The 72,089-nt window shown below is 36.5% G+C and overlaps 1 protein-coding gene across 1 annotated transcript; it reads right to left on the reverse strand.

Moving 5' to 3' along the window:
• Positions 1-15,646: 15,646 nt before the first annotated feature.
• On the reverse strand, positions 15,647-50,079 carry LOC149145203 ((R)-mandelonitrile lyase-like). The gene is made up of 6 exons (XM_089452367.1): positions 49,906-50,079; positions 48,878-49,061; positions 18,844-18,993; positions 18,069-18,722; positions 16,097-16,970; positions 15,647-15,962 (listed from the first exon to the last, which is right to left on the reverse strand). The coding sequence occupies exons 1-6, from the start codon at positions 50,077-50,079 to the stop codon at positions 15,914-15,916; spliced, it is 2,085 nt and encodes a 694-aa protein (XP_089308493.1). The 3' UTR covers positions 15,647-15,913.
• Positions 50,080-72,089: the final 22,010 nt, after the last annotated feature.

The following is a 72,089-nucleotide window of genomic DNA, read 5'->3' on the forward strand; positions in this document are numbered from 1 at the left end:
GGAAGGAAAGGGAGTTGAATTAACGGGTATTGCAGGGAAACTGGGAAAGATAATTAGCTCTAATGGTATGACAAAGCTTCTAAAAAAGGAACAAAGGGGTGTAATTGCACAATTATGTTCACTAGATGTTTCCACATTGCAATCATCTATTTCTCCAGATCTCCAAAAAGTCTTGGACAATCATTCCAAGGTATTTGAGACTCCCAAAGGTCTCCCACCTATTCGTGATCATGATCACGCTATTCATTTGATTCCAGGAAGTGTTCCTCCAAACATCAGGCCATACAAATATCCCTATGCCCAAAAGAGTGAAATTGAACGTATGGTTGCAGAAATGCTAGAGGCTGGTATAATTCAACTGAGTCAAAGTTCCTTCTCTGCTCCAGTAGTATTAGTGCACAAGAAGGATGGATCATGGCGCATGTGTCCAGATTATAGGGAGCTCAACAAGCTCACTATTAAAGATAAGTTTCCCATTCCCGTCATTGATGAATTACTGGATGAATTGCATGGATCAATTTACTTCACCAAGTTGGATCTTCGTTCAAGATATCATCAAATCAGAATGAAGACTGAAGACATTCCAAAAACAACATTTAGAACTCATGAGGGTCATTATGAATTTTTGGTCATGCCTTTTGGCCTTACCAATGCACCTTCAACATTTCAAGGTTTGATGAATTACATTTTCAAACCATTCCTTAGAAAATTTGTGTTAGTATTTTTTGATGATATACTAATCTACAGCAAGACTTGGAAGGATCATGTTGAACATGTTAATAGGGTGCTACAACTATTGGAGGAGAAACAATTATGTGCAAAAAGATCCAAATGTTTCTTTGGAGTACAAGAGGTGGAATATCTGGGTCATATTGTATCTCATGAAGGAGTTAAGGTAGACCCTAACAAAATTAAAGCCATTAAGGAATGGAAAATCCCCACATCCATAAAGCATCTGCGAGGATTACTCAGGTTGACAGGGTATTATCGCAAGTTTGTTAAGAATTATGGGAGAATAGCAGCACCTCTAACAACATTATTGAAGAAAGATGCATTTTCATGGACTCCAGAAGCAACAAAGGCCTTCAAACATCTTAAAGAGGAAATGTGCCAAGCACCAGTCTTAGCTACATCGGACTTCACAAAAAACTTTTTTATGGAATGTGATGCTTTAGGAAATGGAATTGGTGTTGTTTTAATGCAATATGAAAGACCCATTGCTTTTGAAAGTCGTCCAATCAAGGGAAATTTTTTACACAAAGCTATTTATGAGAAGGAAATGTTGGCAATACTCCATGCACTTACGAAATGGTGACCCTACCTAATGGGAAGACACTTCAAGGTTAAAACGGATCATGATAGTCGTAAATACTTTTTAGAACAAAGATTATCCTCTGAAGAGCAACAAAAGTGGGTCACAAAGATGTTGGGTTATGCCTTTGAAATCATCTACAAAAAAGGGAAGCAAAATGTGGTGGCAGATGCACTCTCAAGAAAGGATGAGGATGTGGAAGCATTATTGTGCACCATTTCTATTATCCAACCAGATTGGATAAACGAAGCAAGGGAGGAATGGAAGAATGATGAAGAAGTGTGGGCACTTATTCGAAAGTTACAACAAGATTCCAGTACGTCTGATACATTTAGCTGGCAAAATGGTTCTTTATGGTACAAAGATCGCTTATACCTCTGTAAGAATTCCCAACTAAAACAAAAGATTCTTATGGAATTTCACACTTCTCCCTTAGGAGGGCACTCAGGATTTTTAAAAACTTACCACAGGGTTAAGAAGGAATTTTTTTGGGATGGCCTTAAATCGGATATTCAAAAATTTGTGGTGGAATGCTTGGTTTGCCAAAAAAATAAAGTGAAACAATTAAGACACCAGGTCTATTACAACCTTTATCCATTCCAAACCAACGTTGGGAGGAGGTTTCAATGGATTTTATTGTAGGTTTACCCAAGTCTGAGGGAAAGAGTGTCATCGTGGTGGTAGTTGATAGACTTACCAAGTATGCACACTTTTGTGCATTATCACATCCATTTAAAGCCAGTACAGTTTCTACTACATTTATGGAAACAATTCAAAAGCTACATGGAAACCCAAAGATTATTGTAAGTGACAGAGATCCCATTTTCACTGGAAATTTTTGGACATAATTATTTTCTTGTCTTGGTACTCAGTTAGCTCATAGATCATCTTATCATCCACAATCTGATGGGAAAACTAAGATAGTAAACAAATGTTTGGAAGGATATCTTCGTTGTTTTATATCTGATAAACAGACACAATGGGTCAAATGGTTGCCTCTGGCTGAATGGTGGTATAACACTTCCTTCCATACAACAACAAAAATGACCCCATTTATGGCACTTTATGGATATCAGCCACCATCCATCACATCATATTTAAGAGAAAATTATAAGGTTCAAGTAGTGGAACATCACATTGAACATCAACAACAAGTCCTCCAACTCTTAAAGGATAACCTTGTGTTGGCACATAATAGAATGAAACAACAGGCAGATCAACATCACAGTGAAAGAAGTTTTGATGTAGGTGATTGGGTATTCCTACGGCTACAACCATATAAGCAAATGTCCCTCAAGCAAGCTAAGAAGGATAATAAATTATCACCAAAGTATTATGGTCCGTACAAGGTGTTGCAAAAGATTGGTACTATGGCATATAAATTGGAGCTTCTTGCAGCTTCTCGATTGCACCCAGTTTTCCATGTTTCATGTTTAAAGAAGGTTATAGGCGACAAGATCCCAGTTCAAACAATATTGCCAGAACTTGATGAGGAAGTAAAAATTATATTGGAACCGGAAGTAGTCACAGAAACAAGAACTCGACAGCTACGAAATCAATCAATTTCGGAGTATCTTATCAAGTGGAAGAACTTATCCGCTGAAGATTCCACATGGGAGGATGAGAATTTTATATAGAAGCATCCAGAACTACTCAAGCGTTGAGGACAACACTTTTTTAAAGGAGAGGGGCATGTTGCGTCCTTATAATACTAGTGATTACCCCATTACTATTGTAGTTGCATCCCTTATTAATATTGTTGTGCCCCTATTATCCCCATATTGTTATTATTGTGCCCCATAGAATCCCTCTATTGTTATTTTTGTGGTTTTATATTATTATTGTTAGGTTGGCTGGGTTATATTGTGACTCCTTAGACTCCTATATATAGAAAGGAGGTTTTGTCATTTGAATCATCCAACAATTGTTCATTTATGTAATGTATAGGAGGTTTCCCCCTCGAAGAGGCTAAATTCTAAGGTGTTGATCTATCTCTTCTTGAGCTAGTTTCATAACAGTCTACAAGAGGATGGTAAATATCAAATTACTAGATGCAGAGACATGGAAGAAATTAAATGACTTACTGTAAAAATATAAGGTAAAAGTGAAAATAGATCAGTAAAAGAAAATAAGAAGGCTAGCTCATGTGAAATAGTATCAGGTGAAAGAGTGTCAGTTAAAAGGGCAAAGTAAAAAGAACAGTTAGCGTAGAAGACCAATAGCAAAGGAGAATAAACAACAAAATATCAAAGAATAAGACATCATAGCCTAATAAATGGGGACAGATTGCAGTAGTTGAATATATGTCTCTATCTTCTTGCATGAAGATATTTATTTTTCCTAGATTAATTCCCAAGACAGTTTGGGATATTTTGTAAACTATTTTTGTATAAATACTTCATAATTCGAAGTATAGAAGGGGATTGCTAGACATTTCTATAGTTGTATTGATCTGTAACCCGAGGGTTCATTGCACCAATTTTTCAAGTCAGTAGACTGGATTGAGTAATAAAGAGATTGCATTACAGGATTCATGTGTTGAGCTACTTCAATGAAGTATTTTATTTTGTCAAATTGTTATTTTCTTAAGTGTTTCACAAACTTGCATGTTATCTAAATTGAATGAATTAGTTGGAATTATATTACAGAATTTGTTTAAGTACACTTTGTCTTGAAAAATTAATCATTTTAATTTTTTCTTCTGACATTCAAATTAGGGAATCCTTCTTTGCTCCCTAGTTTCGATTGACCCCTACCATTTCCTTCATTATCCAGTTTAAGGAACCCTTAATTTCTCCTTGGATCCGATTGAAAATCACTTCACCATCTAGCCTTAAGATCTGAATTTACTCAGCTACCTTGCCCTGTAAACACTATCTTTAGAACTTAATCCAATCATGTTTGCTTGACACTTGACCCCATAACCCAATGGTGAAAGACATCCCACTATCCATCTTAGTCAGTGATTCCACCACCAAATATAAATCAAAACCCAAGTACAATCATAACTAGCCTAAAATCAATTAACTAAACAAAGTTAAATCATAAAGAGAGAGCCCTCTCTGAGCATTAGGAAGGCTAGATCCTAATCTCCAAAGTAGGTTTGTTTTTACCTCTATCATTTCTTTCATAACAACTCTAGAGAAATTTTGGAGTGATAACATGTCTCATAATGAGTCTGCAACCTCTCCCATTGCATTCCTTCATCCCTTCAAAATTACTGTTTCCATACTATATGGAATGTATATTATCATTGTCATAATGCTTCTCCCAAGAACCTTCAAAATGATGGTTCTTACAGGATCATGATGATCCACCTTAGCAAGATGACTACCTCTAACATAATGTTAGATAATGCCTGGATGAACTATATGCAAAATGGTCTATTTATCTTTAAGGACTAGATGATTTATACAAAGAAACTTAATCAAGTAGAATCTAAGTATGCTACTATCATATCGATCTCTCTATGATGCTATACAAAATCAGGAAACAACAATGCATATTATCCTAAAGGGAAGACCAACTTCAAAAAGAACCTCACTTACAAGATTCCTTCTTTAATAGTAAAGATCATTCACTTCTTCTTTCTTTGGCTTCTTCTCAGGTTCTCACATTTCCTCAAACACATGAGTCTCACTTATTTCCTTTATTTTATTGTTCTATTGGTTTGGACAGTCCCTCTTAAATTGTCAATACTCATTTCATTTAAGGCATTGATACTTGGACATATATTTCTCCTTGGAGTTTCCTGATCCAGGTGGATATTGGTGGCCACCTGCCAAGTCCACCTAGACCCCCACCATTGTCCCTCTTGACATTTTCAGTTTCCTTAATTATAGCACAATTTACTATTTTTAGCAGTTTTCGGGTCCTAAACTTCCGGAGCCGTTTTGAGGCCCTAAACGACGCTTTTTGGGAAATCCCGCGCCTACGATTTTTTAGATAAAAAATCGTTGTTTGCGTTATAGTCCTCAGAAAGATCTTTTCAACGGGCTATCATGCGCGTAAAATGGAGATCGTATGCCAAAGTTACGACCCCGGGAAGTTGATGTACCAATTTACCCAAACGGGGCCCATAGTTTGGCGTTTTCATCTTCTAGGGTTAGGTTTTGGAATGTTAAGGGTTTTCCATTGTTTCTCAATAATAAATAGGCCTTCGAGCCTCATTGTAAAGACAGTTCGGAACAGTTCAGAGGCATGTAGCCGACACATCTCTTCTCAGAGATAAGCTACCATCGCCCTAGCTGGGTCATTTCTATTTGTAAGCATATTTCAGTATTCTCCATTAGTGAAATGAAGTATTATTTCCGCTGCATCTCTATTTTTATGGTTATCGCATCTCTGTATTTATGGTTATCTCTGTAATCTATTGCGTTCCTACTTAAATCCGGATCAGTGGTATCGGAGCGGTCTGCTTTTTCTCTGTTTTTCTTTGCATGTCCCCAACGAGGTCAGGATATAAGGAGTTAGGGCTTGAACTGGTCGAACCTTTGCAAGACCAGCCTCGCAAATCTCGACGTCCTCCCATGGCGGATGAGAAGAAAGACGAGGGGGCAGGAGATCCTATCAAAATCTTGCTCGAAGAAGCGCTCGAGCGGCAAAGGAACGCGATGATGGATAGCTTTGCGCAGATCCTTCAGCGGCTACCCAGAGGCAACGCATCGGCTTCCAACAACTACTCTGGAAACGCCACACCGTTTAAGGTACAAGTTAATTTTGAAATCCCCATCTTCGAGGGTCAAATAGACGCAGATGCCGTAGATAAATGGTTAAATCTGCTAGATGGGTATTTTTCTGTTCACGAATTTTCAAGTCGGGAGAAGATTGTTTTCGCTCTTCTCAAAGCAGCCCCCCACGTCAAGGACTGGTGGGAAACCTATTGCGAGCAGAAGGATGAAAGTACAGGCTCACTATTTTCAACCGCACCCACTTGGAATGACTTCCGGATGCCATCAAGGAGCAGTACTACCCCGTCGGAAGCTATGAGGACAAATACATCAAATGGACCACACTGCGGCAGGGACGAGACCAAGATGTGCCGGAGTTCACAAACATTTTTCATACCCTTCGCACACAGTTGGGTATCAAAGATTCTGAGCTGCATCTGGTACTCAAATACCGCGGCTGCCTACATAGATACATCCAGGAAGAGATGGAGTTCTTGAACATCTCCTCACTCGGCACAGCATACCGATACGCTGTCAAAATCGAGCAAAAGTTCAAATAGAAGAAGCGAGACTTTGGATCTGCAAATCCAAAGCCCAAAGGACAAAGCCAAGGCGGGGTGACCCAAGACAACCCGTCGAAGCTGCAAGAAAAGAACAACACCACGAAGCCGAAGAAGGACACAGGAAAGTGGTGTGAGTTCCACAAGAGTCCCACTCATAACACAAGTGAGTGTCGGACCAGCAGTCGCTGGTGGCCGAGTTGAAGGCTTCCGAATCAGATGCATGTTCCGACTCTAAGTCAGAACCTGACAAGGGGAATGACAAAGGGAAGCAGATTATTGATGCGGATCCCAGCGCCACTGTTGCTACTGCCAAGATCCAGAAAAATGAGCTCGAACATCCAGAGGAGGGGGAACGTCTTTTCCACTCACAGATGTGGGTGAAGGGTTCGCCGCTGCAATTCATTGTCGACAGTGGCAGCCAAAAGAACCTCATTTCAGCAGAGGTCGTGAAGCGGTTGGGCCTACCAACTACACCACACCCACAGCCGTACACTATCGGTTGGCTTCACGAAGGACGAGATCTCAAAGTTCGCCAGCAGTGCCGCCTTCCCTACAGCATCAAGCCCTTCACAGACGAGGTATTGTGTGATGTTACACCTCTGGATGTTTGTGATGTACTATTAGGCCAGCCATACTTGTGGAGGCGACATGCTGTGAATGAGTCAAGGCCTCACGCTGTCATCATTTCTTTGGATAATTCATTATACAGGATACCAGAGGTAGCCCCACCTACCGCCACCTCTTTGATCACTGCTAAGAAAGGCAGCAAGCTCATCTCACAGACTAGGAAATTTATTTTCTGTCTGGTTCGTTCCCAAAGTAAGGGGAAGATCGTTGCTACATCCATGACCCCCGCGAAGGGTTCCTCCACACAGCAGCAGCAACAGAGGGATACAGTCATGACAGAACACAGGAACAACTTCTCGTTACCTGGAGGGGTACCACACAAGTTCCAGGTGGGTGACAAAGTCTGGTTGCATTTACAAAAGGAACGCCTTACTGGAGCCTATCGGAAACTGAGACCACTCCGATATGGTCCCTACACCATTACTAAGGCTGTGGGAGACAATGCATTTGAACTCAGCATTCCCCCATTCCTTGGCCCGCACCCAGTGTTCAATGTGGACCGCCTTCGGCCATACTTTCCACCATTGCTAGATACATCCGACATTGCAGAACAGCTCACCCCCACAGAATTAAATCCAGATTGCATGGAACAAGCTGCAACTGATCGAATCATGGACACACAGATCAAGAATACTCGCCAACAGAATATTCAACTGTATCGAGTTGTCAAAGCAGGCCAACTCCTTCACAATGGCAAGTGGCTCACCAGGGACCAAGTTCAGCAAAAGTTTCCCCATCTCATGGAGGAACTCAACGCAATGGGGACCATTGCTTCCTAAGGGGGGAGGAATGATCCAGGTGGATATTGGTGGCCACCTGCCAAGTCCACCTAGACCCCCACCATTGTCCCTCTTGACATTTTCAGTTTCCTTAATTATAGCACAATTTACTATTTTTAGCAGTTTTCGGGTCCTAAACTTCCGAAGCCGTTTTGAGGCCCTAAACGACGCTTTTTGGGAAATCCCGCACCTACGATTTTTTAGATAAAAAATCGCTGTTTGCGTTATAGTCCTCAGAAAGATCTTTTCAACGGGCTATCATGCGCGTAAAATGGAGATCGTATGCCAAAGTTACGACCCCGGGAAGTTGATGTACCAATTTACCCAAACGGGGCCCATAGTTTGGCGTTTTCATCTTCTAGGGTTAGGTTTTGGAATGTTAAGGGTTTTCCATTGTTTCTCAATAATAAATAGGCCTTCGAGCCTCATTGTAAAGACAGTTCAGAACAGTTCAGAGGCATGTAGCCGACACATCTCTTCTCAGAGATAAGCTACCATCGCCCTAGCTGGGTCATTTCTATTTGTAAGCATATTTTAGTATTCTCCATTAGTGAAATGAAGTATTATTTCCGCTGCGTCTCTATTTTTATGGTTATCGCATCTCTGTATTTATGGTTATCTCTGTAATCTATTGCGTTCCTACTTACCGGATCATTTCCAAACTCTCCTTTCTTTAGCTTCTTAACTCTATTTATAAAGGCTTGACACTGTTCATCTAATCCAATATCATCCTTCACCTTGATCCTATTTTATTCCAAGATTCATTCAGCCCATAACTCATCAAAAGGAGTTGACTCTTTCTTAGAGTAAATGCTTGTTGCAAAGCTTCTCCATTCTGGTGGCAATGAATTCAATACCCATATGGTCATTTCTCAATTATAAATTGTCTCTCCAAGCCCCTATAAGTGATCTATTAATTGAGAGATATTCATTAGAAAGGATGTCATGTCCTCATCCTTTGATATCTTCATTGTATATAGCTTGTTCATCAGAGGCATATTTTTCCCTAATGTACTTACAGAGTACAAATTCACTAGCTTGTCATGAATAGGCTTGGAAGTTTTCAAGTTTAAAATAAATGGAACAAGAGGATCCTTAATGGATTCAACAATCATCCTTTGTGATTTAGCTTCTTCTTTCCTTTACTTTGCTAGTTGTTGAGTCCTGCCTTTTCTAGGTTCAGTAATTTCACCCGTAACATACTCCATTACCTAATGTTCTCTAAGAGCCAAGTAAATCCTCTTCTTCACATGTGTGAGAGAGATATAGCCAAAAAACTAGATTTCTTCAACTTATTTTTCCTTCTATACCTTCGCTCCACCTTCCTTGACTCTTCTAGCCTTAGATCAAACTTTTTATTATAGATCAAACTTGTTACCGAGTGAGCACTAAATGAGGTCAAACCACTCCTTTATATAACCTTTCCAACGGGTTGAATTCCCTCCTTTAGTCTAAATTGTACTTTGGGGGTTTCCATGACTTTCTAAACTCAAAACAAATTCTTTTACAAGATATATTTTACTAAGAAGTGTTTTATAAACATGATGTTGACTCTCTTGTCTCATGACAATAAATCCTATGTCCTAACAAACCCTAGAAGAATGAAGAACATGGTTTGACCTAGAAGACCATCAATAAAGAGAAAGAAACCCATGCTTTACAATATTTTTTTTTTCTTTTATCTGTTACATAAGATACATATGGAAATAAGTACAACAACAGTTATGAAGACTAAAAATAGTTGCATTTCCAACACTTCATGTTTCTCTTTGTCTTTTATTAGGTCCTAAACTGTATTACTAATGCTACTAGTTGTGACTGAACTTGGGCCATCCCCCCAATATTATCGCTACTTACATGGGATGCTTCTAGCTTTATGGTAGTCTCTAATACTTTAGATTGCAATGATTTTTTTTTTTGAGTCAATGGAACACATATATGCGACAACAAACCTGAAATAAACCATTCTTTTGTTGTGCATCCAAAATTGAAAATGATAACTTATTTAACAAAATATTGAACCTTTCATCGTAATCCCATATTGACTCACCAACAAACTACATAATCTCCTTAACCTCTATGATACATAGAGATTATGATTTTGGCTTCTATAACTCCTTTAGTAGTTCTTGTTTGATTTCTCCAAATGAAGTACCTTATCCACTAGGCATAATATTCTTGAATTTCATACACCAAGTTAATGTTTGATACCTGAAAGTGGTCTCCAACTACACCACCTTCATTTGTTCATCTTGATCCTACTTGACAATCCATAATGCTTCACAAAAAAAAATATGTTATCGAGGGTGTTCTAACACAATGTCATGAAAGACGAACAATCTCATGAAAGGGTTAACATCTATCATGGTGTCCGATGCAATTATGCTCTATGATACTTTTGGATAATTTGGTAATATTTTGTGTCTTATCTAACTACTTATGTTATCTTAACTACATTTATTATTTTCTTCACTAACTCAAACTAGCTGCAACAACTTACTAGGTGATCTTACTTTTTGGGTTGGTGACACACAATATTGTGGGTTCGATGCATGGTATGCCCTGAGTAGGTTCATTGGGATATGTTGGTTCTTTTGTTCTAAGATAAGCTAACGATTTCCTTCCCTTGTCGTTCCTCTTTTACTTTGCACTTATTTTTTATCCTCTATGTATCAAACTCCATCAGGTAGGTGCCTTCAACTTATTCCTTTTTCCCAATGTTCATTGTGCTACCTTCTTTTTCCTTCTCTTACTATACTTCTACCTATCACAAGTTTCGATACAAGTCTCTCTCTTACCCCTCTTCTTCACTAAAATCTCACTCTGCATGCAATAATCCACTAGCTTCTTATGCTTCGCTTCCTCCTGTGATGATGTATGTGTTGCAACCCTTCTTGTATATTTTGTGCATTTGTCCCTCTAATGCCTTGAGATCATTAGCTTGATCCTTTACCTACTCCACTATATCCCTCTCCTTTATCCTCTTAAGGCATGAATTGGATAGCCCCCAATCTCCCCATGGCATGAAAAGAAATTCAACTACTTATGGTATCATATTCCAATGACATTACTCTTTTGTCGCACAACAACATCTATATCTAGGTGAATAGTAATTTTATAAATTTCCCTTATGGCTCTTTGAAAAAATTCTTCTCATTTGCACAATATAAGTGAGCAAATTCTATCACAAACTTAATAATAAAACCCTCCAATATGGCATTTAACGATAAATCAACTGCGTGCGAAACTTTGTTGCTTACATAATTTACTCTTTAAATAAATTTTGAATTCCAGGCATGGAATAAAGTAGGGAACCTATTTATCACATTCTATGATAGTCTTGGTAACCACTCAGTTAGAATAACAAGAAATTCAATAAAGAAAATTTTGTGCACGTATCTAAAGACATACCTTTGCAACCATTCTTTGGGATTGATTCGTTGATTTCTAGTCTATTCTTTCGCAAATTCACATTCCTTTTTCTATAACCATTATTGTATTTATTCTTTAGTCAACCTCCATATCCCCTTCATTTGTAGGTCCCAGTCCCAAAAATGGAACCATTTCTTAGAACACTAAGGGAAAACCCGGGTTTAGAGTGAAAAAACTAACAAAACCCCTCAAATACCAACCCTTTCAGTGTCGCTTGCAAGAAAGTGAAGTATCTCCTAAGGCATCTATGAGGGACTACAAGAACATGGACAATTATGCAATGTTGAAGGAGACATGGAGCCTAAATTATCACTATGATTGTCAACATAAAAAAAAATTCAAATATACCTTTAATTTGTGTGGTAAATCAATCATTAAAAGAACACATTAGATAAATCAGATCATCCGTGACATAATGTGAATCAATAGACAATGAACCCAAATAATATGTCTATTACTTCTGAAAATTCTTCATTGCATCCCAACTTTCACAACTCAACATCCTAATCCATCAAGTTTACAACACAAGGTCCTTGCAGTACTAAAAAATACTTCATAAGTAAACTCAATACCTAAGTCTAAGTGTATTTTCATACTTATGCATACCTCTTTTACATTGTCGCTATAACTATTTATAGATTTACATGAGGTTGCAAAGCCAACAAACAACACACTTTTACTATGGGCAATCACTATTAGCATGGGCCAAAACCCTTTTCAGCTTAACGACTTTCCCTATTTTCAATGTTCTACATGTTGACCCCTAGTCAACTTTCGTGCACAATATCCTTTTGCATGCTTCTCCATTGTGTAAATCCCCAAAATCATTTTTCATGATACTGCTCCAACAATGATCGAGGAGAAAAAAAAAATCATCCTCTACTTTATTCATTTCCAAAATTTTATAAATTCTATCCTAAGTTGTTTTAGGTCTTTCCCACTTCCTTATCTACCTATGAACTTCATGAGAGTTAGGTAAAGAGTTAGATGGTATTCATAAGTAAGAGATATTTATGCATTGTAGTACATTATGTTTCTCTTATATTTTTATCCATAGTATATTTTCTCTTTAAAAATATTTGTGAAAAATCATTTGATACTATTGATATCATGATGGCTGACCTCCTCTCATTTCCAGTATTTAACCATGAGAATGCATCATTAGTCTACGCACCATTGAGTTATGAGTAGTTAATTCTATGGTTGAAGCAACTTCTTTTTTTTCTGTTATTAACTACTTTATCTCCTTGGATGGGTGTCTTCGGAAGTGCTAAGAGGCAATGGGGGAAAGGTAAACAGGACCTAAAGTTATGAGTCTAGGATATGTGCTTACCACCCCTCATAATATTATATCTACATGGTATATTGTGAAGATACTACCATCTTGATGTATTATGAAGATTTACTCTCTGAAATTAGTTCATGCTCATGATCATATCTGTCGTTAGTTGGCGATTTTCTATGAGAAGATTCTCAAAGAGATTCTACTCTAGTTCATGATGGCAATATCCCTATCTTTAGCCCAAACTTTATCATCGTTTCCCTCTTTGCTAGCCCAATTTTTGCTTTCTAGTTTATCTATGCTCAATGGGGAACCTTCCCTTTAGTCTATATTTTTGTCCTATATCAACCATGCTTTTCTCATCAATTATTAGAGTTCTAAGTTAGACCCTCTCATTCTATAACCACTCTCGAAGTCTCATCCCTCTGGTATACCAACTCCCTTGACAAAATCTCTCTCTTATTCCTCTAGTTTAGTGCCAATCATGACTAAATAGAGAGCTTGGTGCAAGCATAACAACAATGGATGGGGCTCTCAAAGGCGAGCACATGCATAGTCTTTAGCATAACTTACCATAAGAAAACACCTCCAGAGGTACAATAATAACGAATGGAAGTGAGTACCATTTAGACTCCAAGGTTCTTGCAACCACGACAGATTAGGTGCCAAATACAATTCACACATGAGGCTGTCAAAACTAATATTTATATACTATACATTTGTATTGGAAGCTAAAATAACCATTGGGAAAAGTTCCAATGGAGAGGATTGATTCAAAGGATGGAATCCTAGTGATTTTAGATGAGCTCTAGGTGCAATTCAAGGAATGGACAATAGGTTGGCAAGAATAAAGGAAATTTTAGCATTCAAAAAGAATCCATGACCCAATATTCTAATAGCCTTGAATTCCTCTTAGTCTTTTGCATGTTTGGATACTCTTTGTTATATTCCTTCCCTATTTTATGAGCCTATTAGGGTTATTAATTTTTGTTTAGATGCTCTTTTTGCAATTTCCTATAATAAGCCTAACTACTATAATATTTTTATTGTAGTTTTAAATTTTGGCTCACTAATGATAATAGATTCTTTATTTTGTCAACAGTCTAGTTTCGGAAGTAGTAGACCAAAGACTAACTATAACTCAAGAATATGTGTAATCATTTTTACTAATCCAAGACTTTAGCATAATTTTTTTTAGAAAAACCTACTTTATCATAACCTTATGATCAATGGGAAAAGCCCTAATTTTAAATGAAGATTAAGTAAAGTGTATTGCTTTCAATTTTTATATTATACCTTTCTTCCATATTTTCCCAAAAAATATTACAATTCTAAACTTCAGAATCATTTTAAAATATATACATATGTAATATTTTTTTTCTCACAACTATATCTATATATTTTTTAATTAATAGATTACATTTTTTAATATAAACCATTTTCATTTAAAAAATAATAAATAATAACAAAACAATTTTTACAACAATTCCTATACATGAAAACCAACTCTAAAAAACCTCTAATTTCTGTCCTTCCGTCTCCCTCTCAAAAAAACAACCTCCATTTTCTCATGTGTATTGTGAGATTGAAGCAAGGCTAAGGAATAAACTCTCCCAACGCTAAACACTATGCATGAGGTAAGTTTTTCAATAAATGAATGCTTGTGAATGGAAAGAGAATTTTTGATAGAAAGAGAATCTGACAGCATTTAGATATTTCGCTAAATAATAATTACACCGCACTTACATATTTCGATAATTAATAATTAATTTAAATATTTTCATAATTAATAATTAATTTAAATATTTTTACATCAGCGTAGTTTAAAAAATTTGTAAATTAATTTGGAAAAAATGAAAATTTTGTTAAGATTTATAATAAAATTTGGTAGAATATTTAAAAATTTAGGTTACAATTGTCAAATTTCAAGATTTTGGATGCCACAAAATTTTTAATAATAAATCTATTTTTACCATAAAAAAAATTCAAACTCTTTTGATTTTTTTTTTTACCCAATTCCAACAGAAGATAAACAACACCTAACATCTTTTAGTAATTCCCTCTTAGTAATTCCCTCTTCGTGCAAATATTTCAAAAAATTACCAAAAACATAGAGATAGAGGAGTTAAAGGATGAAATAATAGAATTACCCAACACAAGGCTCTAATAGAATTGTCACCACGGTCAGAGCGCACATAAGAATAGAATTGTCACCACGGTTGATCATTTCTTAAGAGAAAATTGTTATTATTACATTTACGGTGCATTTTAATCGTATTATTTTTTTAAATTAAAATTTGGTGATAAGATTTATTATTAATAATATTTAAAGTGTATTTTAATAATGTTTTTATATTTTTTTATTATTTTTTAAATATTTTATGAAATTCAAATATTTTATTATTTAAATTTATTTAAATAAACATTAATATTTAAAATATTTATAAATGTAAGAAATTGTAATTTAATATTTACGAATTATTCGAGACCAACATTTTTTTTGGATAACGAAAGCATTGAATATAATTCTGTGTATTCAAGTTCCCGGTTCAAACTCTGGCAGCTAGAAACTTCAATATATGAAGACTTTACTATGCAAATACCAAATCTCTGCCATGGTTGCTTTACGAGGAGCTGAGCATAATCTGTTCAGCGGCGAATAGGAAGAACACCGCAATAATTCTGAGATGATTATGAAGTCAGCGAAAGTTTCTAAGAAAGACTTACAGTCAACGAAAGTTGATTTAATATCTAGTAGTTTTATTTTATTTTAAAATCTTCAGATTGACGAATGAAACATTTATGAAAGCTGTGGCCATGTTAATATTTATATCATACAAAGAAGTAAATCAAATAACAGTTATAATTCAATTGTGATAAAAGTACATGCACTAATATAGAACTCCCTTAAACTGTATAAAATTAGACAATTCTCTTGACTTGATATCAGAAAAAGCTTTGAAATACATAGATCTCACGGACTTCTTTGACCTCCATAATTTAGCACAGAAACATTTTGAGTACTGAAGAGCCAACTTTAATTTATATGACGATTTAGCACAGAAGCCATTTGAGTGGTGAAGAGCCATTTTTGCTTTCTTGTGATTGACCACAGAAGCCATTTGAATAATGAAGAGCCATTTTCTATTTCAAATGTCTCCATCGAATAGTTGTCCGATGTTTCAAATTCCAACGGTTTGTGCTCACAATTTGGCTCAATCGATTGCTCCCAAGTGCTGATGGGAATGTTATTGAGAGCTCTTCGATCTCTCGTTTAAAATTTGCAACCCCATATACCTGTTCGCATATACCAAATGACAATGATCAGAAATAGAACTTCAGTTAGAGAAATCGATCGAAGCAAGCTAATGACAGACTCGTTGAAATAAGGACAGCAAATTAGAAAAGACTTGCAATCTTAATCGACTTACCTTCCGAGCATCATTACCGTAGCTTGGGGATTAGTTCCAGGAGACATATTGAAGGTCGACCCGTCAATCACCCGCAGAGAATCGACTCCTAGAACTTGGTATTTCTCATTCACAACAGTGCCGACTTGGCAACCGCCATGATAGTGCCATAGTGTAGCCACAGTCTCTCGGCAAAATGCTTCCATAGCCTCGTTGTCGCTTGTATTTGCAGGGAGCTGAGGACCAATAATTCGCATTGTATAAGGCTTGATTGATTTTGTTCTCAAAACCCTGTTTATGGTTCGCAATCCCTTCACGCAATTTTGGAGATCCACCCGATTTGAAAAGTAGTTAAACCTCACTGAAGGATTGACTCTAACATCCACAGACCTCAGACGAAGCTCCCCCTTTGAGAAAGGCCCTGAAACCTTCTCAATTATGCTTCCCATATAGATATGTCTGTCAAATGAATTTGGGATCTCTCTATTTCCCACGCTCGAAGTTTGATCAGGGTCATTTTCTAGAAGCCGGCCACGTTCATAAAACGGATCGGGAATTGGAACACTGGATGCTTCGATAAAGCTTTCTGGAAGTATTCCAACGACTTGAATCAGAGAATACTCAAGAGGCTGAGGAGAGATCACGGTAATACCATTTCTCGGATTATCGGCCATTCCTTGTCCAACGCCAGGGAGGTCGAGGACCACAGGAATCCTCAAATATTCCAGGTGCTCACGAGGGCCGATTCCACTCAGAAGTAGGAGCTGGGGACTCCCAATGGCACCAGAAGAAATAATCACTTCGCCTCCTCTGGCCGGATTTAATACAGCCCGATGAGTAATTCCGTATGCGTCCATATATTCTACCCCAGAAGCCTTCGGTCTTGAGCTGGATCCTGCTGTTAAGCAAGAAGCACGGAATGAATTGTTTTCTCCCTAATTATTTCGATCAAGAAAATGCACTCGGACTTCCAATCAAAAAAATACACAGCAATTCTTTAAGCAATCAATAATTTCTATCAAGAAAATGCACTGCAATACTTTCAGGTACTCAGACTTTCCGATCAAGAAAATGCACAGCAATTCTTTAAGCAATCAATAATTTCTATCAAGAAAATGCACTGCAATATTTTCATCATCAACATTTTCAATCAAGAAGATGCAATTGTTTTCTCTCTAATTTTTTCGATCAAGAAAATGCACTGCAATACTTTTAAGTACTCAGAATCGATCAAGAAAATACACAGCAAATATTTAAGCAATCAATAGTTGCTATTAAAAAAATGCACTGCAATATTTTAAGCATCCACGTTTTCGATAAAGAAGATGCAATTGTTTTCTCCCTAATTATTTTGATCAAGGAAATGCACTGCAGTACTTTTAAGCACTAAGACATCCAATCAATAAATAGCACAGCAATTATTTAAGCACTCCATAATTTTTATCAACAAAATGCACTGCAATATTTTAAGCATCAGCATTTTCGTTCAAGAAGATGCCACGAAATTCTTAAGCACTCAACATATCCGATTAAGAATATGGAGAGCAATTCTGAAGCACTCAACATTTTCGATCAAGAAGATGCAGCGCAATTCTGAAGCACTCAACATTTTCGATCAAGAAGATGCAGCGCAATTCTTAAGCACTGAATAATTTTAATCAATAAAAAGCGCTGCAATTCTTTAAACACTGAATAGTTTCTATCAAGAAAATCCGTGCGCTGCAATTCCTTTAGCGCTCGATAATATCCATCAAGAAAATACACTGAAAATCTTTTAGCACTTAATAATTTCTATCACGAAAAGGCACTGCAATACTTCTAAGCGCTCAAAATCTTTATTAACAAAATGACTGCAATCATATCAGCATTCAATACTTTCGATCAAGAAGGCACCGCAAATCTTTAACAACTTCTATCAAGAAAATGCAATTCAAAACTTCTCAATTCAAAACTTCTCATAAAGATTTGCAGAAAAGACGAGGAAGAGACAAACCTCCTGCTGACTGAGCGAAGAGGATCCGGGAAACCATGGCATGCAGCACAATTCTGAGATTGGCAAAACTAGCATGCTGCAAAAGATCAGCCGAGGAATGGCGTCTTCCATGGTTGTCGAAAGTCGAGCCACCAATTTTAGTTCCCCGGACATGTTCCAAACTATATCCATTGTATGGCCGGACTCCAGCTTCAAAAAGACCATATCGGAAGGCGCTTTGCCACTGTCCCAAAGCAGGGCGAAATACCACCGTGTCTTCAACCCAACGGTACGATTCATGAACTAGGGCTTCATCCCATCCTGCGTCTCGTATGTACGCGGATCCGGCTCTGGAATAGAAGCCGGCATTTATGCTGCTGCTTCCTCCCAAAACTCTTCCTCTTGAATTTACGACGCCCTCCTCGGACGTGAAGGACTCTGAGGGAGATAAATAACCGTCCGGATTCAAGATGTTAAAGTAGAATCCCTCTTCTTCGACGACGGTTGGTATTGTGTAGCCGAGCCCGCCCCGTTCCAGTATTAAAACCCTGAAGTTCTGAGATAGCGTAGCGGCCAGAGGGCAGCCCGCTGTGCCACCACCGACTACGATGTAATCATATTCTTCCACCTCAGACATTAATGTGGCATTGTAGCAGACCGACATATAGCTGGGATCTGCATCAGACAAAGAAGAAATTAAATTTTTTAAACAAAATGTAATAGAACGCAATACATTAAGGTAATTTCCGATGTAGATTTATCCAGAGCAAGCGGAATAAACGATGCTATTATTTACTTCTGGCAGCGGCTGCGACGGTGATAAATTGTATATTGGCTATCAGGAGGACAAACAGAAAGATCGCTGCTGGAGTATCAAGAATTTTACGCAACATTTTGACTGCAAGGGTTCGCTTTAGGAAATAATTAGCTCTGTTCTTCACGAAATCTTCAGTCACAAACATGAAAATAATGATAGAATATCGCTATGCTATGGACTATTTATAATATAAAGGATGGCCGTTTAGGAAAATTTCCAAATCTTAACCGAAAGGATAGAGTAGAGACTGCGCAACGATCAGATTGGGCCCAAGAGAGCCGTTGGGCGATGAGTAACTTGTCTTTTTAATCTATTTGTTATATGACATGATTGCTGGCTAAAGAGTCTTGTTCACTAACCGCTACATGAAGTCGACTGCCTTAACTCAAGCGCGCCAGCTAGATTGGGGTCCAGTACTTAACTCTCTTTTGGGTGTTTCCAATTTATCATCTTCACATATGCACAAACATATTGCCCAATGTCGCCCACTATTTTTAAATTCTCAGTTAAAAATGTCAGGGATTTCATAAATTTCAGGGTTTTAATAATTATATGAGACAAATTTTCCACCATGTAAGAGCACCACATGAAAAAAACTCACTTTCATAAGGGGAAGAAAGCTCACAAATGAATATGTTTATTTGTAACCCTGGGATTATAGTTTTTAGAAAACATAATGGAGTGGAGAAACTTATTTTATAGCTTAATGTGATATGTAATTTTGTCTTTCCATTATTAAAGTTGAAAAGTTGAAATTTGAAATTTTAGTTATATGTGCTAAAAAAAACCTATAAAATCATTTAAATAATATAAATTCATTAACAAAATTATAAGCAAAGAAATTGAATCCTTTAGACTTCTATTAAAACTATATTTAAAATAAATCTATCCTATAATCCCAGCTACATAGATTCCAAATTTAGAAATATTAGCATCAACGCCATTAAATCTGTTTATGTTACAGTGGAATTTTCTCTCGCGAGTCGCAATCCTAAAAATTCCAGGTAGCTTTTTATTCCAGGTAGTTTTTTTTTTGCCTTAACTATAAAAGTTTATATTTTTAAAATTATAAAGCAAATAAAATTATTTCACAAGTGTTGACATGTAATTTTAAATTCCATTTTATGATAAATCCAAAGTCATCCACCTTTGTTTTAGAAATTCTGAAATCTAATACCCAATTATTAGTTGGTTGTGCACCTACCAAAAATTGAGAATAAACTTAGAAACCTATTTCTTTCTTTTAGAAATACCAGATAGTCAACGTGCCTTTTCCGGTAACTATTCTCATTGGAAATACCTAACTGAATACCCAAATAGCCTTTTCACTACTTATGTCCTTTGAGGCAATTACTTCTCCCATTGATTATCTCGACTGGAAATTAATTGATGTTACTCAGTAGAAGACTAGAAAGTATCATTATTACCCTCTATAGATATAGATAAGGATGTTATGAAAGGTTTACAGATCTCAAACTGAGATACAACGGCTCAGTTTATTAACTTTAGGATAGCTCTCTCCTGAGATAAAGTATATTGGCATGTATTGGTGTATATATTATGGTTGATAAACTTTGTTGCTCTTTTGTTTAAACAAAATTGTGGGCTAAGATTATTTTAGATCTTTAGATCTCTGTTTTAATTATTTTGACATTTGTGAATTCAAATGGTTGGTTGTTTCTACATAAGATTAAGTATGATTAATTAAGCAAGTGTGGCTTTCATAGTTGTTATTTGACATATGATTCATTAAGTAGGTGTGAGGTGTCACTTTTCAGCTATCATCCTAACCCCATAACTAATATCTTGATATTAGACACAAAATTAGTGATACTTAAATTTCAATTTTCACTTTGACACATAGTTTACTTCATCATCTCACCTTCATCATAGCATTTCATTGGCAAAGATGGTTAGAAAATATACAAACTAGTCATGGAGGGCTAGAGGGGCCTTCAAGAGATGTTGAAACTAGTTTGATAGTGATATTTGGACAAGATAGGTATTCGAATGGAGTTCATATAATCTCCCTCCATGCTCAACTTGCAAGGGAACATTATATGGGTTCATGGATGAGGTCAATAGGAAATAATTTTTATATTTTGATTGGCTATATATAAATGACAAGCATTCTATAAATTTAATAAATTTAATTGTGAATTTCTTGCAAGTAGAGAATTATTTAGTTTCTTCTATTATTTAATATTCTTGCTCTATAGTTTTATGATTAATCATTATCTTTCATCACTAATGTGGCAATCACAATAATTTGTTCTATGAGGATACCTCCCATGCAAGTATTGTGGCAAGATAATTTTTTTAATGTATTGTAGTTTTTCTATGTTATTTACATTTTTTATATGAATATAATTCGTTTAAAACACATGTTCTTGTAACTTACAAGATATATTGATCTACCATATCCATTGACCATTGTGGGATCATATGTTACTTTTAGGACTATGTTAAACCATCTCATAGTCGACATTGTATCAAGTTAATTTGAGTTGATATGACACCTCTATTCATATTATGGTTGAATTTCATGGTATCGTACCAACCTCGCCTATTATACATGTATTTGTAGTGACTAATAGGAGTTTGTCATGATAAACCTTAATTTTAAGGTTCAATCTTAAAATATGACCATACACTATGCCCTTTAGAACTATGGTTTCTCTAAACGTCCCATATTACCAAAAACATGCTTTAGATTCCACTTTTTTTTATACTTCTTTTATTTTTCATCTTTCAATTTTGGACTATTCATACATGCCCATATACTCTTTGGATTTATATCCCCTCTCACTAATCATGAGAGTTAGGTTGTAAAGAAAAGAAATTTTGTTTAAGTTGAGGGAGTACTTTCATTATTACCATATTAGTCTATTTGGGTCAAAACTTCTTGTTTGAGATACATGGAAAGTGTTTTATGTAGTTAGCCTATAACATTGATTCAAATACCACTTATCACTCCATATTTTGTCATTGTAGTTTCTAGCATAGCCCATACATAGGTATAACATAGCAAGTTAAATTTGTTTCATCCCATTATGCTAAATATAATTTGATATGGTAAATTTGTTAAATTGTTTTATAGATTCCCAACAAGTTTGGTGCATTGTTCTTCTATTCTATGGTGAAGCTTCTTACTCCTCCATCATGTGCACGCTCCTCTATTTGTTTTGATCACATATTTTCCGACACTACAAATGTGAGTGTTGAATAATTCATCCACATTCCCCTAAAACCAAGTAGTGGACAAATTAATTTTTTAATCCGTTGATGTTTTTTTTCTACCGATTGTTAATTTATGCATAGAAATGATTTTAAACCTACAATTAGCAACCATTGATGGGAATTTTTCATATATCACCCCCACCATAGTTTTAGAGGCCATTTTCTGTCCCTCTTTGTAAAAATTTGAAACTAGGGCCAAACTCCACATGGGTCATCTTATTTATGAAAGCTGATATTTTCCTTGGATTCCTCTCTTCGAGAGGTGTAGAATTGATCTAAAGATCATCCAATTGTGACATGTACAAATGAAGTTATGAATTTATTTTGATTATGGACAAATTGTCAAGGTCGGCCAATAAACCTATGTAGGCTCAGAAGCCCAACAATCACATCTATTCATCCTCAACATTGCATATAAATAGAAGGTGACTTAGCCTTTTTTGGACACACTCATCTTCACACTTCTCTCTCTCTCTCCTCATTGATTGGGTTTGGATTTTTGGGCCTCTTTCTCTCCACACGTTCAAAATTTCAGGATAGCAAAATTTCAAGAGCCCGATTTTTCAAGAGAGAGAAATTTTAGGAGGTTGAAATTTCAAGAGGCCAAAATTTTAGGAGACCGAATTTCTAGATAGTTTGACCAACATTGACTACAACTAGGGATGACTGTGGGTGGGTTGTTTTACTAGACTTTGACTGGGCCGAATTTGACTATTTTGAGGGTTGTTTTATCTTGTTGTTTGGATGTTGAAGTTGACTAAAGTTAACAGATTTGCTAAGGGTAAAATCTGTCTTTTTTGACGAGTGTTGACTTTTCTGGTTATAGTTTTTTGCTGTTGTCATAAATTATCAGATTTGTAAATTGTACTATCTTTCTCTCTACTGAACTATTGAAGCATATAAGAAGAATTCATCAAGGGTTTCCCCACATTGGGGTTTGTCACTGGGTGGTGCCACATCTTGTGTCCTCTTTTCTTGGCTTGTCTTCTATTGTTTATGTTTACGTTCTATCTGCGTTTTACTATCATGTTGATGTGATTGTTAAAATTTATATTGATATAGGGCTAATAAAGAAATTGAACTAAAATTTCTCTTAATCATAGAACATATCATTGTTACCTAAAATTAACATGGTATTAGAGTTGAAGTGAAGAGAAAGCCCAAGCATGAATGAAAGAGCAATCACAAAATATAGTTGGACACAGAAAAAGGGTCAATGGGTTCCTCATCCCACTTCTCGGCTGAAGACATGCTCCATGATAAATCATGGATGGAAAATGGCTCTTGATTCGACCTTGGAAGGAATAGAAGTGATGGACTATGTGCAAGGTAATGTCGTTGAACCTCCTTCAAATGCATCGGTTGCTACGAAGACTAAGTACAATAGGGTTGAAGTCAAAGAAAAGAATATTATCAGGGATTCCATTGACAAGCATTTGGTGGCCTACATCTCCGAATTGAAGACCTCCAAGCAAATCTACGAAAGGTTGGTCGGCATGTTCAAGGTTAGTAATGCTAATCAAATTATATTTCTCAAGAATAAGTTCAAGGATATTAAGAAGGGAAAGGATGAGGATATTCAATCCCATTTCTTGAGGATTAGTGAGATCAAGAACGATCTACTCTTGATTGGAGAAGGAATTTCTCATAGGGAACTTACTCTCACCACCTTTAGAGGACTCCCACCCGAGTGGTATGTATTTAGAACCACCGTCTTCAACAATGATCGAAAACTAGGGTTTGAAGAATTGATGTCGAGATTCATTCAAGAAGAAACAAGAATGGTGGAGTAAGAAATTCCTTCTAATAGAAGTAACCCTACTGCACTCTCTACTCATGCCAAAAGGAGAAATAATGCAAGTCCTAAAGGTCATTCCCAAGGAAAGCCTGGATCTAAGGGAGGAAGGAAGGATAGGTGCTTTTTTTGCAATAATTTTGGCCACTATGCAAGAAATTTTCCAAATATAACGTACACATCACATGATGATGATCACAATCATTCGAGGGGAAAATTCAACAACAATGATCAAAGGAATGGCAGGTCTAATGACGAAGGAAAAAGGAATGTGGGACATCAAGGAAATTGTCGACCCTCCAAGAAATCAATGAACTCCATGTATGAAGATTCAAATGTTGTTAACAATAAGAAAAATATTACTATCTTATATCCGCCCTCTCCACTTCCTCTCCTCTGTCCACTTTAGGAAATTGGTTGATTGATAGTGGTGCCTCAAGGCACTTCACCAGATACAAGGAATCCCTCTTTATTTGATAGAAAAGGAGACAAACTTGGAGATCATCTTTGGAGACGATGCCACCTATCCCGTGAAGGGAATAGGGAATGTTACCCTTCAATCGAATCAAGGTAATACTATTCATTTTCAAGAAGTACTATAGGTACATGATCTCTAGAAGAACCTGGTGTCCATTTTAGCCATGGAGGACAAAGGATTCAAGGTGGCATTCATCGATGGAAAGGTACATGTTTGGAAAAGAAATTTTAAAGATTCTTTTACTCTTGGGTTCAGGGTTGACACCTTGAATCAAGTTGGAGGAAGTCCATTGGGAGCCATTTCTTGTGACACATCTATACAATCTGAACTATGGCACTGGAGGTTTTCCCATTTTCATTATAAGGCCCTAGCCAATGTGAGACAGAAGGTGACAGGTATGCTCAAGTTCAAAGTAGAGCATGAAGTTGTATGTCCAGGATGAGCCGAAGGAAAGCTTACAAAGGGACCATTCCACTCAAGTAATAGCAAGACCACAAATATATTGCAATTGATCAACTCTGACATATCTGGTATATGCCCGTAAACTCTTTGGGATGATATTTATATTATCTCACCTTTACAGATGATTATTCTTGGACGACCTAGATCTACTTCTTGAAAAAGAAGGATGAAGTGTTCGCCTGATTCTGTCAGTTCAAATCCATGATCAAAAACCAATCTGAGAAGAAAATTAAGATATTGAGGACTAATAATGGGACTAAGTACGAATCAAATGAATTCCATGATTATTGCAGAGAAGCTAGCATTAAGAGGGAGACCACAACACCATACACTCCAAAGCAGAATGGTGTGGCTAAAAGAAAGAAACATACTATTGTAGAAGTTGTCCGCGCCATGCTTCATGATCAAGGGCTTCCGAAGTTCTTATGGGTTGAAGCTGCAAATACTACCGTGTATGTTCAAAATCGATGCCCTCATCAAGCATTGGACTCAAAGACTCCTGAAGAAATGTTCACTGGTAAGAAACCCGATGTCTCTCATTTTAGAATTTGTTGAAGTCGTGTATATTTTCATGTGCCAAAAGAGAAAACAAGAAAATTGGGTGCATCAGGGAAGAAAGGAATCTTTGTATGCTATAGTGAAAATTATAAGGGTTATAGAATTTATGTGGCTGGTCAAAGGGAAGCTGAGATATGTCATTATGTCACATTTGAGGAACATATGGCCCTCAACAAGATCAACAACCTTCCTATCCCAAGGAAGGACAAAGAATCTGACACCGGAATGCAGGGTGCAAAAGAAGATGAAAGGATGTCGAATGTTGATGAACCTATGGATCACATTGATCCTCCTCCTGAAGAGCCCTCCTCCTCCAAGAGGAGACCCTCATGGCTCAGGGAGACTCTCGAAGATGTCAAGAGACATTTTGCACCAAGAGGGACTTTCCGTGAAAGCAAGAGGCCAAAAAGGTATCAAGGATACTTAACAGTCATGAGCACTATTATTCAAAATAAGCCTTCATGATTTGAAGAAGTTGTCAAGCAACAAGTATGGAAGGATGTTATGAATGAAGAATACAAATCAATTATGAAGAATGATGTCTAGGATGTGGTTCCAATACCCCAGGAAAAATCAATTGTCACCTCTAAACGGCTCTACAAAATCAAGCATGGCGCTTATGGAAGTGCAGAAAAGTTCAAGGCTCGATTTGTTGCTCAAGGCTTCTCTCAAAAGGAAGGTGTAGATTACGATGAGATATTTTCACTTGTTTCCTGATACACAACCATCCGCTTGATCATAGCCCTTGTTGCCTCACACGGATGGAACCTACATCCGATTGATGTCAAGACTGCTTTCTTGCATCGTTCGATCAAAGAGGAAGTCTATGTGGAACAACCAGAGGGGTTTGAGGTTCATGACTAGGAATATCATGTATGCGGGTTGAAGAAAGCTCTCTATGGCTTGAAGCAAGCACCTCGGGCTTGGTATGAGAGGATTGATAGCTATCTAATGAAGTTTATCCAAACCTTTACTTTAAGGTTGAAAATGATAAACCTCTCATAGTGGTACTTTATGTGGATGACCTCTTTCTCACAGGTGAAAATCCTCTCTTTCACAAATGTAAGAGGAAGTTGGCTTCTAAATTTGAGATGAAGGACCTAGGACTAATGGACTATTTCCTGGGGTTGGTGGTCTGGAAAAAGGCAGGAGAAATTTTCCTATCTCAAGGAAAATATGTTGTGATGATATTGGAATGATTTGGAATGGTGGACTGCGAGCCTATGACTACCCCGATGGAAGTTATCTTTAAGAAGTTATGTGGTAGTGATGTTGGACCTAAATTGGGAAATGATTTTGAGTATCGTCAACTCATAAGAGCACTGATGTTCTTGGTGAACTCTCGTCTAGACATATGTTTTTCAATTAACACATTGAGCCAATATATGGTTGAGCTTCATCATATACATTGAATTGGTGCCAAGAATCTTCTTAGATATCTTCAGGGCACAATCACTCATTGACTGAGATACACTGTCAGAGATGTGAGGTTGCATGGTTATTCTGATGTTGATTGGGCTAGCATTTTTGTGGATCATAAGAGCACTTCTGGATGTTGTTTTTCTTTGGGTTCTGCTTCGATATCCTAGATGAGCAGGAAGCATAAATCGGTTTCCCTGAGAACCACTGAGGCTGAATACATAGATGCTAGTATGGCCTCTTGTGAAGCTATCTAGTTGTGTAAGCTCTTCAGTGAGCTATCTAGACATATGTTGGATACCACTGTGATCCTCTGTGACAACAAGAGTGGGATCTGTTTATCAGAGAATCTCATGTTTTATGATCGCTCCAAGCATATAGATATCAGGCATCACTTTATTTAGGATATGGCGCAACAAGGAGATATAAGGCTCCATCACATTGGGACTGATGAGCATGTCATTGATATTCTGACAAAGCTCCTGGGGAAGGTCAAGTTCTTGGCCTTCTGAGAACGACTTAGAGTCATGGAGAGACCCTCTTGTGAGGGTCTTGTATGGTATGGACATTGAGCTTTGGGAGCTCCGGGGGGCTTCGGGTACTTCTTTGGGTGACTATGAGTGGTTCAGCCTTCCCCTAGTTGTTTGTTATGTATAGGATGAGTCGTTCAGCCTCCACCTGTGATATCCTTGGCGACATGTAGGAAGAATGGGTGGTTCATCCTTCTCCTGCTGAGACATCCTACTCGTGCAGTCTGGGACTCATGGGAAGTACCTCTCATGTGGCCAATGAGTAGGGAAATGAAGATAGGGACCATAGTACTATCGATGGATGCATCGTCTACTGTCGTGCTCCCTATGCTAGGATGACCGATATTGATCTGGGATCAATTGGAACCGATTTCGGGTGAGTAAGAGTGGTATGACACACTCTCTTTTGATTGGAATTGACTTCAAGTCAGTTAGAGTGTTATGAGACACTCTCTTTTATCTGGGACTGACTTCAGGTCAGTAGAGAATGGTATGATACATTCTTGATCACTTCTTCTTCTTCATAGCTCAGCAGAGAAGAGCAGAGAGTAGTGCATTGATGGGAGAGATAGTATATATTGGCGGATGGATTAGTAGATGGAGTTCTCCCGAGTTGAAGGAGAGTGTTGACATTGGAAACTAGGGCTGAACTCCACATGGGTCATCGTATTTATGACAACTGATATTTTTCTTAGATTCCTCTCTCTGAGAGGTGTAGTATTGATTTGAAGATCATCTGATTTAGAAATATACAAATGAAGTTATGAATTTATCTTGATTATGGACAAATTATCAAGGTTAGCCAACAAACTTATGTAGGCTCCGAAGCCCAACAGTCATGTCTGTTCATCCTCAACATTGTATATAAATAGAATGTGACTTAGCCTCATTTGCACACACTCATCTTCACACTTCTCGCTCTCTCTCCTCATTGATTGGGTAAAGATTTTTGGGCCTCTCTCTCTCTCCAGGAGAGCGAAATTTCAAGAGGCCGAAATTTCAGGACAACGAAATTTCAAGAGGCCGAAATTTTAGGAGAGTGAAATTTTAGGAGGTCAAAATTTCAGGAGGCTAAAATTTTAGGAGACCAAATTTCTGGACAATTTGACCGGCATTGACTACAACTAAGGTTGACCGTAGGTGGACTGTTTGACCAGAATTTTACTGGGACGAATTTAACTGTTTTGAGGGCTTTTTTATCTTGTTGTTTGGAGGCTGAGGTTGACTAAAGTTGACATATTTGCTGAGGGTCAAATCTGTCTTGTTTTCCCAATGTTGACTTTTCTGGTCAGGGCTTTTTTCTGCTGACATAAATTATCAGATTTGTAAATTGTACTATCTCTCTCTTTTCTAAACTATTGAAGAATATAAGAAGAATTGATCAAGGGTTTCCCCACCTTGGGGTTTTTCCCTGGCTGGTGCTACATATTGTGTACTATTGTCTTGGCTTGTCTTCTACTATTTATGTTTATGTTCTATCTGCATTTTACTATCACGTTGATGTGATTGCTAAACTAGATATTGATATTGGGCTAATAAAGAAATTGAAGTAAAATTTCTCTTAAGCATAAAACATACCATTTTCACCTAAAATTAACACTCTCATTGCCACTAAATTTAGAAATTTTATTTTCTCTTCTAGTGCTGCTACACCCATCACTATTTTTCATGGTGTTTTTTTTCTTGCCTCATTTAGTGACAAAATCTTTCTTTTTCCTCTACCAACAATGTGTCTACTTTTGTGTCCTTTTTTATTGCTACATCTATCGCTGTTTCAAATAACATGTTTACCTTAGAGTAGGGGGTTCAATCAATGCCTTTGCATACTAGCCAAGAAAGGTAATCTCTAAGATTCCATAGATTTTCTTGCTTTGATTAATATTTGATGACATTGGTTTTAGAAAAATCGAATTAATTATATAAATTAGAATTTTTATTCACTAATTTATTATGAAATTTGTAGGAAAGTGTCATGAAAGCAATGTGTGATGGAGGAGGACATTATCCACAATATTAGTTTTCTCATTTCTCATGAGTTTCATTGTATTAAATTTTAAATTTATTTTATAAGTTTGTTGATATTTAAAATCATGGAAAAGTAAGAATAAATGTTGTTTCATTTTCATTGTTCAAAATTCAACACCAATCCTCAAACAAGGTCTCCTCTGGATTTCTTAGGCACAGAGCAGAGGAAGATCAGATTTGGAGATGGCTATAGTAGTGACGAATGTAGTGAGGGTCAATGTGTCCCACCTTTTCATCTTCAAACTATGGATATTATAATTTGAACCCAAATTTCTATTTTATGCATTCGTCATGAGTTTTCCTTTTTGTACTTTGGACACATGTTACCATTATGTACTTTGGCATGATGTTCTATTTTGTAAAGAATATGCATTTTGAACATTTTGGAATATTTATGTTTTGGATATATTTTTTGGTGAAATATCTATGGTTCATTCTCAAATGAAATTTTATATCATACTTATATATTTTCGGTAAATTTTCCCTAAGAAATCTAAGAAAATGTTTCATATGTGCTCCTCTTATTATGTACTTTGGCATGATGTTCCATTTTGTAAAGAATATGCATTTTGAACATTTTGGAATATTTATGTTTTGGATATATTTTTTGGTGAAATATCTATGGTTCATTCCCAAATGAAATTTTATATCATACTTATATATTTTCGGTAAATTTTCCCTAAGAAATCTAAGAAAATGTTTCATATGTGCTCCTCTTCTAAATCCATGCTAAGATGTCTCAACTGATTCATATGTCTATTTTTGGTTGGTGTAACATCCCTGGTCAAAAATACCTGAAATAAAGTTTAAAAAAGTAAAAATAAAAACCATGGTCATGGGACATGTATTCCAAATTGAATATTGGGTAAAAACATAGTGATGGGGATCACTTGTGATTAATTATTGCCTGTGGAAATTGGCAGAGGAAATGGAAAAGGATCTCAAAATGCATGAGACATGTATTGGCATTTTATTTATGAAAATAATGGAAAAATGGAGAAAAGGAAGGTGAAATGTCATAGGGTGCATGGGAGGAGGCAAATGACAGAAAATAATGGAACACTGAAGAAATTATAGGACTCATTAATAAAAAGGCTTATGAGGATCAGTTTGTAGCTTATGTCAGTTTAGTTTTCGAGCCCTCATTTTCTACTCTCTCTCTCTCTCTCTCTCATACTCTTGGAAACTTAAAGCTTTCTTGGAGAAATCTTGGAGGATTGTGGCATACTTGGTATTTAGAGCAAGAAGGGAAAGGAAGAGAAAGAAACTACAAGAGGACATCAGGTTTAGCAACTACAACGAGTTTTGCTTGCAGGTACTGAGTTGCATGTATGATTTCCTTGCTAGTTTTAGTATGCATGGAACATGCATGTGGTTTCTTGGTTATGATCTCTCATTTGCATGAAAGATTGCATGGATTGATGGTGTATTTGCCTAGCCTTGCCATTTCTTTGATAACCATGGTCTTGTGGGTGTATTTCCTTTTGTTTTTAAGTTGGTTATGATGTTCCTTATGACTGTGGGTTGAGTTACCAGTTCCTGGAAGCGTTGGTTGGAAAAATTCTTCGGAAGCCCTGTAATAACTTTGGTTGTGTTACTAGTTCTAGAAGCCTTGATTGGAAAGATATTTTGGAATCCCTCGGTGGGTTGAGTTACTAGTCATGGAAGCCCTAATTGGAAAAGCACTCTAGAATCCCAGCAACAGTAGTGGGGTGAGTTACTATTCCTGGAAACCCGGCTTGGAAGAAATTCTCTAGAGCCCTGGAAAGATTGGGTGGAGACCAATCTGGTAATGGTTGGTGTTGTTTGATCATGAGGTGAAATAATTGGTTCAGATTTGAGGTGGCTTGGCCTCTGGTTCAATTGTGTTTCAATAGCTCCATGACATGCCACATTCATGCTTGGAATAAGGCATGTGCATGATTGTTTGAAAGAAAGATTTTGTTCAACCAATATATGGTTGGGTGGTTTGTGGAAGTCCTAAACCTAGTTGGCTTATGCATCCATTAATAAGTGGTCATCTTCCATGGTACTTTCATGAGTAAATGTGCTTGATATTATGTGGCTTTAATGGTTGTTTCCTCCTTGATATATCTCTATTTATTTGTCAGTTTTAAGTATGTTTTACGAGAGAATTGATGTATGGCTCTCATCATCTTTTGATTGGAAAATGAATGAACAATCTATGTATGACCTAATATATTATATTGCAACTATTTTGATAAGGCATCAATGCTTCTTACTAAATCTCAGAAAAGTATGACACCCCTATGATCAAATATCTTGTTATGACTTGTAGATTAAATATCTGTGACATGTTTGATGAAATTCATGTCATTTCTAGTAGGGTTCAGATCAAGTACTTGTTCCATTGATTGCATTAGTAGCCTTATTCCATTTTTATTTATCATTTCTGAAGTTTTCATGATGTTCTGGGCAGGAGTATAAGTCATGGCCCTAAAAGGGTGGGACATAATCTGGCATCACTAAGCTAGAAGGAAAAGACCACAGTCGTTGGCATGCCTTGTTATGGGAGTGATTGAAAGGCCTCAATTGCATGTGTTGATTGTCATGGGAGAGACTGGGGATCCAGATCAGTGAAATTTCAAGCTGTCTTAGGGGTTGGTCACTTGGAAGGGTTAGTTGTCTCCTGAAGGTTTTGTAGCATATGTGGAAGGTGATAATCATTTTGTTATGATGATTCCACTTTCTTAATTGTACATGGGGAGTTGAATCAGATCATAGTAGCCTCTCATCAGATGTTTAACCCAACGGGCCGGTTAACTTGGGTAAATGTGGGAGGAGGGTGTTACAGAGTGGTACTAGAGCATGGTTCGCCCCTTCTACTGGATGGTCATTGTGTGGTGGTCGTGCATATATGTCGATTACATATGTGTTCCTTATGCTTGTGGTCTATGTGCTTGTTGCATATGCATGGCATTGGTCATAGTTGTGGTGGTGTCACCATGTGAAAAGTTAATGGTGTTGTCGTTGGATATGGTTATCATGAGTGCATGTCGGTTGTGCATTGGTCATGCATGCCAATATTTATATGTTGTTATGAATACATTGACATGGTGATAATTTTCATGCATGAGATCATGGTATGTGGTAAGTATGGTCATGCATTGATCACAGGATAATGATTGAAATGATGATTAACTGTTGATACGATTACGTTTATATATGTATTGTGCTAATCTGGTTGATCTTGCATATGAGATATCTTCCCATTAACTACACTGAGGTACATCAATTTTTTTATGATTTGGTTTAGCTAAAATGATATGCCTTGCAAGAAGAGAAGATCAAATATGACTAGAAATATGGTAGACTACAACTCACAAGATTCTCCCTGTAGATAAGATGAGCAACATTGTGATGAGTACTCCCCTCACATAGTAGACACATTGAGAAGTTTGAAGGCAGAAATAAGGAGTTTTAAAGAAGATAATTATCGAGTCATTTAATCATAGGAGATATTTTCTAGGGCACATGAGAAACAAGTAGAAGTCAATGCAGTGATTATTCATAGCTTGTCAGACTTGTAGAGATAGGGATAACTTAGAATTAGTCATGGATAGGAGGATAGGAGTAATGGAGAATATGGTAGTAGGTCACATGGTGGGCACAGGTTGAGTAGAGATGACACGGTCATAGATGGAATATTATTGGATACACTTGATAGACAAGTGGACATGGGATTTTCTCTAGTTCTGGTTTAGACATGTATCAAGGTCATCATCATTATCATCCTTATAGGAGTGACAGGGGATGTTTTCCGGATGAGTTCGAGAAAGAAAAAACACCTACATTTGATGGGTAAATGAAGAAGTCATGTGATTTTGAAGCATGGTTGCTTGGGATGAATAAGTTATTTAGGTTGCATGGTTACATAGTGAATATGAAGGCCAGAATAACTACATTCATCCTTAAAGGTAAAGAAAATATCTAGTGGGAAGATGTAAAGAATGTTAAAGGTACTCATGAAGAGGAGTTGAATTGAAGTGAGTTCAGGAGACTATTCAAGAAGTATATATCGAAGAGATACTATGATGACAGGGAAAAAGAGTTCTATGAGTTGAAGATGGTATCTATGATCGATGAGAGTACACTAGAAAATTCTTGGAGTTATTGAGGTATGTTCCTTACCTTAAGGAGGAGAAGCCCAAGATACAATGATTCATCAATGGGTTTCCAGTAGCATTCAAATATAGGATTGAGTTTGATGAACCTAGATCATTAGAGGAGGCCATCCAGAAGCTAAAGAATTATTTTGAGCAATCAAACTGCAAATCTGAGATGAAGCCGGATTAAGAAGGTAATGCAAAGAATAATAGAAAATAGGACAAGAAGAAAACAAAACCTCAAGATACAAGTAAAAAAAAGAATGTGACACCGCATAAGAAGTTAAATGGATCTGATAGAGGATAGGGATTTTGGTTTGAGGAGAAAAACGAGGGTGCTAGTTGGAAGCCTTTGCTGTGTTGAACTTGTGGAGGAGAGCATGGTAGGAGAGATTGTCCACAACATCAGGGTGGGAGACTGCAGATCTACAATACTTAGGAGGCACAGAGAGTGGGATATTTTGGGTAAAGTATTCTCACATTTATGTAGCTCTAGATAAAAGTAGGAAGATCACCAAGAATCTATTATCAAGATGGATGCTAAGCTTTGTGATCAAGTTGTTTCTATTTTGATTGACCCTGGATCTAATTATATTTATGTTAATCCTGACCGTGTGGACAAGTGTGTTTTGAATAAAGAAGTTCATGCAAAATATTGGACCGTGTAGTTGGCTATAGGTATAAAGAAGAGAGTTCATGATTGGGTAAGAGCTTGTGTATTTTAGTTGAATGGTATGCCTACATTAGCACATCTGAATGTATTTCCATTGGGATCATATAGTATGTTGTTGGGTGTGGAATAGTTGTATCTTCATAGGACCAAAGTGGATTGTTATGATAAGGCCATGGAGTTCTTGGATGAAAATGAGGAAGAAAGAGTCTTGCAGAGTAAGAAGAAGGTAACATCAATTAGAATGGTGAAATCTATGCAGGCGAAGCTAGTCATAGGAAAGGGTGTGTGTTATTCACAACGCATATTTTTAGTAAAAAAAGGTATGGAAGTTGAGGATGCTGATGTCTTGAAAAGATACCTAATTCTATAGCATTTTTAGGATGTGTTTCTAGAAGAGAATTTTAAAGTTTCTGCCTCACAAGGAAGTGTAATTTTCTAGCGCCAACATCAACGGCACCTTACAGGTCGAGCACACCATAATTGGTGGAGTTGAAGTTGCAGTTGAAGGAGATGCTTGGCAAGGGATACATTAGGTCAAGTGTATCGCCTTGGGGTGCACTAGTGTTGTTTGTGAAGAAGAAGAATGGTACTCTCAGGCTATGCATTGATTATAGATAGTTGAAAAAAGTAACCATCAGGAATAGGTATCTACTTCCAAGGATTGATGATTTGTTTGACTAGTTGAAGGGAGGAACAATGTTCTTGAAGATTGATATAAGATCAGGATACCATCATGTACACATTAAGGAAGAGACGTCTACAGGACTTCTTTCCAGCACAGGTATGGGAATTCCAACTACCTTTATGTCCTTTGTGAATAGTGTATTGTATCCTTATGTGGAAAAGTTTGCTTTTGTATTCATTGATGATACATTGGTATATTCTAAAAATGATGAAGAACATGTTAAACACTTAGTTGCAGTATTGAGATTCGCTAAGACAACATCAGTTGTACACCATTCTTAGAAAATGAAATTTTTTTCAGAAAAAGGTACACAACTTGGGGCATGTGGTTTCCAAGGAAGGCATAGCAGTGGATCCAGAAAAGGTAAGGGCTATCATGGAGTGTGAAACTCCTAGGAATGTGGATGAGGTAAGGTCCTTGATGGGGTTAGTAGGTTATTACAAGAGGTTCATCATGAAATTCTCATAGATTGCTTATCGTATTACATAGTTGCAAAGGAAAGGTAAGAAATTTGAATGGACAAAGGAATATGCATCAAGTTTTGAGTAGTTGAAGTAGTTGTTGACAAATTCTCCATTTCTAAAGATTGGATATCCAGATAAATATTTTGTAGTGTGTACAAATTCTTGCAATAGAGGAATTGGTGGAGTCTTGATGTAGGAAGGACATGGAGTATGCCATGAATCAAGGACACTTAATGAGCATGAGAAAAATTATCCAACACATGATCTTGAGCTGGTAGTGATCATCCATGCTTTAAAGATGTGGACACACTATCTTCTTGGTAGGTGGTTCATCTTGATGAGTGATCATAGTGGATTTAGATATCTATTTGACCAAATGAGTCTGAATTCCAAAAAAGTTATATGTTTGGTCACAATCAGTGAGTTTTACTTTGAGATCAGGTACATTAAAGGTAAATAGAATAGGCTTGTAGATGCTCTTTGCAGGCGAATACAAGTAAATCACATAGCAGCTATGAGTTCTTATGTGACAGATTTACAGGATCATATATTGCAGGTAGGACAATAAGATGATAGGTATATGGAACTTATGCACAGGTTACAACAGGGTGCAGGTGATCAGGATGTGGACTATTGTCTCACAACAGACGACTTGGTCATATTTAGGGACAAGATATATGTGTCACATGAAAATGAGCTCAAGAAGCTTATCTTGAGGGAATTTCATGCTAAGCCATATTTAGGTCACCTAGGATATCAGAAGACATTGACAAGAGTGAAAAAGTTCTACCATTGGATGAACTTGAAGAAATAAGTGGTAGAGTTTGTGGCTAGGTGCTTGGATTGTCAATGGGTAAATGCAGAGTGTAAGAATCCAAGTGGTCTACTACAACTTATTCTCATTATAAATTGGTTCCATGGACTTCCTTATAGCTTTTCCAAGGACATATAGAAAAAATGATGCTATTATGGTTGTGGTTAACATGTTGACAAAGGTAGCACACTTCATTCCAGTAAAGCCTAAACTTTCAGCTAATGATGTAGCACATGTCCTCATTAGAGATGTAGTGAGGTTGCATGGAATTCTAAAGAAGATTGTGTCAGACAAGAATGCCAGGTTTACTTCTAGATTCTGGAAATATTTATTTGGAGGTGTGCGTACAGAGTTAGCCTTTAGCACAACTTATCATTCACAGACAGATGGATACACAGATGAATTTGTAGTGGAAATGGGAACAATATCTTCCATTGGTTGAGTTCTCTTACAATAATGGATACTAGGAATATTTGAGGATGATTCTGTTTGAGGCATTGTATGGTCAGAGTTGTAATACTCCCATCAGTTGGAGTGATCCAGTTAATAGGGTGTTGATTGGACCAAATATGTTGGCAAAGATGGAATAAGAAATGTAGGTAATCAAGAAGAATCTAAAGGAAACATGAGAAAAAAATAAAAAATTATGCATATCAAAACAAGATGTTTAAGGGGTTTCAAGTTGGGGAATAGGTGTACTTATGCATCAATCCCAAGAAGAGCTCCTTGATGATCTGATCATGTTCTAATTTGGAACCTTGATTTTGGGTACATTTCAGGATTATTGAGAGGATTGGACTAGTAGCCTATCAACTTGCACTTCCTGCGACAATGAAAGTCCATGATGTTTTCAATGTGTCATGGCTTAAGAGGTATGTTAAGGATGTTGATCATGTGATTTACTTGTCCGTATTGCAGGTGGAACTAGAAGGAGAATTCTAGTTGGAACCTCAGTTCATTTTGCAGAGAAATATTCTCTTGCTCTAGAACTGAGCAATCGAGCAGGTCAAAGTGCAATGGAAGAACTTTGGGACCCATGAAGCTATACGGGATATGTCGAATCAAATGCAGGCTATGTATCCTTCTCTACTCATTGGTTGAGTGAATGATTTTGGCATATTTTTGATGTAATATTTATATATGTATATGGATGTAAATACCACCATGAGTTGTGTTATAAATCTCCAATAAGCAGTATGGTGTCATGTAATTATGGTTGTCTTGTTGTTATGTTTCTCATATTGGTTTCCTTCCCAGCAGGATGATCATTATAAATACTACAACAAGTTAAGTTATAAAAATCCATGGTACATATGTTTTTCTTTTCAGCAATCTTGTTGGTTATAGGTGTCAATGAACATCGAGAATGGTGTTCCCCCAAGGGGGAGGGTTATGTAACAACCCTAATCATAAATCTATGTAATAAAGTTCATAAAGGAAAAATAATAGCCATGGTCATGGTACATGTATTCCAATTAAACATTGGGAAAGAACAGAGTGATGGGGATCACTTATGGTAATTAATAGCTATGGAAATTGGTAAAGGCAATGGAAAAGGATTTGGAAAGGAATGAGACATTTATTGGCATTTTATTTATGAAAATAATGTAAAATAGGAGAAAAGGAAGGTGAAAGTTCACAAGTTTCATGTGAGGAGTAAAATTAAGGAAAACAATGGAAAATATAAGAAATTAGAGGCCTCATTAATAAAAATGATTATGAGGATCAATTTGTAGCTTTTATCAGTTCAACTTTTGTCGGTTCAATCTTAGAGCTCTCATTTTCTACTCTCTCTCTCTCACATACTCTTGGAACCTTAAAGCTTTCTTGGAGCACTCTTGGAGGAGTGTGGAATACTTGGGATTTTGAGCAAGAAGGAAAAGGAAGAGTAGGAAAGTGAAAGAGGACATCAGGTTCAATAGCTACAATGGGTTTTACTTATAGATACCGAGTTTCATGTATGATTTCCTTGCTAGTTTTGGCATGCACGGCACATGCATGTGATTTATTGGTTATGTTCTTCCACTGGCATGGAGGATTACTTGAATTAATAGTGTATTAACCTAGCCTTTCCATTTCCTGAATAGCCATGGTGTTGTGGGTGTCTTTCCTTTTATTTTCTGGTTGGTTCTCATGTTCGTTATGGTTGTGGGGTTAGTTGCTAGTTCCAGGAATCCCTATAACAACTTGGGTTAAGTTGTCAGTCCTAGAATCCTTGGTTGGAAAAATGCTCTAGAAGCCCTTGGTTGGTTGAGTTACTAGTCCTAGAATCCCTAGTAGGACAAATTCTCTTGAAGCCTAACAACAGTTGTGGGTTGAGATACTACTCCTGGAAGCCCTAGTTGGAACAAACTCTCTAGAGCACTAGAAATCTTGGTTGGAAATCAATCTAGTGATGATTGGTGATGTACGACCATGAGGTGGAATCACTAGTCAAGGTTTGAGGTGGCTTGGCCTCTAGAAGCCTTGGTTCGCTTTTGTTTGAATAGTTCCATGATATCCCACATTCATGCTTGGAATATGGCACGAGGGTGACTGGATGAAATAAATATTTGTTGCAACCAATAAATGGTCGAGTGGTTCATGGAAGTCCCAAACTTGGTTGGCTTATGCATTAGTTAATAAGAGTTCCTTTTCCTTGGTACTTTCAAGAGAAAATGTGCTTGATATTATGTGGCTTTAATGATTGTTTCCTCCTTGATATATCTCTTGTTATTTGTTGGTTATAAGTATGTTTTACGTCATACTTGATGTATGGCACTCATTATGTTTTGATTATAAAATGCATTAACAATGAATATATGACCTAATACATGATATTGTAGCTATTGTGATAGGCATCAATACTTATTAACGAATCTAAGATAAGTATGAGACCCCTATGCTCACATCTATTTTTATGACCTGTAAATTACATATTTGTAACATGTTTGACAAAATTCCTGTCATGGCTAGTAGGAGTCAGATAATGTAATTTTTCTGGTGATTTCATTAATAGCCTTATTCCATTGTTATTTATCATTTCTGATGTTTTCATAAAGATTTGTGCAGTGTCCTGAGTCTCAGCCCTGAAAAAGTGGCACAAAATTTGGGGTCCCTACCTGAGAACTAACTGGAACAATCCACAATCGATTGCATTCCTTGTTGTGGGAGTGACTGGAAGGCCTCAGTCACATGCATTTCATTCCATGGGAATGAGTGGGGTCCAGATCAGTGAAATTTCAATTTGTCTCAGGGGTTGGTCACCTAAAAGAGTTGGTTGTCTCCTAAAGGTTCTATAGCATGTGTGAAAGGTCAGAATGGTTTATTTTTGTCAGTTCCACTTCCTTAATTGTACATGGGGATTTCAATCACATGATAGTAGCCTCTTGTCACATGTCTACCCCAATGAACCAGTTGACTTGGGTAAATGTGGGAGGAGGGTGTTACAGTTAGTATATGTTCCATAAACAGTTGGTAGCCTTCACATAACTTCACTACTTAAATCTTTTGTAGCTTTAATCTCGCACCTAAATTGAATATTTCCCATCCTTCTTTTCTACAACCCTTTTTAAATCCTACATGGATATCTCATTGAGTCCACTTATTTTCAAATTACATTATTCCACACATGATATCACAATCAATTTTGACAACTCATGTAATATTTTTCATTTGTCATCTTGTTACCATCAAATTTAATAGTTAATCCAATAGTTCTATGAGCTAGGTCATTCCACTTCTTCTTTAACTCTATCATTTTTCCTTTGATTAACAAATTAATTTAAATGTCAAAACTATATCCTTTGACAAATTTCACAATATCTCTTCATATTATTTATTAGTCTAACAATATCAAGATAAAGACACTAACCATTTGTTGGCTTAATTTTAGACTAATGTCGACATCATTGTGCAACAAAGGAAATCCATTTTAGTCTAGGAAATAGGATTTTCAATCCTTCTAAAGGGGATGATATCACTTGAAGTAGTATGCTACAATAAAAATTTTGTCATGGGCCATATACTATGCCTGTTGAAAATAGAACCGAAACCATTGGTCATACTTCCAACTTAATTATTATTAATGTGTTAAACCATCAATCCATAAGCATCATCTATTTATTCAATGATTAAATTCCATGAAAAAAAGATCCATCATCTCAACTTAAGAACATAATAACTACTCAAACGGCAACCACACCAAAATTAGTGATCACAACTACACTATAAGGAACCCTTTCACTAACCTAGGACTTTAAAAGGAGGTGGAATGTACAATCAAACAGAGAAGAACCATTTGTCTAATTTCAATCTTGTATTTATGACCTACCTTCTATCTACTTCTGTTCCAACTAGATAACTTCCTTCTTTTGCCACGCAATTATTTGATCAAATAAAATCTCACATGATGTACTAGTGTCGATCTCTTTTTTTGGTCTATGCTCTTTGATATTGTTAATAATGTTCAATATTTGTGATGTATCTCATATAGTTTTGATTGATTGAATTTATTCCATCTTGTCTCTTCCCGCCTCTACAACATGTCAATCCCAAAATCAAAATAAGGGCCCTAACAAATCCCATCCAGACTTTTCTACTTTTCCTCAAGTCAAATTCCACTACACTTACTTGAATTTGCAACCTCCCTTAATGGAGGACCCAACTCTAGGTTGACTAACACTAAAATTTTGTTTGAAAAATCAAGAAATTCCACCAATTAATTTTTTCACTCCTCTACCATTCTTTTAGGCCCATCAAATAGATATTGGCCTCATGAGGATATAGCCCCTATGGTCAAGTTTCCTAAATAGACAAATAGTTGAATTGTATTTTATATTGGCTAAAACTCACTACATAATTCAAAGATGATTTCCTAAATTTTTATGAGATAGGTTTGAACCTCTCTTGTTGACTGGAGTAGTTGATCGTATTCATTATAATACATCTATATTTTTCATCTCTTTTATTACTATATACACTAGATACTCTACCTTTTTCTAGAATTGATTAATCTTGTGCTAGATTTCTTTGGCTAGTTGCATTGTATTCTTTATAATCTACACCAAATTTTGAGTTGGAATTAAAATTTCTTTGAATCGGTCAATCATTTTCTATATGTTTTCCTTCATTACTTCTACTAACTTGGTTGTTGTTTCTAGGCATAATAATACCTAGGATGTCTTATTTTGGTCTACTAATTTTTCTATTTCCCATATTTTGTTCATATCTTTCTTACTTATTTGCGTTTACACTACTACTTATTTCACACACCCTATATGTTTGTTAATGGGGTATTTGGAACTAAGTCACCAATATCTTCACCATATTCCTTTGATACAATCCATGTTTGTGTGAATCTATATTTTTTGGCTTCAATCCCATCTTCAAATGCATTATTTTTACACTATATATTGTTTGATTCCTCAAGCATGTCATATAATTATACGTGTGGCTAATTGTGCTATGTTCTTTCTTTCTCTATTTTTAGTTACCTACGACTGGTATCATTTATAGAAATCAAAATTTTCCCTACTATTTCTTTTGTGAGGAAATAAATAATAATAATCAATTACTATGAGGCTTAGAAGTGCAGTGGTATCGTAGGGTCCATGTGAGCTAATATAGTCACATTGAAAGTTATTGAGCCTTTCATGTTATTTTACTATCCATAGTCCTATTCCATGTGGACACCCAAATGCATAGTTACATTTTGTATCCTCTCATAACATTAACTATGATGTGAAACACTATGTTAACATTCTTTTGGCATGATTGCATCAATGTAGACTAATTTTACCTATCTTGTGTTATTTGTGCAATTACTCGCATGTCATTATCTGATCTAGTGTAGTGATCCATAATTTACCATTATATAAATTTTTATCTATCTTAGTACTTTCTAGGTGGAAAAACTAGGGGAATTGGCTTGTAAGGACATTTCTATTTGAATGATCTGGTTTGGAGATTTAGGTTTTGGTAGCTTCTAGAGCTAGTTTGAGGCATCAAATGGAACTTTGAAGGTTAAACATTTGCAAGAATGGTTTTAAACCCTTTCACACTTTTCCACATTGAAATATTCCTAATGGTTTAATGAAAATCACCTAAATCGAAGTTCGTATGTAGAATCTATGGCTCATGCAAGTTGAGTTACAGTATTGATCACCAACGTATGAAGTGGGTGTCACATTGTACCCCATTACTAACACATGTGGAACTAGTCACATATGGGATTCAATGAATATTCTAGATGATTCAAAACCTAACATTAATTGAGCTTCAAGACATGAAGAAATCCTAACCATAACTGTATATGGATATCAAGCTATGTTAAACATTGGACCTCTAGGAATAGAGGGGATTCTATTATTTTACCATTGAACTTATTTCATAGTTGAGGAGACAATGTAGGTATATTAAACAATAATAGAAGAGGTAGAAGATTGTATTGGTGGCCAACCAAGTCATGGTATCAAAGGTGACTCAATAGCTAGTGCACCTTTCTTTGTATTTTCATTTCATAGCTAAAGAAAAGGATGTAGAGCATGTCCCACCATCTATATGGATTTCTCTGAAATAAGAATCATATCACATCTTATGTTCATTTGTGTGGCTGATGTATTTGTTTTCTTGTTATTTTAGTTTTGGATTTAAGTTATTTCCATATATTTGATAATTAAGCTAGCAATAATAAATCCAATATCAAAGGAAATAAATTCCATAGAAAAAGATTTTAGAACATTGCATAAATTATTCAAGTGGAATGTTCAACGTAATTTACAAATCATATTGGTGATAGAGAAAGTTTCATAGTACTTCCTATGGGAAATTTAAGGATTTAAAATTTGGATTTGAGAAGTAATCATAGAACCCTTGCCATGGATGGGTCTAGTGATAACATATATTGGGATGAATAGATATTGTGAAGCTAGAAGAAATAATTTCTAATATCCAATGCAACATCACCCTCCTCATGATACCTTTAACAAAAAAATTTGTACCTTTTAGGGAGATTGTTGGCTCTAACTCAAAATTTTTATTATATGAGAAATTAGGAGATATTAAAGACCCAACAAAGGAGTTTAAGAAAGAGCCAAAAGAGAACCAAGTTTTAGCCCAATAATTCCTTCACAAGCTCTATTTAGAATGGAAGATAAAGTGGACTTCAAGCCCTAACAAGGCAATATTGATGTTGTTAATTTGAATCATTGGTTGAAACAATTAGAAATGTATTGAAATTTCCCTAATATAGATAATGCGAAGAACATTTCATTTTTCTACTTAAAACTAAAGGGCCCTACACTAACCTAGTTAAAAATCGACATGGACAATCTTAGGCTAGAGAGTGATCCACCAAGAACTAAGTGGGGTATATTTAAAACCATCATCAAGTCCCAATTATACCTCATTGGGTGTGTAGAGGGTTAGTGGATTTATTGAATCCACTTCAAGGAAATGAAAAGATAGATTTTGCAAGAGCACACGATCTAGTTCAAGAAAATGATGATTATGTTGGGCATATCTCCCAAGAACCTAGAAATACTCCTCAGGTACATAGGGGGGCCCACATATCCATATATAAAAGAAAATGATGCTCTTCAAGCCTATGACTATTAATGAGGCCTATGTGAAACCATAGTGACAAGCCTTTCAATCATTTTTAATTATCCTAATGATAAATTGATCAGTTGTTCATTTAAATTGGCAATCCAAGGTTTGTTTGGAACTTCTGAATTGTCACGTACAATCTATGCTAGTGAAATCTATTATGTGTCAGGAGGTTGTAGTAATGTAATGGTTGTAATTGTTCAAGATTTAGATGCTTTCATAGATAACTAATATAACAAACCACATTTATAGGAAATAAAGCATACTTGAAGGAAAGTAAATTGCAAGAAATTTAAATCATGTTGGTAGAAAAGGAAACCCATGAATTACTAAGAGTGCTATGTTCTAGTGTAATGGTATTATTTATTGGTTTTAGGAAGGATGCAACAACACATTCCTAGAATGCAAAGTATGATGGACAAATAAAATAGAAATAACAATTAATCATAAGACAATTTTTATCATTGGAAACTAAGTAAAAATATGCTACATGTGAGTTGTGGTTATGGCAGTTGCAACAACAACCAATTTCAACTAAAAATTAAGCTATTAATTTATCTAGTGGTGATCCTATGATTAAGACTTAGAAAAATGTAACTGGGAGTGATAATAACTAGTTTGTAATATGATTACAAGAGTGGAAAATACCAAAATCGCAATGAAGAAACATTAATGGTGTTGCAACAAAGGAAAGCTAAGAGTTCCAGCAATAGGAAAACTAAATTAATTAGAGGAAATGTAAATTAATTAACGGTGATATGAACTAGTTGAAAATAAATATACTAAGTTACTGTTAACGCTACCTAGCAATATTTGTCTAAGGAGGGGACTATACCTCCTTAGAAAAGGTACTAGAAAACCTTCAATGATGCGATCACAAAACGAGCACTCAAAGATAAAAACAATAGTATTTATATTGTAATAATATAGAATTATACAAAAAATGGAAATAGTCTCTCCTCGTGGGCTTCAAAGGAATATAGGTATTTAATAAAGATGCAAATGTTTAAGCTAAGTGGTAGCATGGATGACCAACTTAGAGAATAAAGTGACACACCCCATTATAATATCACATTCAGAATGGATATGATTTTAAGAAAATGTTAAATTAGATTAACAGAGCATTGTTGTCGACTATAATTCAATTCAAGATTAGTCCTCCACTCTCCTTCATCGTTTTTCACCGTTAGAAACACATGTTGGTTTTATAGATAAAGAATTTTACCATCGAGTTTTCATGATGTGCTAGAGTTGCAATAACATAGGTTGCACAACAAGAGATGAAGTTGTGACAAAAAAAGTTGCAATTGTCATGATGTGTTGTAGTTGCAACAGTAGAGATTGCGGCAACAAGAGATGAATTTGAGACAGCAAAAGTTGCAGCAACAATAGTTGAAACAGCCGAAAGGAAAGGCAACCATGCATTGAAATAGCATCATTGGTCTTCGGTGAGTTGTAATATTGTTAGTGGTCGGTCTAGAGTTGTAGTGTTGTGGAAAAGTTGTAGTGAAAGAATGGAAGAGAGTTGCAACACTCTGACGATCGTAACTTGTGGAGTTGTAATGTTTGTTGTGAATTAAAGCATCATGAAGGAGTTACAGCCACACAAAGGAGTTACAAAAACACCATTTTTATTCTATCTACTAATATTATTATGAAAGATAAAATTTTCGTAGCTCAATGCATAAAAACAAACATAAAAGTGGTAGAAAAAAATAATATCCATACCTTCACAAAAAATGTGTGATAGGGGATAAAAAATACATAAGCAGATGATGGAAAATGGAAGACTGGTTTAAAAGATGTTATATACATGTGTTGAAAGTGTGAAAATTTGGACAGCCATCATCCCTCCCCTCCCAGAACTCTTGCATGTTTCTTATGCAACCATTAGCTAGTCAGAGTCAAAGAGAACAAGGCTACCATTCAAGTTGTTGATACAAAAATATGATTATCTCGCTTCATCTAGAAGTATATATTCTCGTTTCTCTTATATATTCTTCTAGTAGACAACCCCTTTTTTCTTAGCCAATTTCAATTCCCCCTTGTAGGGACTATTTCGAAACCATATTATCAAATAGTGAAATTTCAACCCAATACAATTATCTTCACCTTCCCCAATGTATCTGACATAATTATGTACTCTTTCAAGGGAAATCTACAAGTTTCTATGGTTAAATAGGTATCCCTACTTGATGTATCCCCTTTCTTGTTTCCACCCTATTTTACACCCATCCTTAGTAGGTTTGCCAAGTTTTGGGCAGTAAACAAGGTCTTTTTCACCTCTATTTACCCTACATTAATTATCAATCCAGGCACGATTTGTTATCTCAAAGAGTGTACTCAGTTTGAGGCGGTCAATTGTCAAGAGTAATGCTAGTAGTATAGTGCTCTTGCAAAAGTAAATAAATGCTAGAAATAAACTCTAATGTAATGGCAAGAACTTGAAAATTATTAAAACTAAATCATTCATTTAAGAAACTACAACAATTCATCAGTCAAGGGTGAAGTAATGATAACTCTTCCCTTTGTAAACTGACGTAATTGAAAAGCAATCAAATAAAATCACCAGTCTGGGAACTGGTCAACAATAGTCAACGTTCTCTACAGTTTCAGATCGTTCTGCTCACATCAAAACAATTACTCAAAATGATAATTCGAACGCCAGGAAAGGGAACATCAATTAATCTATTTAAAGAGATTGAATAGCAAGGCTTTAACCTATAAGAATGAATGAAGTAGTAATCATAATATACAGGAATTAAACAACAATATTTACCTCGGAAATGAATGGAGCAACAAACCGGAAATGGAACAGCACACTAAAGTGAGTTATGAAATATTGAACAGCAATCTGACTCAAATATAATTGCACAACAAACTAAAGCGAATATTACACACAACACGTCTATACTATGGGAAATAGTAATCTGAGTTTCGGCATAACAATTATTTATTACGGTTATGAAGGAACAACAATTGAGTTTACTATGGAACAACAATCCCAATAAACAACAATTACTTTTGGAGCTAAACCATAGATGAATAAGCAAGAGTACCAATTTATAAATACACAGCACTGCTACTCTGTAAATGAACAATAAAGGTAATCTGTAAGGAACAGCAATGTTATACAACAATATCAATCTCTAAAGGGACGATATTGTGATATAAATTCAGAATGAATAGTATAACATTCCAGTTGCAGAGGATAACCTTACTATTCAAATATGAATGAAATATAACAAAGCCAATACATGAAATAATAAGGAACAACAGATTACGGGTCAGAGCAAATGAAAGAAATAAAATCACACACAACTGGGAATTGAAAAGTAATGGTACAAGAAGTGAGTGATCCACCAGGGCCGCGCCCTTAGCCTCCATGGACGCACTACCACGGTTACTCCATAATCAAATACGGAACAACAATGAGATTTATATATTAATCATCAAAACAAAGTACACTAATCACTCTTTAGAGAGAGTTGATGATCAAAGTTTAAGTTACAATAGTGAATTTCATAAAACAACAATAATAATCCGCCCCTTGGGCTAGCAACACTGTCCCTTTTTATAGCAGTCAGGCAAAAATATCAAAGTTAGAGATATTCTTTAAGGTAGTGATCCCTCAAGATCAAAGGATCCCGAGGGATTTTCCATTCAGTTATCTCTTCGTTTTCTTGTGTCGATTTGGTATCTCCCCTTCCTTTTCCTACCCGACACGCTCCGATTTGGATTGCCTCATTTGGATGCAGTTCCCTGTCAAAGGGACAATAGTTGATTTCATTTTGTCTTTTTCTTTAGAATGGTGATCTTCCAATTTCTTCCTTTTCTGCATGGGAAAAGGTAATAATTAGTCTCTTTTCGTTACTCACAAATTTTCTAAACTTTATCATAATCTTTTACCATATGCCCATTTCACAATGTAAAGAAGTTATGAAATTAAAGGAAAAGATAATGAAATGAGTGGCAATTACATACCTTTTCTACTGCTCAACACACCCCTCTGCTTACCCTTTTACATGCCCTCATGAAAACATTGTAATTGACATGCAAGGAAATTAGGGAATAGGCTGGAGAATGGTTTTTAGTAGGTGGTCTACAACCATGATGCCTAGCTAAGAATTCAAAAATATGCCCTGTCTGACCTTCAGGCAATTCATATAGGGCTCTATATCCGGGTGCATGATACCAAATGACTGGACTTTGGAACCTACAACCTACCCAAGACGGGCCTTTTCTCAGAATGCGGTCACCATAGATACCTAAGCGGTCAGCAACTAGCTTAAAATTCTCATAATTGAACGGTTCCCTGTTTTGGATATTTCGATTAGAAGTTTGATATCAGAATTTGGCTACTACTATGGCAAGGTATTTGATGGCAAAGAAGTATTCTACCTCTTTCTAGATGACTACTGTGTGAATAGGTCCCAATGCCTCGATCACACCCAGAGTTCTCATTAGGTTCCTATGTTTATTCCATAATTGCAGTGGGTCTCTAGGTTCACCCCTCACCCATAGATCTAAACCATTCTCCTGTCTTTGAAAGACACTGTAGGCTTTAAGCCACTTTATTTGATTAACACCAAAGGAAATAAATGCCTGCAGTTGGACATCACCCACAAAAGGGCTAGGGTTCTGCTCTGTTTCTTCATCTAATACAAGATTGTGAAAATAAAATTCACATCATAATCACTAAACTTTCACCCTGTAATGCTTACAACAATTTATGAAGTCATCAATGGTTTTTATTTCTATAGGTACTCCTGCTTTGACAGCTTTAATTTTCAATTGTAAATATCTTTGCACTAAAAATAAAGCATAGTTTTTGGCAAGTTCCCTACATGCTAGAACGTGAGTATACAAAGAACGTAAGGTATCCATTTGTTTTATGACTATGTCTAGTTTATGGGTTACATTTTTGACTCTTTCTTCTGCCTTTCGCCATCCTTCAAAGGCTTGAGTTTCTAATGCATTAATATTTTTCAGCTGTTGTTGTAACTTTTGGTATTTTTGTTGAGGGACAGTGTACTCTATAAGTTCCTCTATTGTTTTCTGGACTTGTGCTAAATCTTTTTGCAGAGTTACTACCCTCGGGTCCTTATCCAACATGATAGTTTTAGGTAGGAGATCTACTTGGATCTTCTTATCACAGGCCAATACGTTATCTGTTTGTACTTCGACATGTGCAACAGCCAGATGTTGTTCCTTTCGGTTCTGAATAACAGGTTGGACTTGAGTCCTTTTAGTCTTTTTCTTAAGGGGTTTTGCCTGGGCGGTTACATGCTTTGCCACAACGACCCCTTTTGATTTCTTCCCCATTTTCAAGACTATTATCTGTTGTCGAAGTTGCTTAATCACGTTAAGCAATCTTTGCTATTCCTTTTGTAATATTTTAATTTCCTCTGTTTTCTTGGAAGGAATTGTTGGGTGTGGAGTTGCAAAAATATAAACACAGAAAGCGCATAAAACAAGAGAGACACAGATATATGTGGTTCACCGAGTTTGGGCTACGTCCACCCCGAACAGCCAGTCCTTCCTTTCTATTATCTAGCAAAATGAAGAGACACAACCTACAACAAATCCGCTGTAATATCCTCTGTTTGCTCTCACAGTCTCACCGCTCTGTTTCTCACTCACTGAATACACATCTATCACACAGCCTCAAATACAATACCCTCATACAAAGAGAGGGGTTGCCTTCTAGGGCAAAAAACCCTAAACTAAACATAAGTTCTACCGTCAGATCATCCGCCTAATGAACGGCCCAGATTGACTAGAAATTACTATACTTTTACAAGGCAATTTTACAGCTATTTTTAGCTTCGGGGGCACTGCCCCCGAAACCCCCCGCCAGGGGTGGTGTCCCAAAGGTCGCAGCCCCCCCCCCTGGACCCCCCCTGCAGCGAATATTTTACAGGCTGCGTTGCTGCCCCCATTTTGAACTGGGGTCCTATGTGGCGATACCTTTGAATATAGAAGATAATCAAGCTCCACACCCAACAGGAATAGCCATTCATTTACTCAAGTCTGGGCTTTGTACCTCGGGTATTGTACCTTCGCCTTGGCCAATTTCCTTATATTCTACTTGGGGTGCTTCTTCAGTGTTCTGCTGATCGGTTTTTTTAGGGGTAGAAACCCTAGCTTGTTCTGTGGTTTCCTAGGTAGCTTCTTCTTCTACCTCTTCTTCATCATGGAATTCTTCAGGTATATTCTGATTAGGAACAGATTGTTCCTCTTCTTCATCCTCGTCACTTTCTTCCCCAGATACACTCCCATCATGAGCAGAGTGTTCCTGCGGTTCTTCTTCAGTATGGGGGTTGAGTGGGCTGTGAGGTTGGACATATTCACCCATATTGGCCAGAATTTGGGCCAATTCATCTTCTTGTAGTGGGTTTTGCAGTGGAATTTCACTATGTTGATCTTCTTCCTCTTCTTCTTCCTGACCAGATTGTTCGGTCTCCTCCTTCGGTTTTCCTTCATCGTTTTCCTCCAATTCTTTTTCGTTCTCCCCACCTTCTAATTGTGGGGGTTGCTCCTCTACTGAATCATGTATTTCCACTGGTTGACTAATGTTCCCCTAGAAATTTCCCAGCATTCCTCTGATGCATGCCAATCTAACAGATTTTCTTTATTTCAGTCATCTGCTCGATGTACTAGCAACATGTTTTCGTTTTGGGTCTGGCAAAGCCAGTTCCCTGCCTATCATGAAAATCAGTTCTTCCCAACTGCTCTACTATTGAGTAAGACTATAGCTAACTATCAGTCATATTAACCCATGGTGGCTTACTACTGACTCTACATGGTGAGATTTCTTCATGCTTTGGGCAACATCGTGTAATAAAAAATTTAAAAACATAGGCGAATTCACAACGCATTTTTGCTTTAACACAACTAAGAGCTTAATATGGCGTGGTCTTACCATGTCTTTCCTATCGTCACAAGTGATGTAGCTCTGGATAATTCTTACCAACTCTGCCCACGGCTCTCCCAAGGCTGTGGCAGAACTCCTTTTCCTTTTACAGTCAGGTTCTACCCTTCATCCTGGAATATTTTCATGGCATCTCGCAATCTCACCTTTTTCAGAGTCCACACAGGTCCAGTGGCTAGTAGTCCTGAAACTTCTGCAATTATGTCATTAGTAATTGCTATCTATCTCCCTCTCACCATGGAATGATGTTCTTGCAAATTTTGCAGAAACTCAATTGCCACTGTCTCATTGGATTGCTGTAGATGGTTAAGGTAAGTTATCCATCCTGCCCTTGCTAGGATTTCTCGTGCAGCATCGGAGACCATCAACACCTGTGGCTCACTGTGAATTGATCTTCCTCCCATCTTATTTCATGCTTAGCACACACTGTAAAAAACATAGAGACGATAATGGAACAGCAGGCTGTTCAAATTTCACTATTAGGAAAGCACAAAGAAGGTGATGGAACAACAAGTTGTTCAAATTTCTAACTTACTACTGATTTTTGCAGAGCAAAACACGAAAATAGCTATGGAACAATAAGCCATGCATATTAGGAAACAAAATACTGCTAATATTTGCTATTCCTGAGTCATTAATTCTTCTGAATGATGAGCTGACACATATGCCAACGAATTATGGAGATCACCAGCTCCCCCCTGCAATGTGATAGGCCGTCCTCGACCATCAAATAAAGGAGCAACATGCTGAACTTCCATAGTACAGAGTCATAAAGGAACAACGTATAAAGATATGCCATGTTTACAGAAAATGAGCAGACTACCGAAATCTAGGCGTATAACAGAATCGCTAATAAATAAGGAAATGTTGTGATATGATGCGAGAATTGGAGGATAGGACAGATGACGTGAATAAAAGGTCTTGTATGCTCATTATTGAATTTTACCGTCATAATTTATTTGTAAATGATTTTCATGTATCAAAGGTTCGGAAGGGTTAAATACATAATCTCATTTTAAAGCATTTCTAAAGATATAAGAAGAAGGGTTTTATGATGACTATTGGTGTATAAGAAATATGACTTCAATACCATCAACAAAGCTTTGTTGCCCACAGGTGTCCATAACTTGACAGAGTTGTTTATTTCACCTTTGGAACCATAATCCTTTATGTATGTGCAGGAAAGTGCTATGCAATGTTAGAATGGAGGCCATTGTGTTGGCTTGGTAACCAGATGAATCACAATGCCATTCACCAAGAATAAGTGAAAGGTGGGCAGGTCAGCTCGTGATGAGACCTCCTGTTCCAAGGACTTTTTATTTTTTGATGTGTCTCTTGGATCATATCCCTGGTGTGGTTGCCATAGTGGGAATGCCACTTCACTTTCTTCCTTATGATCATGGTAGGCTAGTTCTTGATGAGACCCCCTATCCTTCATCTGACAAATCATGTTAGTAATCATATAGATAAACATTTTTCTTCTTATTCTTCTATTTTATATAGCACTTTTCCTATTTATATACAGGGGGTGGTTCAACACTCCTTAAGAGTAGGGATGGTGGAAGAAGTCTGAACATCTCAATAGAAAAAATATGCCCTTATTCATATTCAATAATAATGATCAAAGAGAATTATGGGGATTTAGAAAGAACCATCATGATAAAAAAATCAATCATATTGGTATTAGTAAAATAATGACAGCAAGGTGATAAACAGTTGTGTCTTTTCCTCTTTTCTCTTATCAATTCAAAGAAATTCCTTCTAAAGATGATGATTTTTATGATTTGTTGATTTCAGTATCCTCTAGTTTTTGTATTCTTGCATAAATATATAGCTGTGCTCTAAATGGTAAAACACACATAAAGAAGAAAAATGCACTCCAGAAAATGTTTTTCTTAAGATGGAACACCTGTCGTCTCTTTAGAGGGACAGCAAAAGAATATGTGTACATGAAAACTACAAGCAAAGAGGAAGAAAACATGCTCAAAACTATTGTTCCTTGGGAGGATCAACAGTTGTTCCTTAATCGAAACAACAGAGAAAGCAAGTGCAAATGAAAAAATATGAAAATGTTGTTCCTTTGGAAAGGAATAGTGAAAAAAAAAATTGAAAGTGTTGTTCCTTCGGAAAGGAACAACAAAAAACAAAAGTGTTGTTCCTTCGGAAAGGAATAGCAAAAATTGAAAGCGTTGCTCCTTCAGAAAGGAATAGCAAAAAATGCAAGTGTTGTTCCTTAAGAAAGGAACAGCAGAAAATGAAAGTGTTGTTTGTTTCCGAAGGAACAATAGAAAATGCAAGTGTTGTTCCTTCGAAAAGGAAAAGCAGAGTAGTCAGAATGTTATTCCTTCTGAAAGGAACAACAAAATGCAACAATGTTGTCCCTTCGAAAAGGAACGGCAAAGTGGTGAAAATGTTGTTCCTTCGAAAAGGAAAAACAGAATGCAAAAACTTGTAGAAATGCAGAAATCTATACAAAAAGAAATTTACACAAACAGAATAGAAAAAGTTATGTACAAAATTTAAAAGAAATCAAATTTCTTAGTGAACCAAATGTGAGGAAGAGTTCTCTTCCTCAGCCAGAATCTGCATGTCGAAGACTTCCCGAAGTTGATGGTAGAAGGATTCCCGAGTAAGTGGTTTGTGATACAATCAAACTTGATGGCCATTTGATTTGAAGGTGTGTCCAGATTCATCAATGGTGGTTAAAGTAATGGTGTCATTATCATGCACCTTCTGGATTTCATATGGTCCTAGCCAGTGAGTTTGAAGTTTCCCCGAAAAATCTTGAAACCTTGAATTGTATAGGAGCGCCCAATCTCCTTCGTGGAATACTTTCTTTTAGATGAGGGCATCGTGCCATTTTGCTCTCTATTGTTGTATTAATGCGGTATGTTGAAGAGCAGAGAGCCTGATTTCATCTAGCTCCTTGATTTGCTGCAGTCTATTAATCTGGGCCTCGTTTAAATCTAGACCAACTTCTTATCTTGTTCTCAAGGTTTGTATTTCGAATTCTATTGGAAAGATGGGTTCCTTTCCAAATACTAGTTGATATGGTGAATAACAAGTAGTGCTTCTCCATGTTGTTCTGTATGTCCGCAAAGCTTCCGGCAATCTTATAACCCAATCGCGTCTTTGTGACGCAATGGTTTTTGTCACTATTGCTTCTATTACTTTACTCGTGCTCTCCACTTGGCCGTTTGCCTGTAGGTGATATGGAGTGGTAATTTTATGCTGAATATGATAGTTTTTTAATGTTGCAGCAATTTTATTACCAGCAAACTGTGGTCCTTCGTCTGTAATTATGTCTCTTGGGAAGCCATATCGCACAAATACATAGAATAGGAAAGGAATGATGGAATCCTCTGTAGCTCTTGGTAGTGCCTCTGCTTCAACCCATTTTGTCACATATTCCATTGCTACCAAAATATATGTTTTCTAGTTTGATGAAGGGTTGATCGAACCAAAAAAATCAAGCGCCCAACGCTCAAATGGTTCAATAACTAGATGTGGGTTTAAAGGCATTTCGTTGGACTTTCCAAGGCATCCAGCTCTTTGGAAACTATCACAGGCTTGAACAAATTTCTTTGTGTCTTTGAATACTGTGGGCCAGTAATACCCTATTTGCAGAACTTTGTGACCAGTTCTTCGATCTACGAAATGTCAGCCACACGGTTCGTCATGACAGGCTTTCAGAATGTCAAAACTTTCATCTTCACGGACACATCTTCTAATGTGCATATCTGCTCCTGTATGAAATAGGTAGCCCCCAATCCAAGAAAATCAGGCACTATGCTGGACAATCTGCTTTTGTTCATTGGGAGTCAGATGTTTTGGTAATTTTCATACTGCTAAATAATTTGCAACATCAGCATACCAGGGTGGTTTGATAGTAACAACGAACAAATGTTCATCTGGAAATTGATCTTCGACTGTCGTTGCATCCACTGGCTTTGGAATTCGTGAGAGAAAGTCATCTATACAATTTTCTTTTCCAGGTCGGTCCTTATGGTGATGTCGAATTTCTGCAATAAAATCAGCCATCTTGTTACTCTGTTGTTCGTAATTGGTTTATTTGCTAAATATTTTATGGCAGAGTGATCTGTATATAAAACAATAGGATATCCAGTGATATAATGCCTAAATTTATTTATAGCATGTATTACAGCTAAAAATTCTTTTTCAGTAACAGTATAGTTCAACTCAGCAGGAGACAAATTGTTGCTAATATAATAGATTGCATATGGTTTTTTGTCTTCGTCCTACCCAAGGACTGCTCCAATAGCTGTGTTTGAAGTATCTGATGAAATTTGAAATGGCAAGTCCCAATTTGGACCTCTGAGCACTGGGGTTGTTGACACAATCTTTTTCAGATCCTCAAAAGCACAGCCACATTTATCTATCCAAAAAAAATCAACATTTCCTGTTAGTGCGTATAGAGGTGTAGCTATTTGAGAAAAATGTTCTATAAATCTCCTATGATAAACAGAAAATCCAAGAAAACTGCGTCCCTATGTCTGTGTGGTAGGAGTAGGTATTAACAAAATTATTTGAATTTTGGCCAGATCTACCTATATTCCAGCTGCTAAGATATAATGACCTAGGATGAGTCCTTCAGTCATCATCATATAACATTTCTCATGGCTCAAGCAGATCCTGGTGGCAATACATTGTTGCAACACCTTTTCCAATGTGTCTAGTGCTGGGTCGAAATCATCTCCGTATGGTGTGAAATCATCCATGTATACTTCATGCCCTTCATTTATTAAATCTGAAAAGATGTTGAGAATAGCCCTTTGAAATGTGGCAGGGGCATTGCATAGGCCAAAGGGTAAAACTCTATAGGAAAACGTTCCCCAAGGACAGGTAAAAGTTGTTTTGTCTTGGTCTTTAGGGGCAATCTAAATTTGATTGTATCCACTAAAGCCATCCAAGAAAGAAAAGAATTTCTTTCTTGCTAATGTATCTAATACATGGTCAATGAATGGAAGGGGAAAGTGGTCTTTCTGGGTTTCTTTATTTAATACTCTGTAATCTACACAAATCCTCCACTTTCAATTCTTCTTTGGCACCACTACAAGTGGAGAGACCCATTTGCTATCGGAAATAGGATAAATAAAGTTTACATCTAAAAGTTTTTGTAATTCATCTTTCACAATGTCTTTTAGATGAGGGTTAAGTCTTCTTTGGGGTTGTCAAACAGGTCTTGCATCCTTTTCTGTGTAAATGTGGTGTGTACATAGCTAGGGATCGATTTCCTTCATGTCCAGATAATCCCATGCAAATTCTTCCTTGTATTTTCTCAATCGTTGGATCAGTTTCTCTTCTTATTTAGGAGTCAGGTTATAATTAATGTTTAAAGTTTTTCCTGGCTCAATCTCTACAGTTTTTCTATTAGAAACAGAAGTAGTAGGTATTTCTTGATCATGAGTGTCTTTGAGAGGATCTTCTTCTAATTCATTGTCAAATGCTGCCTCTATCATGTGGCATTGTATGCGGAATCTGGTTTCAACTTGGTTAATAAAGTTATTAATAACATCATCCTCTGTTTGATCTTTGAAATTGAGAACATCTTCTATAGTTAATGGGGATCTAATGTTTTCGGTAAGGTATGATACAAGATGTTTGTTAGTTTTTATTATTGTCACACTTGGCTAGGCGGGAGGGTATAGGGCTAGATTCTTGATGTTACTTCGTCTAGTTATGGTCATACTGCCTTGTCGGTAGCCAATATAAGCATCAGCGATCACAAGCCAAGGTCTGCCTAAAATCAACGGGTGTCCATCAAGTCGGTTTTTGGGGTTTATTATCAGAAAATTAGTAGGATATTCCCAGGAATCAACAGATACCATGACATTATGTAGTGTACCTTTTGGCCTAACTATTGATCGGTCGGCGAGTTCTAATAAAGTGGAGGTTGGTTGTACTGATGTAATGCCCAGTTTTTGACAAGTGGTGGTTGTTAAGATATTAACTGCAACCCCTAAATCAACTAAGACATTTGAAACGGTTTGTCCATTGATTTTCACTGTCACTATTGGATTTCCTGGGTCTTCATATTTAATAGGTGCTTCTCTTCCTGATAATAGATCAGATAGGGTGCTAATTACTTGGACTATTGGGTTATTTGTTATTCTCCTCCTTGGTTGTTTTATACAGAGTTCTCTAATGGTCTTTTCATATATTGGGATATCTTGGATAGCTTGGAGGAGTGGGATTTTTATGTACAAATTCTTTAGTTCTCCCAGAATATCAAAGTCAGGATGTTCTATAGGGTATGGTATAATTAATCGTTCTGGGAATGGGGGGGAAGATGTGGTTGTTTGATTATGAGTCTATTGTCTAATCACATCTTATTCTTGTGATGGTTGTTCTATAGGTAACTAATTTTCAACTTGAACAGTTTTATCTCCCTCAGTCTCTACAATACGCCCAAATCTTAGTTGAAGGTCATTACACTCCCTTAGATCAGTTTCTAGCTCTGGTGTTTCAATTATTTGAACAGATTGGACCAGTTTGTTATTCGGGTTTAGGTTGAGTTGGGCTGTGAGTTGCGATCTTACATTGGATTGGGGGTTTTGTTGTAGTGCTGGCAGTGTAGGTTGAGGGAGTGGAATGGTTCCTACTAGCTGATTCATTGGTCTTTGCCAGTTTGTCTGCCAGGCTTGACTCTGCAAAGTAGGAGGGGACCATTGTGCTAGATATGCATCGTTTTGCCAATATGGTGGAGCGTAGGGAAAAATTGGCCAATTAGATTGACTTTCTTGATTCGTCCATGATGATGATGAAGGAAATGGTTGTTGTGACCAATTTGAGAAGGGAGGTTGATTTTGCCATATTGTACTATATTTCTAGGCATGATATTATGGAGGCTGAAAAGAAGAAGCTGGATCAGGGAACATACCTGATTTTCGCGGCTACCATTATCAGCGCTGATTAAGTAGGTACACCGGTTCTGGTTCTTCTTCTAGTTCTTTGTATACCGCTTTCAAACCAGGGAGTGAGGGGCAGATTTCTATAGAGTGGTCTTTTGTATAAATGGTTCAAACTTGAACCGCATCTAATGGGCACACTTTGTGGTTGTGTTTCTTTCTACATCTGGGACAGAATATTGCCAGATTTTTCTCTGCCTCCGCTTGTTTCTGTTTGTCTTGCATGATATCAAGTTGCGTTGTCAGAGTCCCCAATATATTAGTTTTGAAATTTTCTAATAAATTTTTTATTTTCGCGCGAGTTACTCCTTCTGCAGAGATCTTGTTGTCCCTTGTAAATCTGTCATGTTCTGTTAGTTTTAGCCTTGTGCTTCCTCGTGAGCTCCTGATACATAAATCAATGATGTTAGAAAAATCTTCTTGATAAATATCTCCTTTTCCCATAATATTCAGGGTTTCAATCCATTGTTCATTCACACCTTTAATTAATGTTTTTTTTAATACATTATCAGGTAAGGGTAATGATGCATAAGGAGATCTTTGAATATTATACTGAAAATGTTCAACATATTCTTCTAGTGTTTCATTAGGTCTAGCTACCATCTGAAATATTTCATCTTTTAATTCTCTGGATCTATAATAATCCTGATATTTCTTCAGGAAAGCACCTTTCATCTAATCCCAGTCATTGATGACACCCCCACCCAACCCCATAAACCATTATAAAGCAGCCCCTTTTAAGGTAGAGGGAAATACTTTTAACTTTTGGGGGTTGGTGGTATAGTCATAACCTTTGCACAACACATCGAATTCAAACAAAAATGCATCTGGGTCTTCCGATGTTAGGCCATGAAATGTATGGATATGCTGGAGAGGAATTGCCTTCATAGGTGCATTGACTGTAGTATCTACAATGGGATATTGCAGTGTGGAGGTTTGGGTGTTTGGTTGGTTCTGGGCCATTTGGTCAAATATATGCCAATAACCTTCTGGGATTTCTAGGAGCGTATTCTTAGGTTGGCTAGACGGAGCAGGGATGGCTTTAATAGGAATGGCCTTAACATTACTTACTTTGTCTAGGATGATGAGAGTTCCTAATTTCTGGGGGGAATTTTAGCTCTTGAGTTTCTTCAACTTCGTTCTGGATGCTTTTTGTAGAACTTCCCTTATCTGGGCTACTTAATGGCTGAATTATTCCAAGAGGAGATCTTAGTTCTTCAGTTTCCACTGTTTCTCCTCTCCCTTTGCAGAGATTACTAAGGTTCCATTCTTGTAATGATTTTGGGCTAGAATTCTCAATTTCTTGAAAATCTTGCTCCTCAGTTCAGCTGTGCACCTCAGCAAAGGCTATATATGGTGATCCTGTGGCCTAAAGGGAACTAGTAGGTTGTCTAGAATTAACTTTTCTAGGTCTTAGTGAAGGCTGAGATTCTGCTTTTTTTAGGATTTTGTCTATAAAGGTTGATCGGCCAAGGGTCACCAACCCCTTAGCTTTGTCAGGGTTGGGTAGTGGTTTAGGATTCTTTTCAAGCTTTTTCTGCTTAGTAATGCACACAAATCAAATGTTGATTTCTACCAAAAACAACAGCAAATCTGCAGGAAAGCAGGCAGGGGAGCAGGGCTGTTACATGCTCCGTACGCAAGTTCTTACCTTTTGTTTTTAAAACCCACCTCTCTACTAGCAGGTACTTACACTACTCTTGAAAGAAACAAATGGCTACACTTTTCCCCAGCAACGACGCCAAAATGTTGGGTAGTAAACAGGGTCTTTTTCACCTCTATTTACCCTACATCAATTATCAATCTAGGCATGATTTGTTATCTCAAATATTGTACTCAGTTTGAGGCGGTCAATTGTCAAGAGTAATGCTAGTAGTATAGTGCTCTTACAAAAGTAAATAAATGCTATAAACAAACTCTAAATGTAATGGCAAGAACTTGAAAATGCTTGAAACTAAATCATTCATTTAAGAAACTACAACACTTCATCAGTCAAGGGTGCAGTAATGATAACTCTTCCCTTTGTAAACTAATGTAATTGAAAAGAAATCAAATAAAAGATCATCAATCTAGGAACCAGTCAACAATAGTCAACGTTCTCTATAGTTTTAGATCATTTTGCTCACATCAAAACAACTACTTGAAATGACAATTCGAATGACAGGAAAGGGAACAACAATTAATCTCTTTAAAGAGATTGAATAGCAAGGCTTTAACCTATAAGAATGAATGAAGCAGTAATCATAATCTACAGGAATTAAACAACAATCTTTACCTCAGAAATTAATGGAACAACAAATCAGAAATGGAACAGTACACTAAAGTGAGTTATGAAATATTGAACAACAATTCGAATCAAATATAATCGCACAATAAACTAAATTGAATGTTACACACAACACGTCTATACTGAGGGAAACAGTAATTTGAGTTTTGGCATAACAATTATTGATTACAGTTGTGAAGGAACAACAATCCCAATAAACAGCAATTACACTTGGAGCTAAACCGTAGATGAATAAGCAAGAGTACCGATTTATAAATACATAGCGCTGCTACTCTGTAAATGAACAGTAAAAGTAATCTGTAAGGAACAGCAATGTTATACAACAGTATCAATCTGTAAAGGGATGACAATGTGATATAAATTCAGAATGAATAGTATAACATTCCAGTTGCAGAGGATAACCTTACTATTCAAATATGAATGAAATACAACAGAACCAATACATGAAATAATAAGGAACAACAGACTATGTGTCAGAGAAAATGAAAGAAATAAAATCACACACGATTGGGAATTGAAAAGTAATGATACAAGAAGCGAGTGATCCACCAGGGCTGGGCCCTTAGCCTCCAGGGATGCACTGCTATGGTTACTCCAGAATCAAAGATGGAACAACAATGAGATTTATATATTAATCATCAAAACAGAGTACAGTAATCACTCCTTAGAGAGAGTCGATGATCAAATTTTAAGTTACAATAGTGAATTTCATAAAACAACAATAATAATCCACCCCTTGGGCTAGCAACGTTGTCCCTTTTTATAGCGGTCAGGCAGAAATATCAAAGTTAGAGATATTCTTTAAGGTAGCGATCCCTCAGGATCAAAGGATCCTGAGGGATTCAACATTCAGTTATCTCTTCATTTTCTTGTGTCAATTTGGTATCTCCCCTTCATTTTCCTGGCTGACGTGCTCCAATTTGGATTTCCCCATTTGGATGTGGTTCCTTGTCAAAGGGACAACAGTTGATTTCGTTTAATCTTTTTCTTTAGAATGCTGATCTTCCAATTTCTTCCTTTTCTACATGGGAAAAGGTAATAATTAGTCTCGTTCCATTACTCACAAAATTTCTAAACTTTATCATGATATTTTACCATATGCCCATTTCACAATGTAAAGAAGTTATGAAATTAAAGGAAAATATAACAAAATGAGTGGCAATTACATACCTTTTCTACTGCTCAACACCAAGTACTAATAACATAAATTCATGAAATTTCTAGAAATGATAAATAACATAGAAACAAGGGTACTAATAAAAACAGTTGAACAAGGACTTGACCTGACCCATACTATTCTTGACAGGAATTTCATCAAACATATCACAAACATGTAATGTATAGGTCACAATGACAAATCTGAGTATAGGGGTCTCATACTGACGTGAGAATCATAAAAAAAGGACTCATATCTCCTCACAATAGTTGTGTTGTTATCTGCTAGGTCATTCATTCACTAACATTTCATATACTAACCAAAACATGATGACATCCATACATGATAACATTCATAAAAAATACCTATAACCAGTAAATAACTAGAGATATATCAATGAGGAAATAACCATTAAAGCCACATAATATCAAGCACATTTACCCAAGAAAGTACCAAGGAAAATTAGCTCTTATTAACATATGAAAATCCAACCAAGTCAAGGACTTCCTTGTACCAGACGACCATATATTATTCTGAACCAAATCTCTCTTTCAGTTATTCACCCCCACACCATATTCCAAGCATGAATGTGGGATTTCATCAAACGAATCAAAAAAACTAAATTTGGGCTTCCAGAGGCCAAACCACCTCAACCCTCAACCAGTGGTTACACCTCACATTCATATATCACTAACTATCACCAGATCAGTCTCTACCCAAGTTTTTCAGGGTTTCAGAGCATTTGTTCCAACCAAGGCTTCCAGGACTAGTAACTCGACCCACAACCATAGGATCATGAGAACCAACATAAAACAACACGAAAGAAACCCACAACACCGTGGCTATCTAGGAAATTGAAATTCTATGAAAAACCACTATCAATCTAGGTAATCATCCATGCCAATGACGTATCATATCCATGAAACCACTTGTATATGCCATGCATGCCAAAACTAACAAGGAAATCATATATACAACTTGGTACCTCTAAGAAAAACATGTTGTAGCTCCTAATCCCAATGGCCTCTTGTGATTTCTTTCTCTTCCCTTGCATTCTTGCTCCAAATACAAAGTATACCACACTCCTCCAAGAGTGCTTCCAGAAAATGAGAGAGAGAGAGTAGAAAATGAATCTCCAAAACCGAACTGAAAAAAAAAATCTACAAACTAATCCTCAAAATCCTTTTTACTAATGGGGCCACTATTTTCTTCAATTTTCCATTATTTTCCTTCATTTTCCTCCTCACATGCAATTTGTGACCTTTCACCTCCCTTTTCTCCTATTTTCCATTATTTTTGTAAATAAAATGCCAATTAATGCCTCATGCCTTTCTAAATCCTTTTCCATTTCCTTTGCCAATTTCCATAGTCGTTTATTAACCACAAGTGATCCCCATCACTTTGTTTTTTCCCAAGATTCATCTTGGAATACATATCCCATTACCTTAGTTATTATTTGGCTTTATTAACTTTATTACATGGATTCTTAACTAGGGTTGTTGTAGAACCCTCCCCCTTGGGGGAAGATTGTCTTCAGTGTTCAATGACACCTAAAACCAACAATACTGCTAAAAAGCAAAAACTACTTCCCATGGAGCTTTATAACTTAGCTCATTGTAGTATTTACAATGACCAACATGCTGAGAAGCAAACCAACATAACGAACATGACAATCATAATGATGTGACAACCATATCGCTTATTGGAGCTTTATAACACAGCTCATGGAAGTATTTACATACAAATACATATATACATATACCAAAACACCACACCAAAACACATCCACTCATCCAGCGAGTGTAGTAGACATAGCCCACATATGATCAACCATATCCCTTGTAGCTTCATCGGGACCAAAGTGATTCCATTACACTTTAAGATGCTCGATTTCTTGCTTCTTGAGCATGAGCATCTTTCTCTGCAAAATGCATTGAGGTTCCAGATGGAATTCTCCTTCTAGTTCCACCTACAGTATAGACTAGTCAATCACATGGTCAACATCTTTAACATACTTCCTAATCAATGAAACATGGAAAACATCATGGACTTTCATTGTTTGATGTAGTGCAAGTCGATATATTACTGGTCCAATCCTCTCTTTAATCTTGAAAGTTCCACAATATCGAGGTGCCATCTTGGCACATGATCCAATCCTCAAGGATCTCTTTTTGGGATTGATGCACAAGTACACTTGCTCCCCAACCTACAATTCCTTAAACAACTTGTTCGATCTACATAACACTTCTGTTTATCTTGTGCTTCCTTCAAGTTCTTCTTTGTAACCTGAATTTCCTCTTCCATCTTTCCCAACATGTCTGGTCATATCAACATCGTGTTAAATGGATCACTCCGACTGATGGGATTGTTGCAACTCCACCCATAGAGTGCCTCAAATGAACTGATCATCAATGATTCCTTCTATCCATTATTGTATGAAAACTCTGCCAACAGAAGATACTCCTCCCACCTTCGTTAGTGATGCATCACATACATCCTCAACATGTCCTCCAATATCATGTTGACCATCTCTAGATGTCCATTTGTCTGTAGATGATAAGTCGTACTAAAGGCCAACTTTGTACCCAAACTGGAAAATAACACTTTCCAAAATATAGAAGTGAATTTGGAATCCCTATATGACACAATCTTCTTCAAAAATCCATGAAACCTCACTACATCATTGATGAAGACCTATGCTACATCATTAACTAAATAAGTAGACTTCACTAGAATAATGTGTGCTACCACTGTCAACTTGTTCGCCACAACCATGATAGAATCATGTTGTCTAGATTTCCTCGACAAACCTGTAATGAAGTCCATGTAAATGACCTCCCATTTCCACTTTGAAACCAGAATCAACTGTAGTAATCCACCTAGATGCTTACACTCTTCTTTTACCTGTTGACAATCCAAGCACCTAGCCACTAACTCTGCCACTTACTTCTTCAATTCTTCCAGTAATAGAACCTATTCACCATTGTTAATGTCTTTTACTATCTTGGGTGACCAGAATATGGCTTAGCATGAAATTCTTTCAAGATAAGCTTCTTGATCTCAATATCATCTGATACATATATCATGTCCCTAAATTTGACCAAGCCATTTACTATGATATCGTAGTCCACATCATGATCACCTGTACCCTCCTATAACCTATGTATAAGATCCCTATACTTATCATCCTAATGTCCTTCCTGCAAGATCTGATCTTGTAAATCTGTCCCATAGGAGCTCATAGTTGCTATATGATTCACATGTATCCTCCTGTTAAGAGCATCCACAACCCTGTTTTATTTGCCTTTAATATACCTCAACTCAAATTTGAACTCACTAATCATGGACAACCATCTAGCTTACCTGGAATTCAAATTCGGTTGGTCAAATATATATCGCAATCCACTATGATCACATATCAATATGAATCAGCTACCAAGAAAATAATGTCTCCACATATTCAAAGCATGGGTGATCATTACCAACTCAATATCATGTGTCAGATAATTTTGCTCATTCTCATACAATTTCCTTGATTCATAGATTACTACATGTCCTTCCTGCATAAGCACTCCATGAAGTCCTCTCTTGAAAGTATCTATACATACCATAAACTCTTTTTCCATACATGAAATCTTTAGAACTAGAGCACTTGTCAACAACTGCTACAACTACTCAAAATTGGCTGCACATTCCTCTGTCCATTCAAATGTCTTACCTTTCCTTTGCAACAATGTAATACGATATAAATATGTGAGAAGTTCTCAATGAACCTCTTGTAATAACCTACTAACCCCATGAATGATCTTACCTCATCCACATTTCTATGAGATACTCACTACATGATAGCCCTTATCTTCTCTGGATCCAATGTTATACCTTCCTTGGAAACAACATGTCCCAAGAAATGTACCTCTATCTAAATGTTCGACATGTATCTCAGCAATATTCTCTTGAAAATCTCAATACTGCTACTAAATGTTTGGCATGTTCTTCCTCATTTTCATAATATACGAATATATTGTAAATGAATACAATAACAAACCTTTCCAAATAAGGACACAACACACTACTCATAAAGCACATAAAAGTAGTTGGAGCATTAGTCAAACCAAATGGAACTACAACAAAATCATCTCCCATACATGGTCCAAAAAGTAGTCTTATAGATGTCCTCTTCTTTAATCCATACCTGATGGTATCCTAATCTCATAACAATATTCAATAACACGGCTACTCCCTTCAAGTGGTCAAATAAATAATCAATCCTCGGCAATGAATACCTATTCTTGATGGTCACCTTGTTCAACTATCTGTAATCAATGCATAACCTGAGAGAACCATCCTTCTTCTTCACAAAAGTAATAGTGCACCCCAAGGTGACACACTTGGACTAATGTATCCCTTGTCAAGCATTTCGTTCAATTACAACTTCAAATCCACTAGCTCTAGTGTGCTCATCATGTAAGGTGCCTTTGATGTTGGTTCTACCCCTGGTACCAACTCAATAGAAAAGTCCACTTCCTTGTGAGGTGAAAACTCTAAAATCTCTGGCGGAAACACATCCTGAAACTGCAACAAAATTGGTTTCCTACTGAAGACATCCACATCCTCAACTTCCTTACCTTTATCACTAGAAATATGCATTGTGAATAACACACACCCTCTCTTGCGACTGCACTTCGCCTGCATAACTATCACCATTATAACTAATGTTTATTTCTTCTTACCCTACAAGACTCCTTATTCTCCAGTGTCATCCAGATACTCAATAGCCTTGTCATAACAATCCACCTTGGTCCTCAGAATATATAACTAGTCCATACCCAACATCATGCCATATGCTCCCAATGGAAGTATGTTCAAATGCAATGATGTAGGCATACCATTCAACTCAAATGCACAAGATCTTATCCAATGATGAATTGTCTTCTTTTTACCATGAGCCAACTGCACTAACCAAGATTTTTCATGTACTTATTTATTTAAACCACACTTATCCACCATGTCAGAATTAACATAACTATAATTAGGTCCAGGTTTTATGAAAATAGAAACAACTTAATGAAAAAGCTTATCGTCCATCTCGATAATAGACACTTGGTGATTTGCCTACAGATCCGTGGAATACGCTTTCCAACATGCCCCACTGTTTGTGCCTCCTATGCACAGTAGATCTGTAGCATACCACCTTCATGCTATGGAGAATCTCTCCTACGATGATCTCCACCACAAGTCCAACATTGTAAAGGTTTCCTATCATCACCTTTATTATGCTCCTAAGACCAAAATCCATGTCGTCTATCATATACATTGAACTTCGTAGGTGGTATTGTATTTTGTTGATTACCTATGCCCTGAGGTCTTGTTTGCTTCTTATCCCATTTCAATTTATTCTTATCATTAACTTTCCAGTCTTGCTTAGTCTCTAATCTACACATTTATTGCTCATTACAATGCTTTAGCTTCTGGATGGCGTCATCCAATGATCTAGGCTCATGAAACTAAATCCTATCCTTGAATGATACCGAAAACCCACTGATGAATCTCTGAATCTTGGCCTTCTCCTCCTTGAGGGGAGGCACACATCTCAATAAATCCAAAATCTGCTAGTGTAGTCCTCATCGGTCATAGATCCCATCTTCAACTCATAGAACTCCTTTTCCATGTCTTCGTAGTGTCTCTATGATAGATAATTCATCCTAAATAGTCTCTCGAGCTCACTCCAATTCAACTCCTGTTTATGAATACCATTGAAATTATTTACATCTTCCATCCAAATATTTTCTTAACCTTTAAGACTAAATGTATCTATTATGGCCTTCATTTTCACTTACTAATAATTCAACCCTACGAACTTATTCATCCTAAGAAACCATGCCTTGACATCCTATGACTTTTTCATTTCCCCATTAAATTTAGGTGCCTTTTCTTTCTTGAACTCATCTAAGAAATATCCCATGTCACTCCTCCTATAAGGATGATAATCGTGATGACAATGATACCCGTCTGAACCAAAACTAGAGTAAAACCCATGTCCACTGCCTTGTCTATCAGGTGTATCCAAGAATCTTCCATCTCAGTTAGTCTCTAATCTACACATTTATTGCTCATTACAATGCTTTAGCTTCTGGATGGCATCATCTAATGATCTAGGCTCATGAAACTAAATCCTATCCTTGAATGATACCGAAAACCCACTGATGAATCTCTGAATCTTGGCCTTCTCCTCCTTGAGGGGAGGCACACATCTCAATAAATCCAAAATCTTCTAGTGTAGTCCTCATCGGTCATAGATCCCATCTTCAAGTCATAGAACTCCTTTTCCATGTCTTCATAGTGTCTCTATGATAGATAATTCATCCTAAATAGTCTCTCGAGCTCACTCCAATTCAACTCCTGTTTATGAATACCATTGAAATTATTTACATCTTCCATCCAAATATTTTCTTAACCTTTAAGACTAAATGTATCTATTATGGCCTTCATTTTCACTTACTAATAATTCAACCCTACGAACTTATTCATCCTAAGAAACCATGCCTTGACATCCTATGACTTTTTCATTTCCCCATTAAATTTAGGTGCTTTTTCTTTCTTGAACTCATCTAGGAAATATCCCATGTCACTCCTCCTATAAGGATGATAATCGTGATGACCATGATACCCGTCTGAACCAGAACTAGAGTAAAACCCATGTCCACTGCCTCGTCTATCAGGTGTATCCAAGAATCTTCCATCTCAGACCATGTCATCTTTATCCAATCTGTTCCCACCATGTGACCTACTACCATATGCCCCACTAGTCCTATCCTCCTGTCCATGACTGATTCTAAGCAGACCTTTTCTTTGCAAGTCGGAAAAGCTTTGAGGAATCAACACATTGACTTCTTCTTGTTTCTCTTATGCCCTAGAAAGTTTATCTTGTGATTGAATGATTAAGTCATTATCTTCTTTACAACTTCTTATTTTTTCCTCCAAACTTCTTAAAGTGTCTTCGATGACAAGAGAATATGCCTCGCCATGTTTCTCATTTGATCTGTTAGCACTTCATAGATTTCCTAGGAAGAAGAGGAAACTTCATAGGTAACCAAAAACCACTTTTAAAGTTGGGATCTAGCCCTTCTAGCTTCAGAGAGGGCTCTCTCTATCTGATTTTTAATATTAGTGTTTAGATCTTAGGCTAGGTATGAAGGTCAATGATAATTTTTTAAAGGTTTGGTTGTAAAATAAAAGAAAAGTCCATTGGGCATGGAGTCATAAAATATTTAGTGGTCAATTAAAATAAAGAGAGGAGATGAAATAGGGCGAGGTAGGAAAACTCATGTATCTTGTACAATTGTTGTGGTGTGGATGAGATGAATAAGAATAAGGATCAATCAAATATAGAGCATAGGTAGATGAATTCTATACTTAATATTAGAAAGAAAACATTTAATATTGTTTAAACAAGCCAGAGAAGAGTACCATAAGTAAATTCAACTCTTAATCTTCTTGCAACATTTAGGAAGGAAAATCCATGTGAAACATGTTATAAAAATAGATTTATAAAGAGTGAAACATCACAATTTGCTTGACACAAGAATCCTAAAACCAAATTGCCTCTGTATTACTGAATTGATTACTTCAAAATATATTTCACTGCTTACAATCACAGAAAATCATTTTTTCTTGTATAGTCTATCCCTTTCTAAAACCTTCTACAAAATATTTATAAATTTTGTATTGGATTAATTCGGACTTCAAAATAAAATTTATTACAAAATAATATCTACTGAAATAATGTAGATATTTCAAAAATAGACCTAAGTAATAGGAAATCTGGACTGTTTCTGATGTTCTATTCACACTTTGAGGAGAATCGTTGCTAACTATAGCTACTTTTGTGCTTCTTTTGTTTGCTTGCTCCTGAATTCGTAGGATTCTTGTTTACCCTTATTCAACTAACTCCAACAATTTATCCCACCGCTCTTCACTAGGAATGGAGAAATTTACCATGCTCTAAAATCTCTCATCTACTTTTGTATATGTCTAAAAAGTTGGCTTATTGAGAAATAGATGGTTGACTTCATTCTGAATGTAGAGGTCTTGTTGTAGTCCTTCTATGTTGCATAACTGGTCTTGATACTTATCTAATGGAATCAATTTTCCATTAGAGGCTTTCAGAGTTGGAATTCCTTTCTCTTGCAATACATTAAATTTTTAGTTAAATATTTTCACCTGTAACTCCAACTCTTAACATTTATTCTCCTTCCATATTATGAGGTTCTTCCTTTTCAAAACTCTCTTCACTTCCATAACTCTACATGTTTTTTCTTGAATGTGGATATCTTCTAGCTCATCTCTAATCTTGGAATTCAACATCTTAATAATTCTGTGTACTTCTCCTAGTCATTTCTGGGAAAAATGTTTCTGATTTGGTTCTAAAAAGACTAAATTCAATGGATAGATCAGAATCAATATCCTAAAGTATTGGAAAGATTTTAGGGAGTGAGTGAGACATGAAAAGAGGGTTATTTAATTCTTGAATTTCTTGAAGGTTCTTTTTCTTAATCAATTTCTCGAGATCATTCAGAACTTCATGAGGATCAAGATCTAGATGTGATCTAGTATAAATCCTTTTAAGAGCGATATTTCCAAGGGAAATTATCACAACTAGGTAAAAACACAACTTTTGGGTGAAGAATTCAGCCTTAAAGATTTCCTAACTCACTGTCACCCATAAGAAATAGGTTTGAAATTTTGAAATCAAAGTTTACTAGGGAAGAGTCCCCAGTATGGTAAAAAAATGTTATGGCTTTTGACCAACTGAAAAATACTAACAACAAACCTAACACTACTTCATCTACCGATTGGTCTATGGGATAACCTAATAGGCAAGTAACCATGGAAATAACTTGTCTTGACACCTCAAGGAAAATAGAAGCAGAGTATGGGGGATTTGTTCTAGGAAATTCATAATTTTCAGGAAGAAAACTTAAAAAAATATGGGCTCACTAGGGGAATGTAAGCTTTTTGTATATTTCCATGAGGGCATCAATAGAAAATGGGTGTAAAGAAGTTTTAGAATTAATATAAATGGCTTGAAAAATAGCTTCCCAAGTAATTGAGAATAGGATTTCATTGGTTTGATCAATTACCACTTGCTGGCTCAAGAGGTATCTTAGATGACACCAGGTAACGAACTTTGGGAAAATATGAGTCCGGGGAAAGGTAAATTGAGGTAGAAATAATTCCCATATGCTTATATAATCACTCTTATTTAAATACTTCTCTTTCGCCCAATTATGAAGCCCACACAAATCAAATTCACATTAAGTTTTTGTTATCTTATACTATGTGTCAACTAATGTCATCTCATTTAAATTGGGAATTGAGGGTAGGACTAGACTCTCGACCATAATCTTTGATTTTCCCTTATGTGACGACATTTCAAATTGTGGAGAGACCCAAAGGAAATTACCCAATCTGTGCTTAATTGGTACTTGAAGAGGATGGTCATTCCAAAAGGCACTAATGCACTAGATGATCTCTGAGCATGAACCTGCACTGATACATTGAAATGGAAAAGGGAGAAATGTTTGGCAATGCAGGGTTTTTTAAAGCGAAAAGGGAAATAAGATCAATGGTGAGATTACCATTTTTGGAGTGCCACAATTAACAAATTTAAATGTTGACGGGAGTTTAATGGCCAACATCTACATGATTGTTGGCGAGAGATTCAGACAACGATCATGTGACATAAGGGGTGAGGTTACGTGAATGGATGTAGTGGGGTGGCAGATGTGTTGGTGTGCTATGAGTGGAGCAAGAGCCAGTGAGAGCAGGGGAAAATAGAAACAGGAGATGGTTTTCAGGGGGGGTTGGGTGGTAAGTGGTAAGGGAGGAGAGGCCCTTGAAATGCCTATGGGTCCACCACGTAGTCAAAGGTAGTTTCAAATAAACTACTTTTCAGACCCCCATAGCTCCTTATTAACCTTTGAAAGGTCCAGGGGGTCTGAATGTCATTACTTTCCATTGATTTTGGAGGGGATGATCTCATTCATCCAAAAGCGCCAAAGCCTTATTGCAAGACGACAAAACATCTTGTCGAAATTAATTCACTATTTAAACCATATTTTCCTTAATTTAATGAAGATTTAAATAAACAAAACAACTTAGGTGGAATTTTGATTGGCGCACCCTTTGGGGATTTATTTTTTATTTATATATTTATTTTTTCCCCTTTATTTTTATTTCTTTTTATTTCCATTCTTCTATTTTTTCCATTTTCCTTTTTCTTTATATTTTTCTTTTGATTTTATTCTATTTTTATTTTCAACAGCTAAACAACTTAAAATGAAAAATAATTTTACAATATCCCATTGGGATAAATAATTAGACAATCATACCTTGATTACTATATTTATAGGACCCTAACATGATCTATAGGGAGAATCTTGTGAGTTGTAGTCTACCATCTTGCTAGTCATCTTTGATTTTTTCTTCTTGCAAGGTATATCATGTTAGCTAAATTGCATCATAAACAAACCAACATACCTTAGTGTAGCTCAGGGGAGGATATATCATCTTCAAGATCAACTAGATTAGCACAATACATGTATAATCATAATCATCAAAGTATATAGGCATCATCTCAATCATCATTCAATTACCATGCATGATTCCATAACTACACACCAACTAGACACAATGCATGCATAACAACATATGTAGGACATGCATGAATACATAATACATAAAAACACTAACATGCATTCATGGCGAACACATTCAGACAACAACACGATCAAATTTTGCATGACATCACAATGGCAATCATTACCACCACCATGCATACATAATGAACACATAGCCAACAAGCATAAGGAAATATATGCAACTAATATGTACATATGACAACACATTCATCCAAGGAGAATGGAAACCAGACATCGCCTAAGGAGAGAGGAACCATGCTCTAATACCACTCTGTAACACCCTCCTCCCACATTTACCCAAGCTAACTTGTCCACTAGGGTAAACATGTGACGAAGAGTTACTATGATATGATTCAACTCCC

Source organism: Pinus tabuliformis, chromosome X (assembly GCF_031772625.1).
Source record: "Pinus tabuliformis cultivar Carrire ecotype Pingquan chromosome X, CPIR1, whole genome shotgun sequence".
Taxonomy (NCBI): Eukaryota; Viridiplantae; Streptophyta; class Pinopsida; order Pinales; family Pinaceae; genus Pinus; species Pinus tabuliformis.

Bases quoted from the DNA above. Each gene is read 5' to 3' on its own strand.
- LOC149145203 (XM_089452367.1), bottom strand. From the start codon at position 50,079: ATGGGTGAATATGTCCAACCTCACAGCCCACTCAACCCCCATACTGAA. The intron at 49,062-49,905 runs GTAGAAGAAGAA...CTTCGACAACAG, and splicing joins AATTCCATGATGAAGAAGAG to ATAATAGTCTTGAAAATGGG. The intron at 18,723-18,843 runs GTAAATAATAGC...TGTCTGATGCAG, and splicing joins CGTCGCAGCCGCTGCCAGAA to ATCCCAGCTATATGTCGGTC.